Raw genomic sequence first — 72089 nt, 5'->3', positions numbered from 1 at the left:
GAATTACAAAATACGTATCCAAATTTTCACAGTCCACTTAGAATTAGTTATTTTACCCCTTAAGGTAAGGTATAGAAATACTGTAACCAAATTGCCTCTTTCTTTTACTTTCACTGAAGTTCTGTGAGTTTCTATATAAGTAATGTTTATATATGTTGAAAACAGCAGATAATGTTAAACGTTTAACTTTAGTCATATATGTTTTAAATTACTTAAGAGAAGAAAAATGTGTAGAATTCATTAAGTTATTTACCATGCCCACCATTTATGTTGTTGTTCTTTCATTTTTAAAGATCCACGTTTCCCTTTTTACCAGTCGTTATTAAAGTATAATTTAAAAATTTAAAATGTATGTATTTCAGATATACAGTGTGCTATTTTGATATATGTATTCATTGTGAAATAATTACCATAATTAATTAGTTAACGTACTCATCACCTCACATAGCTATCTTTTGTCTGTGCAGTGAGACTGTTTAAGATCAACTCTCCGAACAATTTTTAAGTGTACAATATATTATTAACTCTATTCACCACGCTGTAGATCTCCAGAACTTATTAATACTGCTTAACTGAAACTTTGTACCTCTTGGCCAACATCTTCCCATTTCTCATTCTCGCCTCTGGCAATCAACATTTACTCTCTCCTTCTATGAATTTGATTCTTTTAGGTTCATATTACGATATCTGAACCAGAATGACGTTGTTCTTTGCCTATGAATGTGTTATTCATTGAAGTATCACTTTTTGATTATTTGTTTTTTGTTAACAAAATGTACCTGGGGGAGTATCGGGGGTGACTTTTAGGATCATTCTTTCTGCTTTCTCCTCAAAGTCTTCTCCCTCCTGAAAGCTTTTTATTTCTTTTTGTTAGTGGTGCAATATTAACATGTTGAGGAGAGGAGAATGAAAGGAGCTTTCACAAATCTGTCAATCTGCCTTTCCTTGTGATTATTGTCTTCATGTCTCAGTCACCATTTTGGGTCACTCAGATGTAATCTGTACTGTGGCTGTGGTAGCATTATTTTTTTCTGTCCTGAAGGGGCTAATGGGAAACAGTTAGATTAGCAAATATGTTTCTCACTAAGATTTTTAAAAAGTTAAAAATGTCCAGCTTTATTTATTCCTCAGATATGGGGACTAACCCTTCTTATCTCTGGATGTCATTTTCTTTCCTACTGGAGTCAAAATATCTTCTCCTTTCTCAGGTGTTTCTCCATGTTTTGTTTTGTTTTTGTTTTTGTTTTTTCTTACTATAAATCTTCATAGTCGTACATTTTCTTTCGACCTCTAGAGTACCTCCCATAATTGGATTAGGACCTGTGCTGGGTTTTCAACTTGTCAGTAATAAGCATCTGAAAGCTTACTTTCCTTTATGTAACAAAAATATTGAATAAATTTGTCAAAGTTATAGCTGTAAATTAAAATTAGTCTGTTGGAAAAATATTCAGGTGATCATTATATTTTAGCTTTAATGAGGTACTTGTACTTTTTTTAAAGGCTTCATTGTTTCTGCAGTTAGGAAACACCACAGCACATTACTTTCAGTTAATTACAAAGAATTTAATTTTAGAGATGAATATACAAAAGACACAGTTCATGACTATCATAATAAAATCTCCAGAGAATTTAAATGGAATGTATTTTCTAGACAAACTATTTCTCTTTAAATTAAAGTTTAAAACCCAACCTTTAATTCTGAGAGAAATGTCTGACTAGACTTTTATATAAATACTTTAAACATGTTCTTGATAGAACAAAGATAACTATGGGCTGTTAGATCTCTATGCCATTAGCAACAGAATGGAGAGTTAAATTTTGGCAACTCCTGAAATAACTAACCATAATTATAAAGGCTAAGAAAAAAAGAAAAAGAAAAAAGTATAAAAGAGACTGGGTGCAGTGACTCATGCCTGTAATGCCAGCACCTTAGGAGGCTGAGGCGAGTGGATCACTTGAGGTCAGGAGTTAGATACCAGCCTGGCCAACATGATGAAACCTCGTTTCTACTAAAAATACAAAAATTAGCTGGGCGTGGTGGCATACACCTGTAATCCCAGCTACTTTGGTGGCTAAGGCAGAAGAATCCCTTGAACCTGGGTGGGGTGGAGGTTGCAGCAAGCTGAGATCATGCCACGGCACTCCAGCCTGGGTGATAGAGCGAGACTCTGCCTCAAAAGAAAAAAAGCAACAAAAGAAATAATAATAATATATTTATTTTATCATACAACACATTTTGAGGTAAACATTGATAACTATAATTATATAAAGAGAAGAAATCTAATTGAAACTATGTCTTGTGAAAAAACCTAAATCTTCAAAATCTTTATCAAAGTTCATATTTTCCATTTTTATTCAAAGAACAATGACATTTATTAAAATTCTATAAAATATGGTTATCTGAGAATCCATCAGAGTAAAACTTTACAGCACACACATGTATATATTATCCCATGTGATTAGATCACATTCACTGTAGGAAATAACTGAATTGTTGAAGAATACTTTTCATCAATATTATACATAAGTCAACTTTAAATCTTTAAAAACAGAATATTTCAAAAGGATATCTTACATTTACAACATCATTTTCTTAATAATCTAATTATTTTCTTGCTTTTTAAATATATACATTTGACATTTTATTAAGCTATATACAAATGCAAAACTCCCATATATATGTATGGTGTGTAGGTATGTCATATGCAAGTAAACTATAAAAAACTTTTCTTAACTCTTAAGTTTCCCCAATATTCCTCTTTTTTTCCATTTATCTTCAGCTGTATAGTGGACTTCCAGAATGCCTAACTTGCTTACTGGATTATTTTCAATGCCTAAAAAATTATTAACATAGCATAGGCATTTAAGCACATTCAGTATATCCCAGGAGGACTTGATTCAGAGCTTTTTATTCAGCACTGTCTAAGCAAGCTCTCTGGACAGTTCACCCACAATAAATATGCTTGCACTAAAACATATTTAACTGCAAATGGAATGTGTTATTTATTTATCTCAACTCCATCACAAATATATACATTTTTATCTAGTAGAGTTGCAAAGAATTTCTCTCCCGTTAAAAAAAAACAAAAACAAAAACAAAAACAAAAAAAAACTACTACAACAACCTAAAAGCAACTATCAAAGGATATAAATATTCTTGGTTTTGTTATTTTTTGTTTTTCTTTAACTGCCCTATATAACTTCAAGTATTACAAAGATTTGGATAATTGCAAGGGCTCTCAAGATGCTACAGAACATATTCAGGAAAGGCTTTTAATAGAGGCAAAAAATGACAACAAAAGAAAGAGAGTTTAGATAATTTTTGAAGCTCCAAGAGACATCCAGGTTTATGCTCCACAGGGTCATTCTTACTTGCACAAAGATGTGAATCATCTCTGATTAAAATTTTAAGATTTGTGTAACGAATCTTGGCTTCAGGGAGCTCCTGACAGACATTCCTGGCAATGTATTTTATGCCTCTCTGGTTACTTAGCCAAGCCAGGATAGCTAACTTGTTACACCAGGTGAAAGGCATCCATAAACAAACCCTGGGTGCTGCCAATGGAGCTTCAGACTTTAAATAGTGTGTCACAAATCATTTGTTAGTTAAGTTAGGCTTTATTTTGGCCAAAAATGAAGCCAACATCCCAATACCCCAGAGACAAGCGTAGAGCTGTAAAATAATTTTTTCCTGAATAACAACGGTATTATATCCACCCTAGCAATCTTATTTCAATATTATTTATTAATATGTCTATGAATACCGAGAAACTCAAGACATTCTGTGGAACAGCTTTTAAAAAATATTATAGGTTCCTCATTAATATGTTGATGAGCATAGACATGCATTTATTTAAATATTTGTATAAGTCACATATTTAAATTTTCAAAAATTATAATTTGCTTTATTCCTGATCCTTCTTTTTCCTTTGACTGTCATTTCTTTTCCTTCTGTGACTCTTTAATGTTTTTTTTTCCTTCATTGCTGCTTTGTGTCCTTTGGTTAAGAGAATAAAGTTCCCAGATGTCATGAACTGATCCAGGTTTTCAGATTCTCTATGAGTAGATTTCCTAATAATTTTTTTTTTACATAATGTAATTGCAAAAGACAATTATGGTTATTGTAGATATTTGCTGCCTTGTGCAGTTGTGTTTCCAAGATATTGAGAATGTTTTTCTCCATATTCTAGAAGCATAATTTCACAGGAATTAAATAAAACAGTAACAGTCTCTCTTCGTATTTCTAATTACAGACTTTGCATTTATTTTATCTCATCTGCTGTGTTAATCCATATGCTATTTCAAATGAACAACTTAAGAACCGAGGTAACCAGTACCCTTTCTTTCTACTTTAGTTAACTGGCAAGCATTGAGATGCATGCAGGACCTCTTATTTATTTATTTTATTTTTTCCTAATCAAATTCTCTGAATGAAGCAGGAATATTTATTTATTGTCATTTTCCAATTATTAAGTAGATAGAATACCAAATTTAGACTAAATGCTTTAAAATGGTGTCAAATGTAATACTTACTTGTCACAACAGATGAATTTGATTAGAAAATTACACATATAATCTAATTTTTATTCTGTCCGTTAAAATATACTGAAAAATAAAAAGTACATAAACAGACCATGACCTAAAGATAACATATTTTTAATTAAATGTTTTAAGTGGTTCCCTTAAAAAATATTCCCATTTTGAAGGCTCAGGATGTAATATTAATCAAAACACATAAAGACTCTGACCTCAAAGAGCTTAATGTCACATATACTAAACAGAAAATAAGTAGAGAAGTAAATATTTATTATTTGAAATGCTGATAAGGAAAAGTATTGCAGAGTGAGAAGGATAGAATGTGCAAGTTAGAAGGGAAAGTGCTACTCTGTATAAGCTAATTAATGAAGATCTGTTAATTAATGAAGATCTGTCTCAGTAATAAGACATTTGGGCAGAGACATGAAGGGATGGATGGAAGTAGCCTTGGAGTAATCGCAGAGAAGAGCATTTCAAGCTGAGGGAATTACATACACCCTGAATGCCAGAGCATGCTAGGCATAAGCAAAGAACAGCATGGTGTCAGGAATGGCTGAGATAGATTAAGCAAGCAAAAGACTTGGAGGGGATCAGATCAGAGAGGCAACAAGAAAACAAAACATGTAGCATCTCAAAGGCCACTTTGAAAGATGGAAAGCCATTGAGGGCTTTGGAACAGGTGTAGCCTGATCTTCCTCTAATTTTAAAGTGATTACTTGGGCGAATATGAAGAATGAGAACAACAACCACAAAAAAAAATAGTTTGCATGTTATTGAAATCAACCAGGGGAGTAGTACCTGGAAAAAGAACAGTGTTGGTGTACTTGGTTGGAAGTGGTTGGAAGAAGAATAAATATTTTTACAATAAAGCTAAGAAGATGTGCTGATAATTTAGGTATAGAATATGAGACAGATGATCAGACTAGCAAGGTTATTTCAGAATTTTGGTTTTGACTAATCTAAAGAATTAATCTGCCATTTACTGAGATTGATGGGGAAAATTTGGAGTGTGGCGGAATCAAAAGTATGGTTTTGGATAAGTATGACTCAGATAATCCTCTCATTTGTATATATTGTAATTTTTAATTTTAATTATTTTTTCTTTCAGGGACAGTGAAAGAAAAAGGAAAAAGAGAAGGAGGGACAGAAAGTGAAACAGAGTGAAGAGGTAAGAGAGCCTGATAATGTAAGAGAAAGCCATTGCTTAAAAGAAAACCAGGAATCTCACAATTAAAAATTAAAATTACAAAAGAACACAGGAGATACATAATTACTGTCAGAAGGATGCTGATTCAGGCCAATGTTGTTTTTTGAAGTCGATATTTTGACTTGAATTCTATATTCATGGAAAATCACTTGATTTATTTTATTGATGTATTTTATTTATAGGTTTTTTTTGTAGAACTGAATATATTTTGACAATCTTTGGAGAGTGATTTAGTCAACTTGGGCTGCAATAACAAATTTCCATAGACTCTGTGGTTTATACAACACTTATTTCTCAGTTATAGTTCTGGAGACTGGAAGTCTAGGATTAGGGTACCAGCATTATATGGTTTTTGGTGAAAGTTCTTCTTTGCAAATGGATGCCTTCTTGCTGTGTTCTCACGTAGCAGAGGGAAAGCTCTGTTGTCTCTTCCTCTTCTTATAAGGGCACTAATCCCATTATGGGTCTCGCCCGTCCTTCATGACCTCATGTAAACCTAATCATCCCCAAAGCCTCCACCTCCTAAGACCATCACATTGGGAATTAGGGCTTTAACATATGAATTTTGAAAGATATGAACATTCAGGTCTTAGCCAGGTAACAACTCTAGGATCCTTTCTACTGCTCTAATTTACTAAAACATCACATGGATTAAGAACACTGAAAAAAATCCATTTGATATTCATAATGGTAACCTGGTTTAATATCATTTTATTTTGTTAGCTCACCTTTGTGTTGAGTATAACTTATTTTCAGGAAAGAAGTGGTGAGTGAGCAAAAATAATACATGAACACTTTCCATTCTTCAAATGTCTTCAGTGCTATTGATGAAAACTGAGCCTGGATATTTTAGGTTGAGTTTTCTGAATTTATTCACCAGGAAACCAATTTTCAATAAATTACATTTTTACTCACATCTCTGAAAAATCACATACAAGCGCGCATGCACACACACACACACACACTCACATAAAAGATTCCAGCTGCTTTGCTAAAATTTCACACATCAGCTAAGTCAAGCACCCCACTAGTCACAGGTGACAAATAATGCCTGAACATCTGCTTGCTAACAATATAATCTGGCTCATTTACTATCACCAGTTTCCTGGTATTGTGCTCACAGGAGATGTTCAATAAATACTGAATGAAATTCTTCTACCTGTTGAGAAGACTAAATAAACCTCTGGGGCGGGGGAGTGCAGATATCACAGCAGCCCTTCTTTCTCTTTTTGAATAAACAGTTGTAGGGCATGTGAAGCTTGTGAAATACACTGGACATGATTGCATTTTGATAGCAGGGTCTGCGTTTTTGATGAAGTCTAGTGTACTTTACCCAGGAAATCTAAAATAGGTTAATTCCCCCTGGGAATATTTCTTGGGTTTAGGAGAATGATAATTTCAATTTCTGCTCAGTTTGCTTTCAGAGCAAGCAGTGATCCAAATGATTGAACTTCTACCACTGGGGATAGTTAGAATTCAATGTTTCAGCTAGCCATGAATGAGTCAACAAATTGCAAGCCGTTTGGCATTTTGCCTATAAGAACAGTTACTTTTAAATGTTCTTATCTAAGGCACAGAAATTCAATAAATTTTTTTTCGAAGATATAGCAAAATAAAGTTTACATTAAAATATGTGATCTTAAAATGTTATCAGCTTATATTTCAAAGCCTTATTTTATATTATCTAATATAAATGTCTATTTTAAATCCACCAAGATAAAATATTTTAATTACCCTTTACTGTTAAACTATAGATATTTATGATGGCAACATACAATGCACTTTCTTTTCCAAATGTTTTTTTAGTATGTACCTTGTATATATTAAATTCTCCTAGGTAGTTACTAAATAACTTTTCTTTCTCCAACATGCCACATACAAACATTCTTTCTCTAACATGATTATCTTCTTTCTTATATCACTGAAATTATAGAAGTGAATAGAAGAGTACTTTCATATTACTTCCAAGGGGTTATGTAGCAACCTACCTACATATGGACCTATAAATCTTTGCCTTCCTCATGTCAAATTCTTATTGCTCCTTAGTGCAATAGCTAACACCTGTCTTTGCCTAATCATTGACTTTGGTTTAGCAATGATCCACTCACTTCCATGCATTATCAAGTGATCTCAGTAAGAGTAAAGGAAGGTTATTAATACCTTCTGTTTTTAAACAGTCCTTCCTAGGTCCCTCCCACTACATACTCTGACTATGACCTCTTTGTCTGTTTTTCTTTGGAGAAAAACTCCACTAAAGATCTGTCTATATGGGCTCCTCCATGAAGTTTTTGCTGTGATATTTTGCTCTCACAATTATTTTGAAATTTGTCTTATCAGGATTACTAATGACCTACATTAGAACACCCAGTTGTCAGTTTTGGGGCCCTTGTTTTATGCAGCTTCTCAACAGAATTTGATATACACTTTTCTTTCCATTTTTAAATATATTACATACTTTGGTTTTGAAAAACAGAAATATCTTAGTTTTCTTCTTCTTAATTTTTGTTTTGATCTTCATATAGATATCAGAATAGAATTTGAAGAAATCCCCATATAGAGGAAATCTTAAGCTTTAGAGAAGATGGGATTGTTAGGGATTCTGTGTGCATTAAAAAAGGACTCAGGAAATAAATTTGGCAACAAAATATAATTTACACAATGTAAGCTATGGACTGCAAACTTGCGTTGTATTTTAAATTAGAAACTCAATTGAGAACTTGGAAAACCCTGATAAAGAATATTGGTAGTTATTGAATTTAGGTACTGACCAAGAAGTTTCAGTCACTAGTCTGATTGGTACTTACAAACTTTAATGAGCTTATGAATTACCACAGGGTGTTGTTAAATATTTTGTCAAAAATTTATCGAAATAAATATTTTTGATTCTGTAGGTCTGGGTGGAACTTAATAATGCACATTTCTAAAATGTTCCCAGTTGGGATAATAATATTGGGTCTATGGATCACACTACATACAGCAAGAATCCATATTTGTTTTAAGAAGATTTACCATTAAAACCAGAGTGGAAACCAGGAGATTCTTAGAGTCATGAAGTCACATAAAATTATATTTAGAGAGACATGGGTGGCACAAATATAACAGGCAACTTAAGATGACTTTTATGAAAATAGTGGAGGTAAATATGCAGGACAGAAGAAGGGTGAGTGTATTAATCAGGTCACCACCAGAGAACCAGAAGGAAAACATATATACATATTTTATTAAAAATATTTATACATACACACACGCAGAGGTAGAGATGACATAGATATATAGATATACACACAAGTATAATTATAACAAAATAAAAAATTATTATAACTATCACAGTCCGTACAGCTGATATTTAAAACTATTTTGTTCTACTCCCTATTCCAGATTCGCTTTGCCTTCAGCAAGCATTTCAGCCATTCATGGTCCTTTGCTTGCAGGAGTGACCCAAACTTTTATTTTTGAAATGTCTGGACCGTTAGTAATTCTGCCTATATTGAGTTGCTGTAGTTTTCCTTCAACTTCAATCATAAGATGTGATATTACTAAGAGACTCTTAAAGATATTTCCTATATTACAGACATGCTCTTCCTTACCTCCATTGTGCAGTGGTAGTGGAAATTCTTCTTTGTAGTCAGGATTAGTCACCCCGGCCAGTACAACTCCCTTCTTTTTTCATTTATTCAGAGGCACAAGTATCCCAAAGTAGATGTGTGGTCGTCTTAATTTCCAGTGCAATGGAGTGATTGTTGTATGTACTAATGTTCCTTGGGAATAACACCTATTGACAAGCAGAGCATCCAGTCACAGCAACAGGAAGTAAAATATTTGCTAATGGGTCATTATGAGTAATAGAATATGGTGTTACTCCTATTTCCACCCTTGGATTTCTGGACCTGTGGATTATGACGATGCTAATTTAAAGCATATACAACCTGCAGGAGGGCATTGCTTCAGACCTGCAAGGCATTGCTACCTAGGTGTTCCTGTAACTGAGTCTTCAAAAGGCCACTCTATCATTCTCTCAAGCCAACTGTTTCAGGATAGAGTAAAATTGAAAAGATCAGCAAATTACATGAGCATGGCCATTGTGACATTTTATTTACTCTGAAGTAAGTTTCTTCCTCAAAGCAGTGCTGTGTTGAATACTGTGATGTGGAAAAGGCAGACGGTAGGTGATGCCATATATGGGAATAAATCAATGTGGGTGTCTGCTGCTGGCATATTGGGTCCTTAGCAGTGACTACAGCCAGGTTGCTTTTGGTGAGTAGAAGTTCATGTTGTTGACTCATATGTAATCCTCATCCCTGAGGGATGCATGCTTTACCAGGAGCCCACTGGGCAAAGAAGTTTACTGGTATCCACGGAATGAGATTTTCATATGATTATTAAAATCTTCCTCTAATGAAGTCATTCTTTGGTGAGCATTTTCATGGCACCCAAATATCTTCACATTTTTTATACATGAATAGATGTCTACACACACATCTTTTCCATAGACCTCCTTGTCACCAAATTTTTAACCATATTCCTCAAAGTTCCTTCATATCCAGCCACACCATTGGCCAGAGCTTTCAACTCAATGTACACTCATAACTCTGGTCATTTCTCAAATTCATGGCTATTGATTTCTGTGTTCCTTGTGACATAAATGAAGGTTATCTGGGGAGCATAAACTAAGTGAAAATGAAGAAGGAACTTAAAGAGAGTGATGGCATGCTTTACGATTACGGGATCTGGCTAGCAGCCTGCAATGCAATGGGGCTCTCTCTTTGATCCCAGGCAGATTGGCAGGTCGAGAAATGATAGACACACAGAAGATAGTGAAAGCTGTGTCCAGGGGGGTCACTGCCTTCTGGTCCCGTGATGCCGCTAATGCACTGCATATAACAGCGTTTATTATTAAGTTTAGTGAGGGCAGGGGTAGGTTAGTGAGGGATTTAGGGCCATTTGATTATGAGGTGAGATGGTCATATGGGGATGAAGTAATTATTTAACATAACATCTGTAGGCGGAAGTACAGTATACAGAGATAAGAATTTACAATATAGTGCGTGCATCAGTAATTTCTAACAGAGCCTTAAAACAGAAACACAGTCTTTCCATAACCTATGATTAGCAAGATATTAATCATCAGTAACAGTTGCAGCAAAAGCTGGTTACAAACAATCCATAGAAACAGGACATGAAGCTAGACAACCACTAGACCAGAAATTCTCAGAAGGGAGTATGCCTTTACCCTAAAGAGGCCTAGAAGAGCCGTGGTAAGATGGGGCATTTGTAGCCCTATCTTATCCATGTGAATAGGTGCCCCTCATGCATCCGTTTCTAGGCTCTCCACAAGGGTCACATTCCATTCCCAGAGCTACGAACATCTGCTTTTCTGGGATAGGAATCTTGATGATATGAAACCTCCCTGACTGCACATCCGTTCATAGGCTCTCTGCAGGGGGAAGCACATCATGCGCTTGGCTCATTCTGGCAGTCCAACCTGACATTGTCTTTACACAATCCTGCATGCAATTTTGTGTTTACAATTATCAGGAGCATTTCATCTTTTCTTACATAGCAATAGTTTCAGGGGGTCTCCCTACATTTTACATGTAAAATGTACATTTTAAAATTAGAATATTTAGCTGGTAAATTCTTCCACAAAGCAATAGAAGCACAGCATGCACTGACTGGAATGTTGCTGGCAGAATACTCTCCTCTTTTTAAATTTCCAAATCTTTCCTTTGTCACACTTTAAGAAAAGTACTTGGGGAATGGTATCTACATTTTACTCAATATCCTGCAATGATAATTTAATTGTTATAACAGTTTTATCAAAATAAAATTTGGATATTTGGAAGACATAGTTGAATATTACACATTTTTCGAGACCCTTTATTATTGTTTTACCTTTCAGAGATGCTCAGAAAAATAGTAGTCTATAATGTCTCACTTAGAATGCTATTACTACCCTAAAGGAACTATTTCTATTCTGAGCTAAAATTTTTCAAATATTTAAAGATTGACTTATATTTTCTGTATATAACAATATTTGTAATTTATTTTATTATATTTCTGATATGTCATAACCTGCAAAACAAAACATTTTCACTGGAAAAATATTCAACATGTATTTAAAATTCTTAGATCAATTAGTTGAGCTAGAATTTAGATCGATTTATTGCTTGGCTTGCTAACTAGAATAACAATTAAAGTATTTTCTTAGTATTTTCTACATGTGAAATTGTTGCTTGATTACTCTAGTTTGAGAATCTTTAAATAATATGTCATTTTCATAGTCAACACCAAATTATTAAAGAATGCACTGAAAAATATTGTATCAACGTATATAAAATATAATTAAATGTATTTTTAAGGAATTGATCATATTACAGACTCTAAAATTATTTTTATTACATTATATAAGAGAAAAACTAAATGTTATGATCTGAATGTATGTGTCTCCCTAAAACTCATAGGCTGAATCTTAACCTCCAATATGATAGTATTCAGAGGTGTGGCCTTTAGGAAGTGATTGGGTTATGAAGGCTTTGTACTCCTGAATAGGATTAATGCCCTTAAAAAAGAGGTCTGAGGGAGCTTGCTAGTCTCTTGCCCCTTCTGCCAGGTAAGGACACATAGAGGATACCATGTATAAAGCAGAGAGCCCTCAGGAGACCAAATTGACTGGTACCTTGATCTTGGACTTCCCAGCCTCCAGAATTTAAGCAATAAATTTCTATTCTTTTAAAATTACCCAGTCTAAGTTATTTATTATAGCAGATTGAATGAACAAAGACATCAAGTATGAAGTATATTTTCTCATATATTCTTTAATATATATATATATATGCGCACATATACAATGACTATGATTCCTTTATTTTTTAAATGTATTTATCTATTTTACATTTGTTTTTATATATTCATGGAGTACACGTGTAGGTTTATAACAAGGTTATATGATGCCTTTGAAGTCTTAATCATAAATTCTTTACCTAGGTCAATGTCCAAAACACTTTTACTAGGTTTTCTTCTGTAGATTCATTTCTTATCTTTAAGACTTTAGTCAATCTTGATTTATTTTTTGTGTACGGTGAGAGATGGAGGGTCAGTTTTAATTCTTCTACTTAAAGCTATCCAGTTTATCCAGCACCATTTTTGAATAAGATGTCCTTTCCCTATTGTATATTTTTGTCTACTGTGTTAAAAACCAGTTGGCTTTAGGTAAGTGGCTTAATTTCTGGTCTTTCTATTCTGTTCCACCAATCTATGTGACTATTGTACCAGTACCACAGTGCTTTGAATACTATAGCCTTGATGTATAATTTGAAGTCAGTTAATGTGATACCCCTAGCTCTTTTCTTTTTGCTTAAAATTGCTTTGGCTATTTGGGATATTTTTGTTTTACATAAACTTTAGAAGTGTGTGCGTGTGTGTGTGTGTTTGTGTGTGCGGCTATTTGGGCTCTTTTGGTTTACAGAAATTTTAGAATTTTTTTGTAACTATATGAAACTTTTTTTGTAACTATATTTCTAAATATATGAAAATTTAGAATTTTTTTGTAACTATAAAAAAAAATTTTTGTAACTATATGACATTGACAATTTAATGAAAATTGCACTGAATCTGTATATTGCTTTGTATATTAGGGTCATTTTAACAATAATCATTCTTCCAGTCAATGAGTGTGGAATGTTCTTCCCTTTTTTTGTGTGTCACTTATGATTTTTTTCATTAAGGTTTATGATTCTCCTTGTGGAGATATTTCACCGCCTTGGTTAAGTGTATTTCAAGGTATTTTTCTTGGTGGATATTATGAGACAAATCGAGTTCTCAGTTTTATTCTCAGCTTGAATGTTATTAGTGTATAGAAATGCTACTGATTTTTGTATGTTGATTTTCTATTCTAAAACCTTATGGCAGGAATTTGTCAAATCTAGGAGTCTTGTGGAAGAGTTAGGGTTTTCTAGGTATAAGATCATGTCATCAGTGAATAAAGATATTTTGATATCCTTTTTTGCATTTTGGATGCCTTTCATTTCTTTTTCTTGCCTGATTGTTTTGGCTAGGACTCCCAATACGATATTGGTTAGGAGTGGTAAAAGTGAGCATCCTTGTCTTGTTCCAGTTCTTAGGGGGAATGTTTTCAACTTTTCCCCATTTGGTATTATGTTGGCTGCTTCATAGTCTCAGTTGTGTAATTACTTTATAGGATCTGTGAATTTTGTACATTCATGTGCTTTTATAATGGCAAGTATGCCAAATATTGTCCTTTCATTTACATGTCTAGAACTCCTTGGAGCATTTCTTATGGGGCTTTTCTAGTGGTGATCAATTTTGTTAGTTTACTTCTCTGGGAAGGACTTTATTTGTCCTTTATTCATGAAGCTAACTTTGGCAGGATATAAAATTCTTAGTAGACTTTTTCTAAGAAGACTATAAATAGGCCCCCAGACTCTTCTGTTAGTAAGGTTGTTGCTGAGACTTCTGCTATTAGTCTGATGGGATTTCTTCTATAAGTGATTAGAGGCTTCCTTCGTTCTGTTTTTGGATTTTTTTCCCTTTACATTGAGGTTGGATAGTCTGCTGATTACATGCCTTTGGTAATTTAATCTTGCAGTGTATCTTCTAGGAGTTCTCTGAGCTTCTTGTATCTGGATATCTAAATCTCTAGCAGGAACAGAGTTTTTCTAAATTATTCCCTTAAATAACTTTTTTATACTTTTTAATTTTTTCTTTTTCTCTCTGTGTAATACCTATAACTTATATGTTTGCACATTTACATAATCCCATCATTCATGATAGCTTTGTTCATTTTTTTAAATTTGTTTTCTCTCTATATTTCTGTGACTGGCTGATATGGTTTGGCTGTGCCCCAAACCAAATTTCAACTTCAATTGTATCTCCCAAAATTCCTACATGTGGGAGGGACCCAGGAGGAGGTAATTGAATCATGGGGACTGGTTTTTCCCATGCTATCCTCATGATAGTGAATAAGTCTCATGAGACCTGATGGGTTTATTAGGGGTTTCCACTTTTGCTTCTTCCTCATTTTTGTCTTGCTGTTGCCATGTAAGTAGCGCCTTTCACCTCCTGCCATATTCTGAGGGTTTCCCAGCAATGTGGAACTGTAAGTCCAATTAAAACTCTTTTTCTTCCAAGTCTTGGGTATGTCTTTATCAGCAGTGTGGAAACAAAATAACACAGTAAATTGGTACCAGTAGAGTGGGGTATTGCTGAAAAGATACCCAAAAATGTGGAAGCGACTTTGGAACTGGGTAACAGGCAGATGTTGGAACAGTTTGAAGGGCTGAGAAGAAGAAAGGAAAATGTGGGAAAGTTTGGACCTTCCTAGAGACTCGTTTAACAGCTTTGATGAAAATGCTGATAGTGGTATGAACAATAAGGCTCAGGCTGAGGTGGTCTCACAAGGAGATGAGACTGCTAGCATTTTTGCCCCTGTCCTAGGGATTTGTGGAATTTTGAACTTGAGAGAGACGATTTAGGGTATCTGGCAGAAAAAAATTTCTAAGCAGCAAAGCATTCAAGATGTGACTTGGGTGCTGTTAAAAGTATTCAGTTTTAAAACGGAAACATAGCATAACAGTTTGGAAAATGTGCAGCCTGACAATGTGATAGAAAAGAAAAAAACATTTTCTGGGGAGAAATTCAAGCCGGTTGCAGAAATTTGCATAAGTAGTAAAGAGCCTAATGTTAATCTCCAAGACCATGGGAAAATGTCTCCAGGCCATGTAAGAGACCTTCACCGTAGCCCCTCATATCACAGGCTTGGAGACCCAGGAGGAAAAAGTGGTTTCATAGGCCAGTCTCAGTGTCCCCATGCTGTGTGCAGCCTAGGGACTTGTTGTCCTGAGTACCAGCTGCTCCAGCCATGGCTGAAAAGGATCAACATACAAATCAGGATGTGGCTTTCAGAGGGTGGCAGTCCCAAGCCTTGGCAGCTTTCATGTGGTGTTGAGTTTGCAGATGCATGGAAGTCAATAATTGAGGTTTGAGAACCTCCACCTACATTTGAGAAGATGCATGGAAATGCCTGGATGCCCGGGCAAAAGTTTACCGCAGGGGTGGGACCAGCATTGAGAACCTCTCCCAGGGCAGTGCAGAAGGCAAATGTGGGGTTGCAACCCTCACACAGAGTCCCTACTGGGATACTGCCTGCCTAGTGGAGCAGTGAAAAGAGGGACAGTGTCCTCCAGACCCCAGAATGGTAGATCCACCTACAGCTTGCATCATGTGCCTGGAAATACCCGAGACACTCAATGCCAACCCGTGAAAGCAGCTGAGAGGAAGACCGTACCCTGCAAAGCCACAGGAGCGGAGCTGCCCAAGACCTCTTGCATGACCTGAATGTGAAACAAAGAGTTAAAGGAATCATTTTGGAGCTTTAAAATTTGACTGCCCCACTAGATTTCAGACTTGCATGGGCCCTGTAACCCCTTTGTTTCGTCCAATTTCTCCCATTTTGAACAGCTGTATTTACCCAATACCTGTACTCCCATAATAGCTAGGAAGTAACTAGCTTGCTTTTCATTTTACAGGCTTATAAGTAGAAGGGACGTGTCTTGTCTCACTTGAGACTTTGGGCCATGGATTTTTTAATTAAAGCTAAAATGAGTTAAGACTTTGGGGGACTGTTGGGAAGGCATGATTGGTTTGGAAATGTGAGGGCATGAGATTTAGAGGGGCCAGGGGCAGAATGATATGGTTTGGCTGTTCCCCAAACCAAATCTTAACTTGAATTGTATCTCCTAGAATTCCCACATGCTGCGGTGGGACCCAGCGGGTGGTACACGAATCATGGGGGTAGGTCTTTCTCGTGCTATTCTCACAATAGTGAATAAGTCTCACAAGATCTGATGGATTTTTGAGGGGTTTCTGCTTTTGTTTCTTTCTTATTTTTCTCTTGCTGCCACCATATAAGAAGTGCCTTTAGCCTCCCGCCATGATTCTGAGGCCTCCCCAGCCATGTGGAACTGTAAGTCCAATTAAACCTCTTTTACTTCCCAGTCTCATGGGGGTGTATCTTTATCAACAGCATGAAAACAGACTAATACACTGGATTAATTTAAAAAACCTGTCTTCCAGCACTGAAATTCTTTCTTCTGCTCGCTTTATCCTACTGTTTAAAACTTTCAGTTGAATTTTGTAATTCCTTCCATATATATACACATATATATATTTATTATATATTACTTATATAATAGAATATATAATATATAATATATATTATTTTCCTGATATGTTAGAATTTTCATTTTTATAATAACCCATTGCATTCGAGCTGATGTAATCCCTTGGTGGATCTCATAATAACCATTTGTTACTACTTTCAGAAATTTTATGCTGTTTTTCTCTCATCTGGAGAAACTTTCACTTCTTATTTTTGAATTTACTTTTACTTGGACAGAACATTTTGCCCTCCCTTGGGGATATTACTGAAATGTATATTCTGTATGGTTGTTTAGCTTCAGTTCTAGGTACTTTTGGGGGGCCAGTTCTTTGGTTATAGATAGCCTTTGTTTGGTGGCTTTCTAAAATGCTGAATACAGTAGCAATGTACTGAGCAGATGAGCAAGCTTACATCCTTCTGTGGGACTGGGATTGTGGAGGTCTCAAGAAGCTTATACTTTTCCCCAACATTGTGCACTTCTGTTAGCAGCTTTGTATTGGGTTGTGCAGTTCAAACTCCAGGCCACCAAGTTGTACTTTGGGTAAGAACTGGCTGCAGCAGAAGCAGTTGGAAATGTACTTGACCTCTGTATACTGGGAAGTGCTGTATATTGTTTCAGATGATGGGCTGATCTGTGGCATACTTGGTGCCCTGAGTCCCTGGTTCAGCCCAAATGCTGGAGGGAACAAAGCTGAGCAGAATACACCCTTGAATATTTCAATGATGAGTGTCTTCATGGAGGTCATGGAAAGAGCTCCTCATTAATTGTGCTGAGGTGTTCTAAGTGGGGGAGGGAGCTGCACCAGCTTGACATCCTAGGCTGTCAGGAATACCATTCATTTCCTTATCACACCGCTGTCTTGGGGCTCATGACTCCCAATTCATTTTATCTGCAGGCCACAATGTGACTGACAGCATAGATAACACTTGTCCCCCGGTTCTTTGTGGAAATGGTTTTGGCAAAGAACCTCTTAGTTCAGTTTAAAACAGGCAGGTTTATGACTTGCCTATTCTCTGATGCAGGAATGCTGCTGCTTCGCTTAGAGAGTTGTGGAGCTCTGTCTTTCAGTGAGTGTGGGTGAGTGCCGTCTCTGGTGGTGTTGGTCGGCTGGGTCAACCTGACCTTAGACTCTTGGAGGAGTGATCAGGTTCCAGTTGTGGTGGACAGGGCTTGTCAATTCCATGTTCCCCATCTAGGGCCTCGATGACCACTTGGTTGGCATGCAGTAGTCCTGGAGGGACTAGACTGGGACCAGAACCAAAGACTTGTCATCAGTACCTCAGGGTTGAGGTGCTGGCTATGACAGGGAGGAGCAGGTTGGTCCCCAGGCCACCAATGGAATGCTCAGTTGGGCGCAGAACAACTGAACTGTGGGACTGCAATGAGGGAGTGTGGGTAATTCTCAGCAGGAGCAAAACAGACAGGCAGCTGAGTGGTTCATGGCCTTCTTGTGCCTGCATCCCACAGCAGCAGCAGCTTGGCATGAAAAGGTGCCTGGTCTCTCTCCCTGTCTCTCCCTGGCCCAGTGGTGGCAGTGGCAGTGGCAGCATCCACAGCTCCAGGGCAGAAAGCAGGCCTCCAGGAACTGAGCTTTTAGAATAATGCCAGGCTGCAGCTGAAATGCTGAGGTTGTGGCAGAACAGTTGTACTGTGACCCTAACAGTGGGGATGGTGTGGCCCCTCAGCAGGAGCAGTGCAGGCAAGCAATCATGGAGCCATGGGGCATTTTACCTATTTTTAATAAAACCATATTAAAAAAAAAAAAAGAATTGCCCATAGTACAAAACTAATTTCAACAAAAAGTTAAAGCTAGATTTTCTGAACTTTTGTTCATAAAAATGTAGGGGTTCAATAAAAGTAAGATAATAATACAGATAAAATATATGAATGATTTTAATGTTTGTATAGAAAGGTCATAATCAAATTTTGATGTAATTACCTTCCAAACTGTATTTCTAACTTCAAATTCCATTGTATCTTTTGGTCAAGTTTCACTTCACCCTTAGACTGAATTATGTTTTCCTTCCTCCTTTCTTATATCTATGTCTTTGTGCCGTCCCCTTCCCATCAGTTCCCCCATTACAGTATATCTTAGCTATAAACAGTCAGTAACAGTATCTGAAGAAAATAGTTTAATCATCAGGGTCAAGAACAAATAGCAAAATATTAAGTATAAAACATTTAGTAAAGCTACAAAATCATTTTAGGTTTATTTATTAATCACTGTATAAAACACGAAACTATAACCCTACTTTTATTTTAAGGGAGAATTAAAGTCACATAGACAATTGGTATAACCAATACAACTGAAAATAATGATTGCAATTTATGCTTAATGCTCATGACGTTCTAGAATAATTTCAGGTTTTTAAAAATATATTAACTCATATCATCTCTGCAATAACTAATTTAGTAAGCAGTAGGTCTATCCAAGTATATGGATGAGAACACAGAGACACAACAGGTTAAAAAAAATAACTAAATTTCATCCAAATGTATGTGGTCCCTGCAGTTTGGCTGTAGAGTCCTCTTCTGTTGGAATACTAACAAGTACATTAGTTAAATAAAGCCATTATATTTTATTGCTATTGCTAAGATAAATTAGCAGTATTAACCATGTTGAAGTTTCAGTCATGAGACAGAAAATAAAGACAACATATATGCAGTGAAATTGTGGAAAACAATGTAAATTACAAAATAAAATGAAAAAAGCTGAACACAAAATGGTGCTTTTAGAAGCCCATATTATGATGAATTGAAAAAGAAAAATATGAGAAAAGTAAAAGGTCAAAATTACAGAGCTCACTGTCTTAAGGGAATTCAATGCTACTGTATTTGGTTAGAATTATATGTAGGGATAAATTATAATTAGATATATTGGTAGAATGATTAAAGCAGCTTGCATCCTTTTCCAAATCTATATGGCATATGAAAAAAGTGAAGCAGTATTTGTTGAGCGACTGTAATCTGTCAGAACTATGAAATTTGCTAAGGTAGCAATTCAAATAAGAGAAAGAGAATATGTGTGAATACCCATATGCAAGTATATGACTGTCTATAAAGAAATAAAATATTAAGGGTGAAATCTTTCTTTTCCTGTCCTGATCATTTATTAACCAATCTTATACTTTACAGATGTCCCCATTTTTAGTCAAAAAATAATTTCCAAATACATTATTATAACTCTAGTAGTAATTTTAATTAGTATCTTCAAATAAATGCAGATTTTACTTTAATGTATATTGACATCTCACAATTATTAAATTTATTAATAATTTCTATGAATCCAACAGCATTTCAAAGAATAATGAGCAATAAATGGGTACATTTTAGATATTTTCTAAGAGATCTTAAAGAATTTCCATAACTCTCTGGGGTAAAAGAGTAAGTAGTAGAGGATTAAAATGTAGAACTGTTCAATGAATTACATTTTGGGTATTCTTATCTCCCGAAAACAATGTATAAAATGGCTTTGGAATTTGAACCAAAATGAACCTCCATACCTCTCCTTTCATCTCATCCTTATTCCTGCTGCCCATATATTATATCTGTTGATGCATAACAAATTATCCCAAATTTATCAGTTTGAAGAAAATGCCTTTAATCTCATGGTTTCTGTAGGTCAGAAGTCCCAGTCACACTGAAATAAGTTCTTTACATTAGAGTTTTACTTTGAAATTCTGAATCAGGTTTTTAAATCCTGAAATCAAAGTGTCATTGGGCCTACCTTTCTTTCTGGAGCTAAGAGCCTATCTTCCAGTGTATGTGGCTGGAGGTAGAATTCAGCTTTTTGCTGCTGCAGAACTGAGGCCCTGTTCTCTGGTTGGTTGTCATACAGGGGCTACTCCAGCCCTTGTGGCTTCACCACATACAACTCCTTCTCACGACACCCCTTCCACAGTCCCTTTCACACTACTAAAGTCTGACTTCTTTTACAAACTTTCCTTTAAAAAGGCATATCTGACTAGGTCAGATCTGCTAAAACCATCTTCCTTTTGTTAATTCAAATTGGGCTGATGTGCAATCCAATCAAATAAATGATAGTCTATCATGTCCACTACACCAGGAGGTGGAAACCTTGGGAGCAACTTTAGATTTTTGCCTAATACACAGTTCAAGCATCTTTGCTATTTTTTTTATATATTTTAGAAATTAAATTAATATTTATTTATCTCTTTGAAAGAGTGGATTCTTATGGAATAATTTTTTTTAATTTATTTTTTATTATTATTATACTTTAAGTTCTAGGGTACATGTGCATAACGTGCAGGTTTGTTACATATGTATACTTGTGCCATGTTGCTGTGCTGCACCCATCAACTCGTCAGCACCCATCAACTCGTCATTTACATCAGGTATAACTCCCAATGCAATGCCTCCCCCCTCCCCCCTCCCCATGATAGGCCCCGTGTGTGATGTTCCCCTTCATGAGTCCAAGTGATCTCATTGTTCAGTTCCCACCTATGAGTGAGAACATGCGGTGTTTGGTTTTCTGTTCTTGTGATAGTTTGCTAAGAATGATGGTTTCCAGCTGCATCCATGTCCCTACAAAGGACACAAACTCATCCTTTTATATAGCTGCATAGTATTCCATGGTGTATATGTGCCACATTTTCTTAATCCAGTCTGTCACTGATGGACATTTGGGTTGATTCCAAGTCTTTGCTATTGTGAATAGTGCCGCAATAAACATACGTGTGCATGTGTCTTTGCTTAAAGCGCAGTATTGGGGTGGGAGTTACCCGATTTTCCAGGTGTTGTGTCTCAGTTCCCCTGGCTAGGAAAAGGGATTCCCTTTCCCCTTGCGCTTCCCAGGTGAGGCGATGCCTCGCCCTGCTTCAGCTCTCGCTGGTCGGGCTGCAGCAGCTGACCAGCACCGATTGTCCGGCACTCCCTAGTGAGATGAACCCAGTACCTCAGTTGAAAATGCAGAAATCACCGGTCTTCTGTGTCGCTCCGCTCGCGCTGGGAGTTGGAGACTGGAGCTGTTCCTATTCGGCCATCTTGCTCCGCCCCCCTCGCATCTTTGCTATTTTTTGTTTTGACCTTCATGTCTTACCCATTTGTGCCATTATATCCTATAGATTTTAGGTAATGTTAACTTTGGCAAGAATTACAGATGATAAAAAGAATGAAATAATAGTATCTTTAATATCATATGCTTTACCAGCAAATAAATTGAACACATTAAAACATAGTTTTATATGTTTTACATATAAACATAACAATGTTTATAAATTTTAGTTTATTTCTTTCTTAAACGGATATTAAAATCTTAAATTAAGCTGAATAAAATTCTTTTGTAAGTCCATAAATAGTAAAAAACAATCGTTCTCTTTTTATGGATCTTCATTTTTCTTATAAAGCCAGATGAACAAAATGTTTTAAAAGGTTATGACAGAAATGAGGTTGGATTTCCTAATTAAATGCTGCTCCATGTTCCTAGAGTTTTATACGTCAGAGCAGATGGCATTTGGCATGCAATTGCCTGAAACTTACATGTGTTCACCAGAGGTTCTACTAGAAATATTTCTGTGAGTGCAGAGGGAGAGTCACTTGTTCACGACAGCTATTCCACCATAAGATCATATTAGTCAGCAAATCGTACATGAAAGGGTACTAATGAGGTTAATAAGCAGAATGTCTGTGAGATCCCCCTGAGGAATATATCTATAAGAATATGAATAAGAATAAGAAAGGCACAGTGTACCTAGACTTTCAAAAGACTGCCAAAGGAGAGTTAGTTACTATATCCTGAATTATACACAATTACTTTAACACATTTCTACTTTTACTTTTTTTCCTCTGAAACCATATGCCTTTTGCTTGTACTCTCTAGAATTGTCATTTACCTTCTAGCATTTTGCAAAATCTGTGTTGATATTTTATAAAAATGTTCATACCTTTTTCTTTTTGCTTATGTGTAGGTCAGTCAATACATTTCTGTTCTTAAAATACAAAATATGCTTATGAGATAAACAGTTCCAACTGCCATCTTCTTTGGAGATTATTTTGATTCTAATTTTTGGTACTAGCACAAAAATGTTATAACACAAACTGGAGAGCAATAATAATTGTATTATGTTTACAATGCTTAATCTATGTAGAATACCCCGAAGTATCATTAAAATAATCTCATACAATCCTCTAGGTCTCCTTCAAATACAGAGGTTCAAACAATCGAAATTATAACACAAGTCATAATTTAAATGATTCATGATATTTAGACACATTTTTTTTATCTCCAAAACAAACTGCACCTGTATTACAAAACACATTCATCAGACCAAATGAATACTACCAGTGATGTTGAAAATATAAGTGAAATTTAAAAAAAAAATCTTAATACTTGAATTTTAATCAATTAAAATTTAATCTTCACAATGTTTAGTCATAAGTGTATATTTTTCATTTATTTAAGAGAGATTCCAAAAGTACATTAAATAAAAGGCTTATGTTCCAAGAATATCAACATATTATCTCTATTTATATCTTTGCTTATGCCTATTTATATATAATCACTATGTATATTTAATTATATGTCAACTATTTCTATATAAAATAGTTTTATACTTAGATGGTAATTCAAAGAAAAAAAATTTAAGGATCATACCACTCTTTGTTTGTTTGTTTGTTTGAGACAGAGTCTCGCTCTGTCCCCCGGGCTGGAGTGCAGTGGCGCGATCTTGGCTCACTGCAAGCTCGGCCCCCCAGGTTCACGCCATTCTCCTGCCTCAGCCTCCCCTGTGGCTGGGACTACAGGTGCCCACTACCACGCCCGGCTTTTTTTTTTTTTTTTTTTTTTTTTTTTTTTATGTATTTTTAGTAGAGACGGGGTTTCACCACATTAGCCAGGATGGTCTCGATCTCCTGACCTCGTGATCCGCCCGTCTTGGCCTCCCAAAGTGCTGGGATTACAGGCATGAGCCATCGCGCCTGGCCCATACCACACTTTTACAAAGTTGTCTATAATGTCATATGACATAAATACATACTTTGCAAAATTTTTAGCAGCAGAGACCAGATATCTGTTAGTTAAGTTCATATAATTTACTGTTATTTTCTGAAAGGATGTTTTTCTCCTCTTCTTAACACATAATATCTATTTGATTTTATGAGGTTTCTACATGGCAGGCCAAAAGAGATTGTTAAACAAGCACTTTATCATGCTCTGAACACACAGCATCTGACTTAGACTTCTATTGATTGAATATATCTTGAATGTAAATTCCTTCGAAATGTAGAAAAGTTCTATTTTTTTCCTGAAAGAACAACTTTCCCTTTGCTGCTTTGAGCTAACTAGGATTCTGTTATCACATACTTTTGCAGATGGATTATAAAATCACAATTTAAATTCCTTAACAAAACCCTGGAGATTGGACAATCTAAAGTTAAAGACATAATTATTGATTCATTCAAAGTCCATTTTATTGGAAATATAAGTAAATATTAGAAAAATAAGTTTATTGTAAATAGAAATACTTTGAAAATGTTCCTGTCATTAATAGCAGGTACCATTTATCTAGTGTTTTATCTACTCTGCCAGTCTCCAGTCCAAGTAACCCATGCTCATATATTCTTCACAGCAAGTCTACCAAATAAATACTATGATAAGCTCATTTTACAGCTGGGGGCATTGAAACACAGAGATGAAGTAATTCAGATAGTTAATAGCTTTGCTGGGTTTTCACTGACATTGGCTCCACAGGCCCCCTGTTGAGTTTGTCTAACTAACTCTTAGATTATATCATAAGAATCATCATCATCATTGTTATTATTTTGCCCTAAGATAGCCAAAGAAAAAGACCTAAACTTTGCAAGAGGGGTACATGTTGATTCCAGGCAAACAGATTGAAGGTCAAGGGAAGGTTTGTAGATCCTTGGCTTTGCCTGTAGCTATAAGCCAGAGCAGAATCCAGTTTCAGCAATGTTATATATATGGAGTTACATATTTTAAAAGTCCGGCAGTGAAATTCCTTTTGGGAACTGTATAGCTGATTGCATTAGCAGTTTCTTGAGGAACACATAGGCATTTAAACTTATTAGAATGGTTACCAGACACTTTATAAATTTGCTCCAGCTGTATCTCATAGCGTTCCTCATGAACTGATCTTCAAGCCCACTAACTACTCGATAACTTTCTAATGTGGAAACATACTCTTTTTCTCCTTCTTACACTTACATGAGACAGTGACTATAGTTGGAAAGGCTCTTCCACCATTTCTATCTTGGAAAACTCTTCTATGACCTTATAAGGTCATAGAGGTGTCCTATCTCTAACTTCGTGGTGGTATTTATCTTATTGTATTATGATTAACTTAACTGATATCCAATGTGTCATTTCTCTAGTCTGGATGCCGGAGGTAAAGACGAAAAGAAGTAGCTCCTTTTTCTTAAAGAAGCTTAAAATCTCATAGGGTGAATGGGGAAGTAAGTAGAGCATTGCAGGTTAAACAAGTTCTCCAGTTAACTTGATATTTATACGATGCATGTGAAAATTGATCCATTAAGCTTTCAAAGATTGATTAGTAATGCAGTGACATCATCCAACTACTTTTACTCTGCTATTTGATTGTTCTAATTTGATTTTTTTTTTCTGATACACATCAATCAATTTCCTAATTAAAACTGGCTGTTTATTTAGTCTTTACTATAGGAATCAAATGTACTGACTTAGTAACTACAATTAGGCTAACTTACCCAGCAGGCATGGTCAAGTACAGAGGTAAAATCAAGTCCTTTAAGTTGGGTATTTTCAAAAATAATATTTGCTCCTCAGATGCCATTTCTTTGTGCTACTCCTCAATTTGTTTATAACCTGGATATGGAAGAAAATTAATATTTATTGGAGCTTCTCAAAGACCTCAATACTTAAATAAGAGAGATAAAAATGAAGTGATTGAAGTGATTGTATTTGTTGGTGTTCATGAAAATAAATTTGTAGAAGAAAAAAATTGCGAGTTGATAGTATTTTGGTGAGGTTGAGTATATGACCCCAAAACTCTAATTTCTGTGAGTAAGTGGGGCATTTTCACCTTGGTACAATGTAGACACCAGGTTATTTGGATTTTGAGGCCTAGGAAATGGGACTTTAAATCCCAGGACACCTAGTATTTTGACCTTGGCTTTTTCCACAGTTGAGTGGCTACAGAGTAGAGTTTTGTTTTGTTTTGTTTTGTTTTGTTTTGTTTTGTTTGAGACGGAGTCTGACTCTGTGGCCCAGGCTGGAGTGCCGTGGAGCGATCTCCACTCATTGCAAGCTCCGCCTCCCGGGTTCATGCCATCTCCTGCCTCAGCCTCCGGAGTAGCTGGGACTACAGGTGCCCGCCACCAGGCCCGGCTAATTTTTTGTATTTTTTGGTAGAGACAGGGTTTCACCGTGTTAGCCAGGATGGTCTCCATCTCCTGACCTCGTGATCTGCCCGCCTTGGCCTCCCAAAGTGCTGGGATTACAGGCATGAGCCACCGCGCCCGGCCCAGAGTAGAGATTGTTCAGACAAGCGACATCAGTATCACCTGGAAATTCTCAATTTTAGCTGTGCATTAGGGTTATCTGAAGGTATATCAGACTGTCCACATAAGAACTTTTGAGGGTAGGGAAAAGGCATCAGAAAGTTTCTAAAATTTGTCAGGTCATTCCAATGTGCAGACAAGGTTTCCAGCCAATGCTGTAGAGGAGTAGATTGGGCTTCAAGCAAAGATGAAGACCTTAGGCAACTTACAGGTGTTGCCAGGCTTAGAAAAGGTAAAGATGCTTCTTATTGTGGAGATCAGAAGCAAGAAGCAAAAATGAAGGCCAAAAGAATGTCTCAGTTACGGGTTGTAGAGTCTTTAGTAATCAGGGACTACTGGGGCATATATTTAATACAGAGGGCATGGCGGGAAGCACTTCAGCTATCTCAGCCTTCACAGTGCAGGGTACTGTAGTTCAATATACAAGAACAGTGTTTCTTTTTCCTTTCTTTCTTTTTTTTTTTTTTTTTTTTTTTTTTTGATAGTCTCGCTCCATCACCCAGGCTGGAGTGCAGTGGCGCAATCTTGGCTCACTGCAACCTCTGCCTGCCGAGTTCAAGCAATTCTCCTGCCTCAGCCTCCCAAGTAGCTGGGACGACAGGTGCACGCTACCATGCCTGGTTAATTTTTGTATTTTTGGTAGAGACAAGGTTTCACCATGTTGGCCAAGCTGGTCTTAAACTCCTGACCTAGTGATCCACCCGCCTCAGCGTCCCAAAGTGCTGGAGTTACAGGTGTGAGCCACCGCGCCTGGCCAGTGTTTCTTAAATAATAGATGAGCTTAGGCAATAATTCAATTATAAATTAAAGAGGTCTTCTATCTCTGGACTTTTAACTGCTCAATTTTGAACTGCAAGGCAGCTTAATTCAGCATTTATTACTCTCTATCTATGTAGCATTGCCAGATTTAGCAAACAAGAATAGAATATGTCATTTACATTAAAATTTTAGGTAAAATTAAATATTATTTTAGTATAAGGATATTCCAAATATTACATGGGACATTCTTATACTAAAACAAGTGATCAGTATTTATCTGATTTCAAATTTTATTGGGCCTCCTATATTTTGTCTAGCAACCTTATATTAGTGTGATTCAAGCCTTAAATTTTTAGGCCTGTGTTGGCAGAATTAGATCAGCTGTTCTGAACTCTCTTCTGCTTTAAGAACCAAGTGATAAATTAAAGGACATTTTTGAGTATCTATAGTTTCAAAAATCTGGAGTTGAAAATACAGAATTGCTGAGTAAATTCAAGGCAGGTAGGTTTGTAGATGCTGCTTGTTCCCTAAGTAAATATATCTAAGAATTTTGCAAATTCAAAAACAGAAAAGAAAGGTATTTTGCCTAGCACATGACTTAAGTATAATTCCTCACTGCTGAGGCATCATCAGAGATTTTAAATCAGTAAACTACTTAGAGAGATTTTCCAGCTGATGTTTACATGGGATGGATAAATTATGTTTTTTTTTTTTTTTTTTAATAATAACACTCATACAAGTATAACGTAAATAAACATCAAGGATTTAAGTTAACTCAATGAGGGAACAAGTAAGATACTAAAACTGATTCAAAGGGGTTGCAAAGAACACACTTTTATATATATAAGGAGGATGAGATGAATTTGGTAATAGATGCAAAACCAGTTAATAACAAATGGGCATTTAAATGTAATATTTAGATTCATATTTTCTAAAGAGCATAATTCAGTTTTATTTCCTTCAATAAGATTTATTTGCATTTGTATTTGTATGACTATACATTTCCCACAACTTCTATACCTAAAGGTTATAAATAATCAGTAGACAATCATAAGTATGCCAACCTGTAAAATGGTATAATCCTCAGAGTGTGCACTTCAGAGGGTATCACTGAAAAGACATCCAGTAATATCTTTAGTCAAGTTTTAAGTCTTTGAAATTTTTTTCCTAACAATGAAATAATAAAGCAAAAATATTCCTCAGGCCAGGACTTTCTATAGAAGGAATGAAGGGAAAGGGCCCTGGAACTTTGCAAATACCTTCTCATACAGGTGAGGATGTTTGGTTACTAGGTAGAGTCCATAGTCAATCCACATTTCTCTAATTTTGTGTTGAAATGATTGAACCTCTTAGTGTTACCATAATTGTTGCTAATTTTTCTGTGCTTCTGGCTTCTCTGCTTTCTTCTTGCACTAAGGATTTTTGCTTTTATTTATTTTATTTACTTTTATATACATGAGTTATAATATTTTCAAGCTACTTTCTGAAGTTTACAATAGATGTAGGTGCCTTTATTTTTTAGACCAGATATCAACCTCACCCCATCTTGATCTATCATGTTGTAGGATAGTGGAAATGATCTAGAAGATATTAGGAAATTATAGCCAGTTCAGAGATTTTAAGTCACATCTATACTCTATTTTTTTCATCACTTACTACTTCATTTGTCCACTTTCCAGCTCCTGCATCTAAATTCTATTTAAGTGCAGGAAAATGTATGTGTTAGTATGGCTTTGTGGAAAGATATTTGAGCTTGATCAGTATCTCCATGGAGATGTACTTTATTTTCCCATTGGACATAGTCATACACTCACATTGGCATTTATGAGGCCTCTATTTTTCCCAAATGGTTCCCAACCCAACGATCCATGCCTTATTTATTAATAATATCACTTTGCCAATGCTTCAAGCCCTCTCTTTGTTATCCTGGTTTTAGTGTCATATTCATGTCAGACTTAGCCATATAAGTTAATTTCAGTGTCTCCATTACCCTTTTGGGAATGCTAAGTACAAAACAGTTTTCTGGGTGGCTTTGGACTGACTCAGTTCTTTTCCCTTTTTATATTCGCAGTTCTCAGAAACAGTTATAGAATGTGCTGAGAATGCAACATCTTGAGATAATAAAGAAACTGACCTGAACAACCCAGGCTCTGTTTCTGTCCCTCTTAGAAAAGGATGCTCTAAAATGCTTTATTGTAGTTATTAATGTATCCCTCACAGCTGTAGTGCAAGTGGGGCATGCACCGATGAGATTCCATCTGCCCCAAGCAGCTTTCTTGAGTCTTGGGGAAATGTTGCCGAATTTTTTAGGAGGAGTTTGATTAATATAATAAAGAAAAATGTGAAGAAACTGAGAGAATATTCAAAGTCACATTATCATGACACTCATATCTCACCACAATCTTTCTGGCTTCCATAGTTAAACTCTGTGCTAGACAGTCACCGTTGTTTGCTCTTTGTGTTCATTTTCTGTTGTGATGAGAGATTACCACAGAAAGGGTAATTTATAAAGAATACATGTTTATTTGTTTTATGGTTCTGGAGACTCCAAGAGCATGGCGCTGCATCTGCTGAAGGTCATGCCATGGCAAAAGACATCACATGGTGAAAGTGCACGTGAAATAGAGAGTAAAATGGGGTCAAAGGTATCCTTTTATCAGGAGCCGACTAGAGAACTAATCCATGTCTAGGATAACAGCATTAATCATAACAACATTAGCCACCTGTTAATGGTTCCACTTCTTAGTACACTGTTAAAATGGCAATTAAATTTCTAACACATGAGCTTTTGGAGGAACACATTTAAACCATAGCACTACTTAGTAGTCCTACTCAAAGTCTTTCTTGCTAACAAAAATCCAGTTTATTTCCCACCATATAGGTGAAATTGTCCTTCAGGAAAGGTTGAACTCCTACCTGGTCCCAGGGAGTGAATTTTGACACCGCACCTGGTAATCTCATTTTGAACCGCACCTGGTAATCTCATTCTCACTGTTGGTAACTGATTTAGGCACAGCCATGTGATAAAATGCTGGCCAAATAAAAGTGATAAATTATGCAAGTGGATTATGAACTGTTTATCCTCAAATTAAAAAACACACATGTACACAGAAGCTTAGAAATACACACGCCTGGAATCCACCCTCTAGACTTGTTGGAGGAGGACAAGATTCTTGGAACTACCATGTCAATTTTGCAACCATCATGGTAAAAGCCAATGCAATTTCACATAAGCTGAGTAGGTCTCTGATATCAATGAGCCACTAAAACCACCAACACTGGAAATACTATACCCTGGAAAATGTTTAGAAATAAACATGGTTTTCATTATTTAAGCCCACCTTAGTTTGTTATTCTGTAACTACAATCAAGAGCATCCTGATATACCATAAAAACGTTAATGGCAATTTGAATCTCTTCTTTCTAAGACTCCTGATTCTCTCCTATAATCTGAAACACATCTTAATATATCCAGTAAACTTATTTACTTCTGTGACATTATTATTACTGTTCAATATTTAACAACATTTATTGAACACATATTAAATGCATGTTACACTGTTCAATACTGTGGCAAATATAATTGCAAGGTTCTGAAGCATTCCAAAAAAGGAGGTATATTCGTTGTCTAGGGCTGCTGTAACATATTTCTACAAACTGGCTGGCTTACAATAACATACATTTGTTTCTTACAGTTCTGGAGGCTAGATATCTGCAGTTAAGGTATTGACAGAGCTGTATACCTATAAATCCTCTGAAGACTCTAGGAAAGGACACTTTAGTTTCCTTCCTTCCTTCCTTCCTTCCTTCCTTCCTTCCTTCCTTCCTTCCTTCCTTCCTTCCTTCCTTCTTTCCTTTCCTTTCCTTTCCTTTCCTCCCTTTCTCTCTGAGACAAGGTCTCACTCTATTGCCTAGACTGGAGTGTACTGATGCAATCATGGCAAACTACAACCTTGAATTACTGGGATCAAACCATCCTCCTGCCTCAGCCTCCTAAGTAGCTAGGACTACAGGTGCATGCTACCAAATTTGCCTTTTTTTTTTTTCTGTAGAGACAAAGTTGGCTTTGTTGCACAGGCTACTGTCAAACTCCTGGCCTCAAATGATCCTCCCACCTAGGTCTCCCAAAATGTTGGGATTACAGGCATAAGCCACTATGCTCAGTCCTTTTTTGCATCTTCCTAGCTTGCAATCCTTGTTCTTTGTTGGCTTATAGCTGTACCACTCCAGTTTCTGCTTCTGTATTCACTTGGCCCTCTTCTCTCTGTGTATGTTCATGTCTCTAAATTTTCCTCTCCTTGTAACAATACCAGTGATTGAATTTGTCTACACCCTAATCCAGCTTGCCCTTATGTTAACTTGATTATATCTGCAAGTGCTTTATTTCCAAATAAAGTTACATTCGCAGGTCTAGGAAAGCACAAAGTTTCTGGAGACCCTATTCAACACAGTATAAGGAGTAATGTAATTTAATAATATTTGAATCTTAAAATGATTGCTCTGGCTGCAAAGGGTAACTAACACCTGTCTGGTTCTCTAATATTCTGCTTTTCTAATTTGATATAGGTCTGTGAGATTGACATGTAACAAATAGTAAATTAATTTTATGAGAAATGAAGAGATCCATTCCAATACTCCTGAAGCATTTACACTAGTGAACAAATCTGCCTTTTCTATTTTAGGCTGCTTTGTGACTATTGCATCCTTACTTTTAGTTTTTGCCTACTTTCTGGTTAGGTAAAGTTGTTCATGTATTTTATAGATGAACTGTTACTTATTATATGCAATTCACACATTAAGTATACTAGCTTTCATTCATTATATCAAAAGTTACTTATTTTCCAAGTACAATTGTAGGTTCTGGGTATACACAAGTGAATGACAATAACAACAAAAATAAGAAAATAAAGTTTTCGGCCGGACACGGTGGCTCACGCCTGTAATCCCAGCACTTTGGGAGGCTGAAGCGGTGGATCACCTGAGGTCAGGAGTTCAAGACCAGTCTGGTCAACATGGTGAAACCCTGTCTCTACAAAAAGTACGAAGATCAGCTGGGTGTGGTGGTGGGTACCTGTAATCGCAGCTACTAGGAGGCTGAGGCAAGAGACTCCCTTGAGGCGGAGGTTGCAGTGAGCAGAGCAGAGATCGGGTCACTGCACTCCAGCCTGGAAGACAGAGCGAGACTCTGTCTCCACAAAAAAAAAAAAAAAAAAAAAAAAAAAGAAAGAAAATAAAGTGTTTGCCCATGTGTAGCTCCTATTTTAATTAAAATTGGAAAATTTAGACATTAAGAGAATATATAAAAATAAAGATAAATAAAACAATAGTAGGTAATACCAGTGTTGATAAAAAAAAAAATACAGACCAAATGACACAGAATCGTAGGGTGTTTCATTTTAAATCAGGTGATCAGGGAAGGCCTCTCTGAGAAAGTAAAATGTGGCAGACATGAATAAAGTGAGAGTTAAAAGTCATTAATGACTCCACATTTCCTGCAGGATAAAATCAAAATTTATATAATGGGAAAGACCTTTTAAGGTCTGTTGATAGATTAATTCCCATCTTCATCTCTTCCACTGGTTAACATAGTTAAGGGAAACATAAAAAGCATTTTTACAGGATGAATATGTTTTCTACTTGCAGTCCCAGAAATGGCTTATGTTTACAGAGTTAAAGCATTCTAAAACATACACATGCACACATGATATTGTTTGTTCAATTTTGTTTTTACGTTTTCCTATGGTCACAACTGCTCAAATATTTCAAATAGTCTATCCAGAAGCAACTTCTAAGCCTTATATTTAAAACCTATCTGTCTATTATCCAAATTTATAATCCTATTTGGTCCTTTTACATATATAATTCATAAATACATGTGCTTAATTATCCCCAGTAATCAAATTCATGTCAACTATTAAATTAGAATTAAATTTTAAAATTCAATGCCTTTTAATTTCTTTTTCATGTCTCATGACACAATTATAAACCATAGTTAGTATTTTAACTTTTACCAATTTCGGAACCGAGTTCTAATCCTTTATCCTTCGATAATAAATAATGATGTAGATTACAATTATCCAAAAAAACTCTCATATAGAGGAGCTATGAAAAACCTTTCAGTATATTCCAAAAAGAAACTAAATCTCTGTAATAGCAATTAGGTGAAATAATTTAATGTTCCCTCCTAGACAAGGGTCTTCAAAATCAATTACACTAAAAAAAAAAATGATTCTGGATAATGAAGTTAACTCTCTTCACCTCTTAAACACACATGTTCTTAATTATTTGGGATTTAGCAAGGATACAATTATTGTACTTAGGTCAAACGTGTACTCTACTAACAAAGCAAGTATAAGGCAGGAAATACCAAACATCTTCAATAGCAACATTTTAAATTATACAGTGTATGACAGTAATGGAGCAAATAAGGAGGATAACTTTTAACTACCAGGTGAGTATTCATCCAAGATGGAAAAAAAAAAAATAAGGAACCCCAAACAGAGGCCAAAGAGAATGTAGTTAATATGAGTCCTACATGATACTTACAGTCACAGGTACAAGTGTGTATTAAAAGACTGAATGATAGTACTTGCATAATAATCGATAAATAGTATAATAGTAATGAAGTAAATGGTAAAATTATTTAATAACATGGGTTCTAACAAAAGTGATTTATCCACAGATTTTAAAGTGTATGTGTGTTGGGGATGGGGAGTTATGACTGTAGATATTTCAATTGTTTCTGATGTGAAGAATTACCTCTAGGATTAAAAATTATTGGATGGGAGAGGAAGGCTGCCTCTGGAAACCGAGAAAGACTTATTGCATATCCTAGTCTCCCCTCCACTCACACATACACACACAAATGCACACACAAAGAAATGCCTAGCCTTGTATGGATTCAGCCCTCCCTAGGAGGTTAGTGGAAGCCCAGGACATCAGAAAGTAGTGTGGAGTGTGTACCTATTCAGTCTTCAGATAAGTCCAGAATTTTTGTTTATTTGAAAATTATTCCCACATAGTAGTTGCCATGGGCAAGCAGGGTGATGGAGAGGGCTGTCCAATTTGGCTCCTTGTGATAAGGTTGGAGAGGAGAAAGACTGCCCATTTAATCCCAGTTATCAGGACCACACCTCACCATGTCTTGATGGTGTGACACTGTGACATCCCCTTTCACTGACTCTGTGCGAGGGCAACAAGTCTTTCCTTCTGCTCACCCCCTCGTGTGCCCTGTAACAATTAATTTCAGTAGGATCCCTGTTCCGTGGCTTTTACTACGTTGGTTTCTTACTTGCATTTATCGATCTTTTCATTTCTGTCCTGTCCTCAAAGTTTCATCCTGGTGTAAGCTCAAGGAAGAGGTCAAGTCTTAATTGAATACCTTTCTGAAATGGGTTGGTTTAGGGTCATCCACTGTTCAAGGACTCCTAGATAATTTATTTTTGTCTGATATAAAGTCTTGTCCTATTTTTTAAAATCATAGTAATCACCATTTAAACTTTCCTTGGTATCGACCTCTTCTTCTTTTCTCCCTTTGTTTTACTCCTAATTGTTAAGTAAACCTCCATCCGTAACAACCTTCCTGTGTGTAGCCTCTTATTTACACATCAGTGTGTACAAGGTGTTGCCGCCATATCACACTCTCTTGATGGAGTGAGACTGTAAAGAGAGTCAAGCTCCTGGGTCAGGCAACTAGCCCCATATATCCCCACACACCTCACTCCAGTTCTCCTTTCTGATTTCCTCCCTGTTTGGTCTCAGTACGCTTCACCCTCAATTCAGGCATGTGACACAGGTTCAGATTATAAAATGCCGACTGACAGTGAAGGAAAAATGGTGGTGAGAGAGGAGGGTAAACCTGGAAAGGCTATGATGAGAAGCAATGAAGTCCATGCCCTGAGGCATCGGCCAAATACGATGGCACTAATGATTGTCATTTCTAGAGGCAGTCATTGAAAGGTTTAATATGGATTCTTATCATATGAAGGTTCCATATCATACCATGGGCATAAGGATAGCTGAGTCACACCAGGAGTTCACATCAACAACTTCTATAAATCCATAGAATATTGGAAATATTAGAATAAATCAATGATTAATTTGCTATAACTTGTCACTTCTTAAGCATGTTTTAAAAATAAATATATATAGTGTTTCAGTAAAAAGAGGAGCTATATTGTTATTTTATTTATATGTTGGTTTGTTTATATTAAAATACTGACTGAATTATTTTTATTTTAAAATGTACAATGTAGTATTGTAGACTATAGTCACCCTGTTGTACTGTCAAATACTGGGTCTTATTCATACTATCTAGCTATATTTTTGTAAATATTTTGAATATTTTGTAAATATTTAAACATTTTTATAAATATTTTGAATATTTGTGAGTTTGAAAATTGAGTTTGTGACTTGACCCTATGTCTGTTAACAATTTATAAAGTCATGGAGAAAAATGAAATCTTGGAAATATATTGCAACTCCTGTGTGTAAACTTGACAATTCTTCCAACAATCTTGAAATAACTAGGTTATGAGTGAATTGTTTTCTATACAATTTTACCATACATTGTGTTTTTATATAACTAGTTTCTAATTATCTTCTTAATATAATCATGAAATTAATATCTTTGTGAAGTCATAAGTATAAACATTGATGTATTTACTAATATCAACAGACCTCAAAAAATATTTTTCTCAGGATAGATCACAAATTAACAAATCTTAATTTCTTTGAATGATGAGAAAGACATACAAATATAAAAAATGAAAACGATTTGTCCTTACTGTAGCTTTGTTTACTCATTTTGCTTTTATATTATGTCTTTTGCTCTCTCTTATTTTTGGTTTCAAAACTAATGAAAATCCATTACATAAACCAAAAATAAGAGACAACAAAAAGACACAACATAAAAGCAAAGAAGACAGGAAAATAAATTGATATAACTGTAACCAGGTCTATTATCTAGAGAGTTTCAGAATGGTTTGTTACTTGCATTTATCTATCTTTTCATTTTGGTCTTAACCTCAAAGTTTCATCCTCATGTAGGCTCAAGGAAGAGGTCAAGTCTTGATTGAATACCTTTCTGAAATGGGTTGGTCTAGGGTCATCCATTTTTCAAGGATTCCCAGAGAATTTATTCTTGTCTGATATAAAGTCTTGCTCTATTTTTTACGGTCATAGTCAAGCTATCACATTTTGTCCCACAGCAGGTATAAGTTGGCATTCCTGGACTAATTTCTTACCTACCGGAGGTTGTTTCCTTCCACCCTTATTCTAAGACTAGAATAGGTTATTTGATCAATGCGTATGTAAGAATACTTTGATCCTTTTTTTTTTTTTTCTAGAGCACTTAAATTGTTTAACATGATTAGTTTTTTAGTATTTGACCCTGACACCAAGGCCGAGTCAGGTTTTACTATATAAAATTCTCTGTACTAAGGATTTTTAACTCATATAATACCATTGTATTAGTCTGTTCTCACACTGCTATGAAGAAATATCCAAAACTGGGTAATTTATAAAGGAAATAGGTTTAATTGACTCACAGTCTGCAGGGCTGGAGAGGCCTCAGGAAACCTACAGTTATGGCAGAAGGTGAAGCAAACATGTCCTTCTTCACATGGTGGCAGCAAGGAGAAGTGCTGAGCAAAAGGGGGAAAAGCCCCTTATAAAACCGTCAGATCTTGTGAGAAGTCACTCACTATCACGTAAACAGCATGGGGGTAACCACCCCCATGATTAAATTACCTCTCACCAGGTCCCTCTTATTTCACCTGGAGATTATGGGAACTACAATTCTGGATGAGATTTGGGTGAGGACACAGGCAAACCGTATCACCCAACAAGTGGTAATTTTAACAGATGAGAAAACTGAGGAAATAAAAAGTTAAGTTACCAGCCCAACATTGTGGAACTAAATGATGGACTTGGCTGACTGAGACAACAACGTTAATCTTCATCCTACACTGGCTTGATCCTGAGCACTCGGTTTCAATGGGCAGGATTCTTTTTTTTTTTTTTTTTTTTTTTTTGAGACGGAGTCTCGCTCTGTAGCCCAGGCTGGAGTGCAGTGGCCGGATCTCAGCTCACTGCAAGCTCCGCCTCCCGGGTTCATGCCATTCTCCGGCCTCAGCCTCCCGAGTAGCTGGGACTACAGGCGCCCGCCATCTCGCCCGGCTATTTTTTGTATGTCTTAGTAGAGACGGGGTTTCACTGTGTTCGCCAGGATGGTCTCGATCTCCTGACCTCGTGATCCGCCCATCTCGGCCTCCCAAAGTGCTGGGATTACAGGCTTGAGCCACCGCGCCCGGCCGGGCAGGATTCTTGTATTTTTGTTTGCATCATATCCCAGTATATATCATGGTGTGTACATTTAACAAGCAGTAAATAAACGTTTTTGCTGAATAAACTAATGAATGATATTGTCACAATTTTGTACATTAAAAACAAATATCATTACTTACTATACATTTTGAGTTCCTAAGAAAAACCATGAGGGACAGCCTAGAAAAGCAGTTAAGAATGAAAGATTCAGAGATAGACTGCCAGGGAATGTATGTCTCCTCTACCAATTGCTACTCATGTGATCTTATGCAGTTTGCCTATCTTATGTCTGTCTAAATGTCTCATATGTAACTTGGATATGAGGACATAAATATAATTTACTTTATAGCATTGTAGAGGAAATAAATATTCACAGTGTCTGACATAGATTTTGTTCTCAATTGATGTTGAATACTATTTTTGTTGTTAATGACAAACTTGTTTACTTTAAGACCCCCAGAGGATGCCTAAAACCATGGATACCACCAAAACCTGTATGTGCCCTGTTTTTTCCTATATATATATACCTATGATAAAGTTTAATTAATTAATCAGGCATGGTAAGAGATGAACAACAATTAATAATAAATGCAATAATTATAACAAGTTACTTTAATACAAGTTATGTGAATGTTCTCTCTCTCTCAAAATATCTTGTTGTACCATTTTCAACTATTTTCAGGTAACTAATTCTGGAGAAAGCAAAACCACATGTAAAGGGGTATGACTGTATTTAGACTGTCTTTTGGTACCATAGCAAAGTTGAATTCTCTATGAAATAATTTATTTGTATATATTTAATGTCATCCTTTATTCATTTAATCTACAAATATTTATCAATCACTAATCATATTTATAGGCATTTTGTTTGTTACTGAGATATCAAAGTGAGAAAAATATCCATTCTGGACCATAGAGTCTAGTGGAATAGCAATGTGAATATGTGTTACAAAATCAATGAGACATAGGACAGCAATTATGGGGACAGGTACATTATTTATATCGTTAAAATATATTAAAAATTACAATTACTATAATATATTAAAATTTACAGGAATAATAGACTACCTGTATTTGTTTCCAGAATACCATATAAGAAAAGCAGTAATATCAATTTAAAATAAAACTCTATAAGAAGACAGGGCCAGATCACTAGGGTCTTACAATTTATGTAAGCATTCTTGACATTTATTTCAAATGCTCTGAGACATTACCAAAGTCAAGGAGGAAACTGAGACCTTAACAACTTTAAGTTTGCCCTAGCTCTTGTGTTAATCTTAGATTATTCTGATTAACAGAGCCAGAAACAAGCCCTTTTAAAAAATTAAAAATGAAATATATCTATATTCTCTGACTTATACATTTTATTTTCTTGAAAAGTATAATTTGAATAAAACTGTATGAAAATTATTGGTATGCCTGATGTTCTCTTTTCTTTACATTCTAAATCTACTATCATATCATCAATAAATGGACCTCAGCCACTTCACATTTTCAACTGCTCAGCATTTCAATACCCACTTTCCCAGGCAACATTGCTGACACAAATTTTCCTGACTATACTGCAGATTCAGTTTTCCTCTGTTTTCTGATCTCTCCTCAATTAAGTGTCCAGTGTTTCATTAACTATATTCCTTCTCTTAGATTCTCCCACTGTAAATTCAGTTGTTGACAGAACTAATCATACAGAGCAATTCTACCCTGCTCCCAAACCTCCTTAAAGATGTGTATATTCATAGCTATCACTGCATGTAGCAAAAAGTCCTCTAGTGCCCCCTAATAATCTCTTAGAAACTAGTGAAAATTATAGATCACAATTTATTATTACACACATAGAGACATACACACAGACACACACAATGCAGATTTGATTCTATCATTCAGACAAAATAGTTGTATTGTATGAAGTATTAAATAAAAGATTGTCAATTTCCTTGTTATTAGAATGGCCTCTATTTTTTCATAGTAATTATTTGGGATATTACATTAATATTTGCTTTGCATTTTAACTAGAGAATAGTCAAAGGATATTAATATTTTAAACTCTCAGACCACCTTAATGTTTATAAATATTTGTAAAAAAAGGATTGTTTAAGCTACTATATCAGAAGTGCTAAAAAGTAGCTGCAGGCATTGAACATTGATAACTAGACAGATATTGCTCTGAAATAGCCCTTGGTTACAATTGACTAATTAGTCTGTGACTGATTACACTCCTCTGAATAGTTTATTTAGACATATCTTACAGATTAGATTCTGTTAAAACATTTCAAATAAAACTTGTTTTCCCTAAGTTTCAATAAGTTTTTTTTTTTTTTCCATTAATAACAACCTTAGAGTAAAAAAATGTGCAGGTTTTATCTAAGGAGTAATGAAGGGAATACATAGAATTAACTATAAAGCTGATGCCCCATTAATCCAAACAACTATCATTCTAGATACCCAGAGACACAAAGACAATTATTTTAGGAACATCAAATTTTAATATTTCCTCAATCTACAGTAATGGTAGAAATGAGATAGCAATTTCCCAGAAGAAACCTGAAGTGCAGGTAGGGTGTAATCATGAACTTTTTTATGCTTATCATTAACTGTAATATACAGAACATCTAAAACATACTAAAAGATTCTGAAAGATCTTTCCCTTTGGAAAGTAACCACGATCATATTTCACCAATCATTGAACAAGCAAACAAAAACAAATCTTTATTAAGCCCTTTGACCTTACCTAAAGTTACATCTCTTTCATTTCTTTGACCTTTAAGCTTTGTGCTAGTGTTCCACATTAAAATTCTGTTTTGTTTCTCTTTTCTTTCTCTATCTTCCCATTCACCTCTCAACTCATCACTACTGAAATCTTCTTTCAAAGAATTTCAAGGATGAACATATTACCAAATTCATTAGATAATTTGGGGTTTTTATCGCTTTGAGCTTTCTGACAATTTTGGTAATAATTCGAACCATCCCCCTTGAAACTTTATTTTCCCTTACAGCACCACTTTCTTCTGTACTTCTGATTGTCTTCTATCTCTATATTCTCTTTTTCCTTACAGTATTTTGACTTGTTTTTCTTTTTTTTTTCTTTTGCATAATGTTTAAATGATTTTATAAAAACTATTTAATAGTCCTTGGCAAATTGCTGTTGTTTTTACACTCTCTTAAATTAAATGCCTTTACTACTTCTCATTATTTCCCCAGATCCACTTTGGATGCTGAGATGTAGGACTTTATTCTCAGTGCAACAACATCCATATTCTTTAGAGAACCTCAGCCATTTCACATAGTTAATTACCACTATTGTACTCACTCCAATCCACCTTCCATCAAGCTGTAAAAGTAAAAGAATTATTTCGTAATGTGAAAATCACCTAGTCAAAATTCAAGAGTTTCACATTTTTCAGGAAAGATTTCAAACTCCTTACCTTTGTATGTACGAAATCCAGCCCCCTTCCACCAGTTCTACATATTTTTTCTATCCATAAAAAGCTCTTTAATAAAATCACATGATTTTTCTTCTTTGTATAACATTATTATATTCAGTCTTAAATTGAGTACCACACGTTTGTCAAGCACCTTTTTCAAGCTCTGGGTCAACAAAGAGGAATACAACATAAATTCTTTTTTATTTTATTATTATTATTTTTTTTACAAGAGAGCTCTTCATCTTCTAGAGTGAAGATGCCAAGTAAAAAGATAATAGCAATACTGAGTGTTAAGCGTTATAATGATAGAGAGAGGTGCATACGGTACATAGAAGAGGATAGCTTAATTACACTGGCTTGGGCCATGGAAAACTTCTAAGAGAAGAGAAGAATGCCTTAAGTCTTAAAAAATTCAAAACTTTAGGTGAAAAGCAAGGTGAAAAATGAAGTATTGAACCATTTTAAAGAACCATTTTAAAACATGTTTTCCAACTATCTAGCAATGTATGTTGCTAAATGTTATCTCCAGCCTTAGACTTTCCCTGATCTATGATTTTCATTTTTAACAGCTTTCTCAGTATCTACACTTGACTGTCTAATATTCATCTAATTGTTTACTATACATCTTCGCCCACTAAAATGTGCTTAGGAAGTGACACATATTAGTTACTTAATAAATATTTGGTAATCAGCATCGTAAATATAGGATTTCATTTTCAAACCATATAAATCTTTTGTAAATGCCAGTACTATTGAGAATTTGAAAAGTCAAATGTGGTATAAAAGAAGCAAAAAATGCACTGTAATTTTTTTTCTACTATTCTAAAATAACTAAATAGGTGCTAATACAGTTCTCCCGTTAATAGGAGACTTTTTGGATCTTGCGCTATTTTTTCATCGGAATAAATATTAAATACTCTTTATCTTCATATATTTGTTTTCTTCAAAAACTTTTAACCCGGGACTATGTTAAAATGTTGACGTATCATTACATGCAATGTTTGCAACTAACATCTAAGATAAGTTCAGTCATTTGACTCAAGATTTAGTGAGATTAAAAAGCATGGCTAAATTGGAAGACAGAGTGAAGATCTGACTCTGAGAAGCCTAACCCCACATCATACGTTTTAAGCTACTCTCCTCTCCATAGTTTGATGGATGTAAAAGAATGTAATAAAGAGATCTTTATTCTTTCTTCTAAAATTAAACTAATTTGGATTCTTTCAAAACCTCAATTCTGTGAAAGATAACCAAATAGCCAGACTTGTTTTTTAACATAAGTAGATTTGATCTGGTATCAGAGAAAATGCAGGCTAGTTTTATATAACAAAATTACATATATGAGTGTATGTGTTATACATATATATCCACACAAACACATACAAGCATTATATCTATAAATATTTGTAAGTATTTGATGAAAAATATTTATCTACAAAGTCACAGTTATTCCTTTTGCTCTCTTTGATGATGTTGTGCAAGTATTTGTTGTTTAATTTTTAAAAGACACAGAATGTATATTTCAGTGCAGATAGACTAGCTTCCTTCATTTAGTTTTCCTCAGTAATTTATACCAGCTCTTTGCTACCACACTTGTTATTAATTAACAATGTCCCTAGTCATGTTCGACCTCTAGTTTTAAATAAAGACATTTTAATGGAATGAACTTAAAATTTACTCTATAAAAATATTCAACCTCTCTTTTCTCCTTTGTCTTTGTAATTCGTCTTCTAAAACCCCTTTGATAATCTCTGATGCTAGAGCGCTATGTAGGTTTATTATTTCTAACTTTGTTTCAAAGAACTGAACTCGTCTCCTCTGGCCCGGATTTAATTAAATACAGGTATAATTTCTAATTTCCCATTACACTTGTTTAGCAATGTTATATTCCTCAGGGGTAGTTTGATTTCTCCCCCGCCCCTCGCTGCTTTTTTTGGACAGTTTGTGTCAAAAATTAATTCTGATTTCAAGCAGATGAAAGTTTCTCTTATCCAGTGTCCTGAACTATCCCAAGACCTGCAGTGGGCAGGATGCAGTTAACTCTTCCTTCTGATGATTCTTGTCTTAAACATTTCAAACAACAAAGTTCCCTCCTGAGAAAATTATGTTCAGTCACTATAACCTTTAAGAGAAACGATTTGACTTCAAATGTTCTGGGATTTTTTTTTCTTCTTTGTGAACAGTAGATTATTATTCTTTGTACTAAATTAATGTCTGAGCAAAGTGAATGTCAGAAATTTGGCCCATACAATATTCCATTTTCTTGTCAGTATATACCAGGTCTTTTGGCAGAAGCAGAAAGGAATAGCAAGCCACTTTGAATAAAATGTGCTGAAATAATCAAAGGGAAACACCAACACATTAATTTTGCTGCTAAATTGTTAAGTTATAGCCATAGCAAAATATGGACTTAAAACTCTGCTTTATAACAATGTCTTAATAGAACCAGTGCTTTACCGAAATGTTAAACCTCTCATGTTTGTAATTAAGCAACATACTTATATTGAGTTACTCTAAATTATTTTTCATTTATAAGCAATGAAGACTTTTAAGTACTTCTATTGAGTTTCCCCATAGAAAATAACTAAAACATGTACAGGCAGATGGTAAAGCATATTTTGAAGCCAGAATGAGAGAGTATTGAATCTCCCACATTTTCTGATAATTTCAGCATTGCACATGTGTATACAATACATACTAGGGTGCACTGACTTATTGTTGCACTGCAGGCTAGCTCCATTTTTCCCACCTACAGATAAGTGTTAGGAGTTTATTTGTTAGGTTAATTTTGTATCTTGGCTATTTTGAATAGTGCTGCAACAAACATTTCTTTTCACTTCATTTTATCTCATGGTTAGTTCAGTTTACATAATCTTTTGAGAGTTATAATGCATTGAAAACAGGTTGTCTCTTTAAAGTAGTTCAGATGAATTGAGCAAACCTTGAGGCAACCAGTGTTGAGGTAGCAATCAACGAAAGGCCCTCAACTCATGGATTTACTATAAACCCCAAACATAAGTAATGAGTGATTGCTCACCTGCATGGAGATGAACACACTGCCTTACTTGATCTGTCTTCTATTAAGTCTTTATTGGTTAGCTTTGGACACACACACACACACACACACACTTTCTCTCTCTCTCTCTCTCTCTCTCTCTCTCTCTCTCTCTCTCTCTCTTCTCTCTCTCTCTCTGTCTCCAAAATTTAGTAGCTTGAAATACAAACCTTTTATTTGTTTTTTTGTTTTAGTAATACATAATAATTGTACCTATGGATGGGGTAAACTTTGATATTTCAGAACATGTAGACAATGTGTAATGATCAAATCAGGACAACTAACTTACACATTACCTCATTTATTACTGATTTGTGTTGGGAGCATTCATAATCCTCTCTTTCAGCAATTAAAAAATATACGATGAATTATTGTTAACTATAGTCTCCCTACAATCCTATAGAAAACCAGGAGTGGATGCTCCTGTCTAGACGTAATCTTGTATCTATTCGTTAACCGCTCCATATCATCCTCTCCCTCCTACCATTTCCATCATCTAATAACCACAATTCTACTCTCTTATTCCATAGCTCAACATTCTCAATTCCCACTTTGATACGGTTTGGCTCTGTGTCTCCACCCAAATCTCATGTTGAATTGTAATCCCCAGTGTTGTAGGTGGGGCCTGATGGAAGGGGATGGGATTGTGGGGGTGGTTTCTAAGGATTGATCACCATCCCCCTAGTGTTATTTCATGACAGAGTTCTCACAAGACCCGGTTGTTTAAAACTATGTGGCACTGTCCTCTTTGCTCTCTCTCTCTCTCATGCTCTGCCATGTGAAGATGTCCCTGCTTCTCCTACACCTTCTGCCATGATTGTAAGTTTTCTGGGGCCTCCAAAGCCATACTTTCTGTACAGCCTGTGGAACTATGAATCAATCAAACCTCTTTTCTTCATAAATTACCCAGTTTCAAGTAATTCTTCATAGCAATGTGAGAACAGACTAATACACACAATATGTTTTTTTTGTAACTGGCTTATTTCACTTAAGAAAATGAGCTCCAGTTTCATTCATGTTTTCACAAATAAAAGGATTTTATTCTGTTTTATGGCTGAATAATATTGCATTGTGTATATACTATATTTTCTTTACCTATTGATCTGTTGATGAACACTTAGGTTAAATTCATATCTTGGCTATTGTGAATAGTCTGCAGTAAACATGGAAATGCATAAATCTCTTCAGTATACTGATATTTTCTGTGGTAAAAAAAATCAGTAGTGGATTGTTGGATAATATGGTATTTTTATTTTTAGTTTTTTGAGGAACCTGCATACTGTTGTCCATAATGTGTATACTACTTTACATTCCCAACAACATTATATTATAATTCCCTTTATCTTTTTATCCTCGCCAGCATCTGTTACTTTTGTCCGTTTGATAATAGCCAGGTAAGTGGTTGAGATGATACCTCATTGTGGTTTGGAGTTGTATTTCCGTGGTTAGTGATGTCGAACATTTTTCATACGTTTTTTGGCCAATTATATGTCTTCTATGGAGAAATGTCTATTCATGTCTTTTGCCCATTTTTTTTCAATGTGATTACTTGAGCGGGGGGGGTTGGTGTTTAACTGTTTGATATATTTTTATATTCTGGATATTAATCCCTTCTCAGATGGATAGTTTGCAAATATTTTCTCCCATTCTACAGTTGTCTCTTCACTTGGTTGATTGCTTTCTTTTCCGTGCAGAAGCGTTTATGTTTGAGGTAATACCATTTGTCTATTTTTCCATTAGTTGCCTGTGCTTTTGAGGTTTCATCAATAGAATCTTCGGCCAGACCAATGTCCTGAAGCACTTACTCTATGTTTCCTCCTAGTAGTTTTATAGTTTCAGGGCTTACATGTAAGTCCTTAATCTATTTTGTTTAATTTTATAAATGGTGAGAAATAGGGGTATAGTTTCATTCTTCAGCCTATGGTTATTCAGTTTTCCCAGCACCATTTAGTGAAGTGGTTGTTCTTTCCCCAATGCATATTCTTTACACCTTTGTCAAAAATAAGTTGACTTTAAGTGCACGGATTTATTTTTGGATTTTCCATTGTGTTCTATTGGTCTGTATATTGCTCTGTGTGTCTATTTTTACGCCAGTATCAAACCGTTTTGGTTAATGTATCTTTCTATACAATTTGAAATCAGGTAGCATGATGCTTCCATCTTTATTCATTTTGTGTAGCATTGCCTTAGCTATTTGGAATTTTTATTGTTGTTGTTGTTCCATAAGAATTTTAAGGTTTTTTCTATTTCTGTGAAAAATATCATTGGTATTTTGATAGGGATTACACTTAATCTATAGATTGCTTTAAGTAATATAGATATTTAAACAATATTATTTTTTCTAATTCATGAGCTTGGGATAATTTTTAATTTTTTGTGTCTTCAATTTTTTTTATTGGTGTTTTATAGTTTTCTTTGCAAAGGTCTGTCACTTCTTTGGTTAAATTTATTTCTAAGTATTGCATTTCTTTTACATAACTATGGTAAATGGGATTGATTTCTTGATTTCTTTTTCAGCTATTTTGTTGTTGGTGTGTGGAAACACTAACATTTTTTGCATGTTGATTTTGTATCCTGAGAAATATCCTGAATGTGTTTGTAATTTCCAAGAGGTAGTTTGGGGAAACTTAAGGTTTTATAAAATATGAGATTGTGTACTTTGCAAACAAAAATAGCTTGACTTCAAGGTGCATATTACCCATTTGATTCTTATCCTATGATACTTTGAATAGTTTTAGGTGTGTTTCTCCTGAAACACTATCTTTTATTGAGAAAGGGTTCATACTTCAGAGCACTTTGTTTACCCAGAGTCGGCCGCAAGGCCCTAAACCTGCAGATAGTCAACATGTTTGATGACTATTTATGATTATAATAGTCCATAATCTCAATATTATAGCATGTAGAAAGTTGTTTACAGTACAGTGTAAGTGAGGAAACAGTGATGAAAGGTAGGAAGATAAAGCTGGTAATTTTAATACTTGTTTCAGTATTAGCATCTTCTGATTTTTTTCATTTTTTTCTAGAGGAAGGCAAATAGGCAAATGTTATATTATAGTTTATTCCTTCCATTCCTCCATCTTCCCCTAAATAACTGAGCTATTTGTGGACTAGCAATGTAACATCCCATCTTACCCCGTCTTACAGGAGAAAAATCAAAGGCATAAAGAAGGAAAGAATACACAATTTGCAAAAGCACTCATTTTTCTTGAGCTTCCCAATTATTCCCAAGCAGCCAAGGATTGCTTACTCTTCCTAATAATTGTTTTGAGCACTATTTTGTATTAATAGTCAAAACTCATATGGTTTGAATAGAAATAGTACTCTTCAATGGAAGAATCAAGTTATGGCAGAAAATTAATCAAGTCATGTTCTAAATTAAAGATTTTGGTGCCCTTGATTCTGTCCTCCTTAAGACCTTGGGAAGGTTCAGCTGACAATCTGGTTTCTATTCCAAAGCATTAAAAATGAAATCCTAGGGGAGAAATTCTGTGACTTGATTTGCTCTTGAGATTAAAATAAGCATGAAAGGAAACAGAGCAGTATATGCAAAGAAGAGTTTAAATTAACAAATAATTGCAATAATAATAACACAGTGTAAAATAAACACAAAAGTATTACCTGATAATTGTTCTTGATGAAAAGTACAGGTTTCATATCATCAAAACACTTTACATTTCGATGCTGTTTGGAATTAATTGTATATCCTAATCAGAAAAGAATTGCAAAGTAAATACATATTAATTTAATTTGTTAAATGCTAAAAATATATGTTTTAATAAGTACTAAAGTTATGGGTGCATTAAAAAAATGCAGCTCATTCAGCACGAAGTGTGATTCTATGCATAAATGCCAGAATAGCTAGTGGGTAAATCTGACCTGTTACTAGAAATAGCTGGTTTGAAAGCTAATACTAGGGCTTGGTAATGCGCCTTCCTCAAAGCACAATGCAGATTTATCATGCTTTTCCTTTGGGGTAGATGAAGTGCTGACATAACTGTTCATTGCAGAAATCAGCCTGTTCAAATCCAAAAGGACAAACTACTTCAGAAACATGTTGCCTCTTTAAAGGCAGTTTTTAGAGCTGTTGTACTCTGGAACTTTGTCCGAAGTATTTCCTCGTTTAAGAAATCACCTTAAATAAATATGTCTTGTGACCTTCACTTCTCATCCCCTCTAGTATATATAACATATTATTGAGAGAGAAAAAAGTCTCCTCTTTTATTTAAAATTGCATGTATATATACTTATATCTACCTTATTATAATTTCTAACTATCTAAATGTGCTTTACATATTACCTCTTTCGGGAAAACAAAAAAAAAAAAACCCAGAAAACTGAATAACACCAGATTTATCTCTGTATCTTTTGGAGAAAATATTGTTTCAAAAGCGTACACCCATGTGCCCGCGCATACACGGGGACACACGGTCACACACACACACACACACACACACACACACTACTTTAAAGTTATTCTCTTTGATATCCTTCCAGGCTACGCCAGCATTCTATTTTCTTAGACTAAAGCAATTGACTTATGCTGATCCTTCTGTCTTCAGCAGTTTAAGTACTATTTTGAATTCTCTAAACCCACTGTTAAATATTTTCACCAAAATCTTGGTGAAAGCACAAAAGTGTTATTTTTGCACAAATATATACTGAAGTGATATTTCTGTTTAGAAATGTTTACTCACGTTGTTACAGTTTCTTACCGTTTAACATAGAATTCAAAAGCCTCTAGTTTTCCTGCATGCATCTTCTGAAAGGCAGTGTAACTTCGTTTTGGAGAGCTCAGGATCTGTAGCCTCACTGTCTGGAACCAAGGCACAACACTGATGCTTACTTATGAAAAGGTAGACAAATAATTGTATAGTGCTGGGCCTCATTTTCCTTATCTCTAAGATAGGGATAATAATCACATTTTCCCTGTATACTTGTTTTAAGAATTAAATGTGTTAATATAGGTAAAACACTTAAATGGTACCTGGAATATAGACAATGCTATTTATTATTTGCTATAATTAAACACTATATAAATTCAGATAACACTGGTTTATTTGCTCTAATTTTATTATACTCCGGTTTCTCCAAAATTTGAAATTTTTGTAAACCCGCATTGCAACCTCCCACACTTTCTTTTGACATCTATAAAATGTTTTGCATGTTTCTAAGTATGTTCTGTACCACAAACAGTTGTAAGTGCTTCAACTAACAAAACCAGACAGGTGTGCAGGAAATATTGTGAAAACCAACCTATCAATTTTTCAGTGGTGACAATGAGAGTTGACAAGAGGAGAGTGATTATTTTTAATGATGCATCCGGAGCTTCTTTGAAAATTCTAAATGTTAATGAAAATAACATGTTAAAAGTTATGGAAAATGTATAAATGCTTAACATTCATAAAACAACAATAATTTAGAAAGCAACAAAACCCTTGAGAAACTGTAGAAGAGATATCAAGGAAGAAAGACCAAATCAAAGAATAAAACTCTAAAAGCCAAATCTATTAAAATGTTAAAACATGACAAAGGGCCAGGTGCGGTGGCTCACTCCTCTAATTCCAGCACTTTGGGAGGCTGAGGCAGGCAGATCACCTGAGGTGAGGAGTTTGACACTAGCTTGGCCAATGTGGTGAAACCTCGTCTCTACTAAAAATGCAAAAATCAGCTGGGCATGGTGGCGGGCACCTGTAATCCCAGGTACTCGGGAGACTGAGGTAGAAGAATTGCTTGAACCCTGGAGATGGAGGTTGCAGTGAGCCAAGATCATATCACTGCATTCCAGCCTGGGCAACAGAGTGAGACTTCATCTCAAAAAAAAAAAAAAAAAAAAAAAAAATGACAAAGAACAAAAAGAGAATATACAGCAAGTGGGAAGGGAGCCATGCATAGTCATGTAAAATGTACATATGCATAGTCATGTAAAATGTACATAATTAGCAAGATGTAATCAACTTGGAAAACCACAACTTCAGAAATAGTTATTACACTTATGACTATTGTAAACCTGTATATTGTCAGTAAGAGTAAAAAGATAGAGGTAAGTTCTATTGTACCTCATTGATAAATATTAGTATTTACTAGAATAGTGTATATATCTAGGAGTTTATCATTATTGCTTATAGATTTTTATAGAATGCTTTGTAAATATATAGTAAACAAAAATATATTTTTCCACTCTCATTATGCTGTGAATTGTTAAATATTTGCCTTAGCAATTGTTCCTGATAAGAGGCACTTAAAGATTCGTTGAATTGAACTGAATTTTAGCCTTTTAGTTACAATGTACAAATTACTACTAAAAGAAGTTGGTAGCACAATCTTCAAGGAGATTTCTGCTCATGAAAATACCTCTGATTAACTGATATACCTTGATACTCTGATAACTCATATACCCTTGACGACAAAATGGTGGGACAAAATCTGGAGGGGCGTAAAGGAGAGATGAGTGAAACTGCCCTTTACTAATGATATTACATATTTTCTAATACCATAATTTAAAGAGGGAGTCAATTATTTTTAAGATTTCTATGAATTTTAATTACTTTTGGATGTCCTATGAGGAATTTTCTGGTTCTTGAATTGTTATGCTGAGTTTTTCATTCATCTCTTTAATTTAGAGCTAGAACATTAAAAAAATAAATATTTGAAAAAAATGCAAATCTCTTTCAACAGGAGAAATCTTTGTACTCAAAACAAGCACTGGTTTAGGAATTTGAGAGTCTCCAATATTTTATTGCTTAAAGGAATTTTATATATTAAAATATCTGAGCACTTCAGATCCTTGGTATTAATGTAAATCTGAATAGACAAATTATTTTTGAAAATAGACTAAATTTTCCCAGCAATGAGACAAAGTTCACTTTTCTTAAAACTTTTCAAGATGGCATGCATATTAACAAACTTAATAGAACTTAATTGTAGTAGGACAATCCTTTTAATCTTCTTTGAAGCCACAAAAGAATCAAATCTCCCCGGATTAAGATGGTATCGTTTCATGTGTTGGAGAAAAATACACTTTTTAATGAAATGTTTGACTAGACAATTTTCATTCCTCTTTGAAAGTAATTTTTGAACAGAAACTCAAATTCTTGTTCTATGCCCACAGTACTACACATTTTTTAATTATTACATCAAACTCTCTTTTGTAATTTCTACCTTGATGAACGCGGCCTTCCTTTTATCCGAATGGAATGTTTTGAAGCCTGAGGAATGTTACATTAACTTACAGATATTGTTATATATCATATCATATTATATTATATCCTATAATAATATAATATTTATATCATATGATATATTATTTTAATACCTTTATATATTATATTATATTAATATTATGTTTATATATTATTACATAATATATGTTACATAACCTTAAAACCTAGATGTAATCGTATATATATAAATTTAGGATTCTGACCATTATACATTTGGAAGCAAAATTTCACATGCATGATACGTGTCATTTGCAGTTATCCAGGCTCTTTTTAATTGTGTTTAAATAAAATCTTCTATGCATAAACATTATATAAAATTAATTTCTTGAGATTATTAGTAAAAATATTTCTGACATTACTTCTTTGAGTCACAATTTTGTTGTCTTATTTCCAGAGTTCATAGAAGCCAAATTCTCCTAGGAAATGCATCTTTTTTTCACCTTGTCTACTTTTCCCTTTTTTGAAAGACAGTACTCCACGGTCAAACCCCAATGGATGTATTATGAAACTGTAATTTTTGATGGATGTTCCAGTGTGGGAGCAAAACTTATCATTGTATTATATAATCTATGCACATTTTCTTTTCCATCATTTCTTCTTTGAGATTCAAAATGTACTTCAGATATTATGATGTTTCCAAACTGTCCTCAGGGATCGCCATGCTGATTGTCAATTGTTTCTGAAAAGGGAAAAGGAAATTCAAAGTGGAAAAGCTTTGCCAGTTTGTGCTTTTATATTGTCTTCTATGTAGCAGAACATTAAATCTATCATTTCTAAGACTGTTCTGAGAATCTCATAATTGCAGCACTTAGATTTAAGAGACATAATTTATCATCATTCTGTTTGCAATTGCTGTAGTATTTCAGTCAAATTCAAAAGTACTTTTCTAATTTTGTTTCTGAAGGTTATATTGACCTTTCCTTTTATGTTACATAAATAACCTAAGCCTGCCTTTCATTAGTAAAACTAATTTGTGTTGCAAAGTTAAGTGTTAGCATTTTTTGCATTTCTATATGCTAGTATATTTACATATTTTTGTTGTTGATAAAATATTTTCTATTTATTACTTCTTCCAGCATAAATTACAATTCTTCTGGCCTTTTATTTCAATTTATATCATGATAAATATTCTCTTAAAATATTTTCGGGTATAATCAACCTACATTTTTATAAAACTTGTGTTAGTTATACCTATCTAGGTAGCTATTTAGTTACATGTGTGGAATCGGCCTCATATGGCTTTGCACAAACTGACTTATAATGCACAGGTTGACAAAAATATTTACGTTTTCACATGTAGTAAACATTGTATTTTCATTGTTGTATTTCTTATAAACTCAGATGTCCTTGAGATTGTTAATGGATTAGTTCCCTTTCAAGCAAAAAAAAAGTAAATTGTGTAACAACTATTGTATATTGTTTGTGTGTGTGTGTATATATATACACGTGTGTGTATGTTATAGCTGTTTTAGATAACAACATGCTTATTAGCACATTTGAATAAAATTTACCCCACTGGATAAAATAAAATAGCATCAGTGTCAATTAATTTATTCAAACACTTGATTATCTACTTGTATTGTTTATCAAATCCCTTCTTTCATTTTCACTCCAACTTTCATCATCCTTTCTTTCCCACCTACCTTTCTTTCTATTTTTTTTTTTTTTTCTTTTTGAGACGGAGTCTCGCTCTGTCACTAGGCTGGAATGCAGTGGTGCGATCTCGGCTCACTGCAACCTCTGTCTCCCAGGTTCAAGCGATTCTCCAGCCTCAGCCTCCTGAGTAGTTGGGACTACAGGTGTGCACCACCACGCCCAGCTAATTTTTTGTATTTTAAGTAGAGACGGAGTTTCACCATGTTGGCCAGGATGGTCTTGATGTCTTGACCTCGTGATCTGTCCACCTCAGCCTCCCAAAGTGTTGGGATTACAGGTGTGAGCCACTGCACATGGCCAGAAGAAACTTTTATCTCTTCATAACATTAAAAAAATTATTGGATCTATATTACTCTATGGATGACACTTTTTGTTGCTCTTCTGGTACCCTAGCTTCATATGTGGATACTTGTAGCTTTTCTAATCTTCCTGGAAAACTCTACCTATGTAATTTAGCTTATGCTACTTTCTTGCATAATAAGGGCCAACATTTTTGGTCAAATTTTATGGCTGATCTAAAATTTTATTAAGAATTATCTCATCATTTCATTGAATAGTTTATTCTATGATTTTATGTTCTTACTAATGCTCTACGAAGCCAGCTGAAATCAGGTGATATAGAAATAATTACTACATTTATCTAAATAAAAATGTCATTTGTTTATAACTCTTGAATGAAATGAATCTTAAGTTGATGGAAACTTAAAATTACTATTAGCGAAGAGAGAAATGGTTTTCATTACCTGGGTGTGTGAAATATGTAATTGTTTTTCTTGAGAGAATGGTTGGACAATTACAATATTTTAACAAAATTAATGTTCAACATAAGGATCACTTGAGGAAGAAATATGAATCTTTATTTCCTTAAAAATCTTATCTTGACAATTTATGATAATATCAAGAAGTGCCAGAATGAATGTCCAAGAGCTGGAGAAAATCCTAGGACAGGAGAAAACCACTGCATTCAGAAATATAGCATGAACCACAGTCTTCATTTCACAGAGGATGAATATTCGTGGTAGAACATGGGTATAACTGATGTTGATTTTAAAAATTTTAAGAGTAGACTTCTGATTGTATATAAATTTTAGGAAATCCACAACAATTTATTTTATGTGCACTTTTCTATTAGGTTGGTGCCAAAGTAATGGCAGTTTTTGCCATTGAATGTAATGGCAAAAAGCACCATTACTTTGACACCAACCTAATGTAAATGCATATGTAAGTAGATAAACACTATGCCAGAAACTGTTTTAAACCATTTTATATACTTTAACTAACTTAATCGGTACCATACCTTAACTATAACTTCAAAAGTTTTTACAAATATAAATGATGTGAAAAATGCATGGATTAATAAATATGAGGTGCCTAAAACAATGCCTGGCCCATATTAAGTATAAGATTCTATTACTGAATTATTTTAAATTTAGAGATGAGGAATCTGAAACAATGAGGTACTTAAGTAACTCCTTAAACTACAGCTAGCACATAGAAAACCTATAATGAGAGACCAAGAATTGTAGCTCAAGGTCTTGTGTTATTAAAGACTACCCTTTACTGCCTTTAAAACTAGTGATTCACATAAATAGTCAATGTTTCCTGTGTAAAGGATGGATAAGTCAACAAACATGTAAAATGAAATATGTAAACTACAGTGTGCTTTAAGTGTTCTGGTATAGAATCTACTGTTACAATGCCAAGAAATATCACCTGTACCAAACTTTAGTAAATAGTCAGTAAGTCTTCCAGTTGGAAGAATTACCTAAGGTGAATTTTAAAACAGAAATAAAGATTAGATAATGTCTTGGTCATGACAATATTGGAAGAGGTTTCCCAGCACAGTCATCTTAATCATTCTCCTTCACACTTGATGTTCTCTCTGCCTAGAAGATTCTTCCTCGAGTTATAAAAATTAAGGCCTGACCTCCTTCATATTTTTATTTAAATTGTTCATCTGTGAGGTCTTCTCTGGCTAATGTATAAAATATTACAACCCACAACAATACGTTTTATCTTGTCCCTCTTTATTTTTCTCTTTTTTATATAATATCATATGACATAGTTTGGGTATTTGTCCCCATACAAAGCTCCTACTTTTTCCACGTGATGGGCTTCCCCCTCTTCACTTTCTGCCATGGTTGTAAGCTTCCTGAGGCCTCCCTAGAAGCCGAGCAAATGTCAGCACCATGCTTCCTGTAAAGCCTGCAGAACTGTCAGCCAAGTAAACCTCTTTTCTTTGTAAATTACCCAGTTCCAGGTATTTCTTTATCACAATGCAAGTATGGCCTAACATTATACCATATACCTTATACATATTATACAATATATTTTACTTACTCCTCTTGATTTTTGTTATCCTCCTCCACTAAAGTTAAAAGAGTAAGCACAGAAATTTTTGTCTGTTTTGCTACAGTATTCCCAGTGCAGGATGGAACTCACATGGTTCCATATTGTTTGATAATACAATGCTTATTGAGGACTGACTGTGAGAGAGAGAGAGAGAGAGAGTGTGTGTGTGTGTGTATGTGTGTCTGTTGGGGGTGAGTGGGGATTATTTTAGGCAGATAAGTAGAGGCTGTGGTATGGTAAGTTGTATCAAAGGGTGTATTAACATTTTGGCAATGAGAAAAAAAATAAAGGATTTTAATTATGGAAGTGGCATAGTCCATCTTTAGGTTAGAAATATATCTATTGAAACCATTTAGAAATAAATCAGAGGTGTTTTAAGAGAAGGCTTAGACACCAGTTGTTGCTGTTATTTAGGTTATTAAGATAAAAAGTTAATGAGAACTATTGAATTGAGTGTTCATTAAACACTCTTTACCATACCAGTTAAAGCTGACTTCTGATGCTGCCCAAGAAAGGGCTACATTAAAGGAGAAGATATAAACCTATACATTTTTACCTAATATCCTACTATGCCCAAATTACCCATCTTATGTTTAAATGACTTGGTTTAAGAATTCTGAGTAACTAAATCATGAATAATAATTTCAAAATTGTATAATATGTACCATAATATTCAACCTTTGACTATTAAGAATATAGTTAAAATATTTATCTATATGGTAGTCACATGCTTAATTTTCCATCAATCTCTCTCACTCAAGCGTTTCCTCACATTGTACATTCTTTTACTAAGTTTTCACCATTTCTAGAACCACGAGGTTTACAGTGGCTTTTTCCTAAAAATTAAATATTTCCTGTTTTAGCCTCTTTGTAGCTCTGAACTTTCCAATTTGTTTTGCTTAATGTAATTCACATATAAATGCATTTTCCCCAAAGCGTCTTTTGATGCAGTCTTAACACAGAACATTAATGACTCATGAGATTATTGTGGGCAATAAATTACAAACTAAAATGTAGTTGGGGAAAGAAAATACACTATTTTATAGAAAATAGTGTATAATATATTTGAGATCAAATATTAATGCTCTGTATTGTTTGCTATTGTCATCATGTTTTCCTTAGTAAATTTGAATTTTTATCATAATGTTTTGCTATTGTAGTGCATGTATGCATAATTCAAATCATTTTAAAAGCTTTTGAAGAATATATTGTTTAATTTTGTCCATGTAATAGGAGTAATTAAATGATCTACAATGATGGCTTATGGCATTGACACAGGATTAGGCAAATGGATCAATGGAAGAAGATACACGCCTTTACATATACCTGGAAACTTGGTATTTGACAGAAAATATATTGTAAAATAAATAGATTATTTTTATGAATAGACTATCTGACAAGTGGCTATAGGAGGATTGCCAATTGAGATAAAATAATTTTACTCCATACATACTACATATATCATATGTGATATTTTAGAATTTACAAATGTGACATCTTACTGTATAGTAAGAAAATATTTCTTCAAGACAAAACTGTTGCTAATTGGGCTCCCAGGAATGAAATTGGCCTCCTGCATAGGTGCATGGAAACAAGCTTTTAGCACAGCATTGGACATTGATCCCTGTTTTACTACAAGGTTTGGACTACGCCCTTCCCTAGCCCAGTCTCCATTACAAGAAAAAGGGTAAGGGACAGAACTTTTCCCAACCACAAGCAGAGATGTGGCAAATAATGTCATACCATTCAACTGCAAACACAAACCTTAGACCGCAGCTCCTGGATTATGCCACTGAAATGATTGATGATGGTCTGGCAGAATAAGGCTAGAGCTGAAGTTCTTTATGTTATGTTATCATACATGCACTGTCCTCTGATGACATGAGGTAAGGCTGGTTCATCCTTTCATCCTGCTTATACAGTTTCAAAGCTCCACAGCCAGAAGTTGGGGTTTCTTTAAAAACTCCCCAAGTGTCATGTCTGGTCCTGCTAATAGCTGCGTACTGTCTCAGAGGATGATGAGCACTAGGGGACCTGTCCACCTGCTGCTGATACAGACTCTGAGATTTCCAAAGTCCATGCTACTCCAGGCCTCGGACCAGCACTGCTTCACCACTTGCCCTTGCCAGATGATATATACTATACCTAGGTAATTAAAGGATTCATCATTTATCTTTTAGACATCACATTGAAAAAATAGTTGCAAGGATATTTTTTGAAAAGTCACAGTATAGAAGAATATGTGGTTATATGCAAGGAGATGTTGGCAAATAGAGTTTAATAAAATGGGGAGTTAAGCATCTACCCTTTTCTAAGTAAAAATAAATGTTCAGGTAATAATTCCTCAGCTATTGTAGAAATATATCTTAATATGACAAGATGTAAGTAAAATTATACATATAATTGAATTGTTAAAAGAGAAAGCATAAATTTTGGGAAACAGATTTAGCCTTGTATTCATGCTACTAAACATTAATCAGGAATCCTGATGTTTAACTTCCAAAAAATATAAGGAAAAATAGATGAGTGAAAATAAGAATGGTGGAATCACACAGATGAATCCACCAGGTTTTCCTTATGCTAGTATACAATAGCAAGCTGGGAAAGACACCATTTTGAACCTATAAATTTAGCTTTGCACTGGAACCTATTACTTGGGGAATTTCACAAGTTTTCATATATTTATTTAGAATGGCAACTATTTGGAAATAGAATGCAATTTACAAATATGTTCCTCTCCAATCCCACCATATCTGTTATTTTCTACCCCAAACTCACCACATCTGTTTGCCAGGCAAATACTTTCAAGGCCCAGTTGTGCACCTGCAGTCATTAGCATTTGGCAAATGGTACAAAGCTAGTGTGAAATGGAAAATGTCACCTTTATAAATTTATTCTCACTTGGGATTCTTTCTTTATTTATTTATTTTTTTGAGATGGAGTCTCGTTCTGTTGTCCAGGCTGGAGTTCAGTGGCATGGTCTCAGCTCTTTGTAACTTCTGCATTCCAAGTTCAAGCAATTCACCTGCCTCAGCCTCCTGAGTAGCGGGGATTACTGGCATGTGCCACCACACCTGGATAATTTTTGTATTTTTGGTAGAGACAGGGTTTCACCATGTTGGTCAGGCTGGTATTGAAATTCTGACCTCATGATCCGCCCGCCGGCGGCTTCCTAAAGTGCTGGGATTACAGGCGTGAGCCACCGGGCCCGGCCTGCACTTGAAAAATGTATGCAGTTTTATGTCCTATCCCAACAGTGCTCATATTAATCCTATAATGCAAAATGTCTAATTAGAACCAATTTGATAAGCCGTCAGTTATCTGCATTAAACATGTGTGTTACTATTCATTGTACAAGTTAACCTATTATTTCCAAGAAAAATCAGAGTCATTAGATCAGAAAGGCTTACTGAAATAGAACTCTGCAAAGCAAAACTAAGGATTTCTATTTTAGAAGAAAACATACATATTATTTCAAAGTAAATGACACATTAATAGACATAATTAGCACTATAAACTCTTCAAGAGTCTTGAGAAAATTAATATAAGCATTGAGTTTGAATGTGGTAGATTGCTTCAGAGGCCATCTACATATTCTATTATGAACAGGTTTTAAGCATATTAATGCTTTAAACAGGCTTACGAGGAAATAGATATTCTTTGAAGCAAGAAACTGGAAAATGAATATAAAGTGAGAATCGAACTCCTCAAATTAACAGAGATTTTTTACTAAATAAGCTTCCTCCTTTTTGATCCTTGTGACAAATTAGTGACTTACATTAAGAAAAAAATTTTCATCCAAATTTGAGTTCTATAGTAATACCTGGATGCTTCTCAATTTCCTATGTGCTCTCTGCTTTTAGTATTGTACAGGAATTCACAGATCTGATTAATAAGATTTCAACAGAATGGTAAGGTTACAAAAGTGACCAGAATTCTTGTGAGATTATTCATAATTCTATTGATAGTTAATGAATACTATTTTAGCATCTGCGCTGCTTTATGACATAATTACTTCAAATATATAGCTATTTATCATTCTCATCAGTCATATAATAACATTCCATTTTGAAACAATGCAATTGCTGTCCATAGGATGTTCAGAATAACGTTCAAATTCATTAGATAAGCTAGCACTTAAGATATTCTACCATCTGTCTTCACTTCCTTTCCTATCTTTTGTTGTAACTTACTCTATTTCTCAAGCATTCAAGCCCCACTCAATTAAATTTTCCTGAAATGTTTGTAGAACAAGTCATAGGGTTTGCTATCTGTCTTGTCCCTTCATCTTCACTTACTTCCTCTCACTAATCCTAAATGATTCAACTCAGCCATATTTCGCGGTATGTTTCATCAGAATCCTCTGATGTTCATTAAATACTTTTCTTGTTCCCATTTTACTCTCTGCTTGCTATGTTATGACACTAATCACACCATTGTTAATTTTTTATTTACACATTTCTCTCCACCTGTAGATTTGAAAATATTCAAAGACCAAATCAGAGTTTATTTAACTTTTCACTCCCAATATGTAACACTGTTTTTGGTTTGATGTGTGAATGCTGAATTGTTTTTGAAAAAATGACTCGGTATTATTAAATCAGTTATACAAAAATGCAAATCATGTCAGCAAAAAAGATCAAGCCAATAGAATACTCATTTTAATTGTTTTCTTCCAATTTAAAGTAACAAAGTAGTCCAGTTTATACCAATGCCAGGCTTATTGATTTCTTTGTTATTCATTCATTCATTCAATAAATGCTTATTGATCTCCAGTATACCAATAGTATATTAGTAGTGTAAGAGTCCCCAGGGAAGAGTGATGGGACTGGTCTCACATTTCTCTACCAGAAGTTCCGATTGAATCAGTTACACTGTGTATTATTTTACCATTTTCCTGTAAGCCTCACTTTCCTCTGTTAGAGAGTTGACCTTTCTGAAAATTGGACCATTCTTATTAACAAAGTATCTCTGGACTTCGAATCAAATAGTTTTGTTAATTTATTTTATTCTTTCTCAAGACCCAATTTCTGATCCAGTGAGGCAGCAAGTCTATCTATTTTTCTTAAATAATCTGATACACCCCCATAAGCACTCAGATAAATGCTTTCAATTATGACTGCTAAAAAAATAGTAGCTGACTAAAATGGAGTAAACACTTGTAGGTGATGGTAAATGGACAGGTAATATTATGTAATATTGGGCAAGTCAATTAATGTTTCCAAGCCTGAATTCATTCTTCTGTAAAATAGAGGGAAATACTTCCTAGAATGTTGATAGAATTAAATAAGTTGATACATATGAAGAGCTTACAATCATTCCTGGCACATAGAAAATGTTTCATAAAGAGTAACTAGCCTGGCGCGGTGGCTCAAGCCTGTAATCCCAGCACTTTGGGAGGCCGAGACGGGCGGATCACGAGGTCAGGAAATCGAGAAGCACAAACTTGGTGAAACCACGTCTCTACTAAAAATAAAAAACTAGCTGGAAGGTGGTGAGCACAGATCCCAACTGGGGCTGAGGGCGAGGAAAGTGATGAGGGCCAGACTTACAGTGAGCTGAGATCATGCCAGCCTAAAGGCAGGCAGAATGAGATGCCGTCTCAAAAAAAAAAAAGAGTAACTAATATCACACACACATATTTATATATAAGAATGGGTAAAGAACAAAGGAAATAAATGGAAAAGCCAAGCCTGGAACCATATCTATTTTTTTTAGTATTCACCGGTAAAAATATGGGCTCATTATATATTGACTCTTGATCGCTTCAAAATTATCACGATACAAAGGTAGAGTCTTTAATAAACAATCCTTCAAATGTGGTATAATTTTGCTGGTATTCGGTTTTTGAGCAACAGAGGGTGAGCCAGTTACTAAAATTTCAAATAAAATTTTCAACAAGGGTACTTATACTGATAAAAATAAGAAAATTATTATTGTTTTCAATAAGAAATTTGTCTAAATTAAATTTTGGCTTTAAATCTTCATTTAAAATTTGCTGAGATCAATGCATGTTTGGGGAAGGGTGATGTGATAATTTGGCGTTGATAGGTAGGTGCGGCAACGATATTAGAAAAGTTTTCACATGTGCACAGAATAGTATATAGGACATGTTTTCAGTTAATTTCTGAAGAGGTTTCCTTAAAACAAATAAGAAATACATATTTTAGTAAATGCTTGTAGTTTTATCTTGCCTTAGCATCTTTTTTGAAAAATAATTTCCACTTTTAGATTCTAGGGGTACACATGCAGGTTTGCTACTGGTTATAGTATGTGATGCTGAGCTTTGGGGTAGGGCTGCTTCTCTTACCCAGGTGGTGAGCATGGCACCCAACACTTCGTTTTTCAATCCTTGCCCCCTCTCTACTTCTCCTGTCTAGCAGTCCTCAGTGTCTATTGTTGCCATCTTCGTGTCCATGAGTACCCAATGTTTAGCTTCCAGTTATAAGTGAGAACATCCACATTATTTTTGAATGGAAGTTTGCTTTCTTGTGCCAGAGTCAGGGATCAGTCACCTTTGAGGCAGTTTCCAGTTCCGCACCACCCCACATGGCTCAAGTTGGTGGCCAGAGATAAGAACTTAGAGACATCTCTCCCACTCAGCACACCGGGCTCCCAGCTTTTCTGCTGCTTCCTTTAGTAGGACCATTCAGGCATTTGGTTCCTTCAGAGGGACCATTCGGACATGTTGACTCTCCTACTCACTTCAAAATTATCGTAATACAGGGCAGAGTTTTTAATAAACAGTCTTCTAAATTTAGTGCTAATTGTGCTTCTCTTAGGGATTCACTTAAAGTGACCCAAGCCCTACTCCCTTATCTATACCGCTAGTTGCCGCGCTCTCTTCTCTCTCCATCAGCACTCTCTGACCTCTGTGTGTAGCATGCTGTGTACCCCCCAGGGTCGGGAAGTACTAACAACTCTTCAACTTTCACACTGTGGTGTGTCATTGAAGCTGTGCCCGCAATCTGACCCCTGACAGCAGGCCCCTGAAGGGACCCACCATGTGGATCCCCTGCTAGTGCTCTTTTGTCTGGCCCTCTGTCAGCAGGGGGATAGTAGCTACCAGCCAGTAGATAGAAAAACTCAAAGAGCTCCATTCAAAACACATATATAGAGCTCATATACAAAAAACTTGCACCATTTTCGTCCTGTTTTATTTTCTAGAGTGTCTGGCTATTACATTATCAAAACCTAGAAAGGAATATTCCTATTAAAAAAGTCAAAATTCTCCACCCATTTGGTGAAAAAGGGATGAAACGATTTTTATCAGGGTGGTTAATAAATTCAAATTCTTAACATGTTATTATTAATCGTTCCCTGCTCACTTCCTAGGCTTGCTAAAATTATTTAGTTTGTTTAAATATGCTACTAAATTGTGTGCTTAGTTGGCCCTTATGTGCCTTCAAAGTCTACTAGAACTCATTTATGTACCTGCTACATGTCACAAATTAACAGTAAGACTAGTGATCCACATTTTCAGTGTGAAATATGCCACTCCAAAAATCAGTTATAACAGCCAATAATTGGAATTTTTATTGTCATTTTAGATTTATTACAATGCCTAAATATCAGTAAACATTTTAACCATCAAAGTTTAATTTTGTAAAAAAAGAAACAAATTGCACATTTCTTAGATTGGTAAAACAAATAATTTCTGTGTTGGGGCATGCAAAGTTATGTCCTTCAATAAAATGGACTCTTATTTTCTATTATTTGGATAATCTATCATTTTGTAATTTATCTCTAAAAAACATTCTCGGCCGGGCGCAGTGACTCACGCCTGTAATCCCAGCACTTTGGGAGGCCGAGGCGGGCAGATCACGAGGTCAGGAGATCGAGACTATCTTGGCTAACACGGTGAAACTCCGTCTCTACTTAAAATACAAAAAAAGTAGCCGGGAGTGGTGGCAGACGCCTGTAGTCCCCGCTACTCGGGAGCTTGAGGCAGGAGAATGGCGTGAACCCGGGAGGTGGACCTTGCAGTGAGCTTAGATGGTACCCCTGCATGCCAGTTTGGGCAACAGAGGAAGACTCCGCTAGAAAAAAAGAAAGGGGAGAGAGAGAGAAGAGAGAGAGAGAGAGAGAGAGAGAGAGAGAGAGAGAGAGAGATTCCCCAGGATAGAGGAAATAATATTATTATGAAGGAGTTATTCTTAATGTGGTTGAGGATGGAATTGCTATTTAAAAATAAGAAACATCAGTCTGTTGAGGTTTTTATTTACATATTCTCACTTCATTCTAAATTTTTTTTTAAATAATAGACTTTGTTTTTTAGAGCAGTTTCAGGTTCAAAGAAAATTGAGATCTACTCCTTTTTAAATTGTAGATATACATAAAATTATAATTTTATCCTTGTAAAAAAACTGCCAGAATTATGAAACTCAAGTTAAGGATGAGTGTCTAAAAACATCATATAAATTTACAGGTAACAAATGATTATATTTCTAAGTTTCAACTTAGATTGCATATAAACCGACTTATGAAAACACTTCTAAGTCAACCCTATATATTTTGCATATATGGGCCATCTTAAAAGCAGCTACTTTTTTCCAGTTGAATATTAAGAAAAAGAGGTATCAGCTTTTTTGGCCTCTAATGCACAGGAGAAATATCAAATGACAGTTAAAATTTGTAAATTATTCATCAATATTTAACAATTTAATATAGGGCATGAAATCCAAGGAACTTTTTTATTATTATTAAAATGCTTCTGTGGGTATCAGGAAAATCTTTTAGCAAATGCCACTATCTACTTCAAGTGACATTTACAATCAAAATTACCTAATATTTTTCTACCTACACTATTTATTTAAAATGTTGGAAATTATAACCTTGCTATTCAGTCCCCATCTTTCTGTTTCATAAGCTTAGTAATTTCTCACACTTTAGAAAATTGGAATTTTACTTATGACATATGAAGATTGATTTCTGAAGAGCAATTATTAAAATATTTTCCAAAGACATCTTATACATAATCATTAGAATTGCTGAACTTATTTTGTAGTAACAAAGATATCATATCTATTAAAAGGAGTGAAATAATGTCATATTTATTCTGCAAAAACATTTTCTTTAATAATACGACATGGTAATGCTTATCCAAGACATTGATGGGATTTCTAGTATGGACAAGTTAGCTTTTATGATAGTTGCTGCTTCGTGAAAATACATAGTGTATTTGAATATGCAACTGTATTATATATTGTAAAAGGAAAAATATATATGAGAATGTAGCAGCATTACATTATAAACATCAGGAAATATTTTTGGAAGAAGTAGATTTAAAAATAAATAGTATTCTCACAATCTGAATTAGTAGAAAGGCCTTGTAAGACAGGACAAAATGCAACAACATGCATGTAAATGTAGAATTGTGAAAATATTTAAGAAACAAAAATATCTTACTGGCTGAAACAGTGTTAATTATTTACATTTGTTTTTCTCTGTTCTATCTGTTCTATCTTTCCCAGAGCAACTAATGTAAACACCCTGTTGTATCAATATTATTACCTGTTTTTTAATCAATTTACCCCAATTTTGGGAAAGGAGTGCTGAGAAATGAGAGTCTGGGGCGGTAAGTATGTTTATTTTTGCTGATGGGCAATACCTAATGAAATAATTCCTCAAATTGACAGGAAATTCAGAACTGATAGTTCTCAGGACCTAGTCAGCCGCCTTGTGATGTCTCCTTTGTTGCATTGATAAGGGAAATAAATGGTAAACAAGACTTACAAACTTCATGGCTTGGGGATTTTGAAGAATGACATATGAGCTGAGTCACATTATTGTATCAGCATTTGTTACCTTTCAAGGTCCAAATACTGACCAATGGCAATGATAGCTCGAGATTGCTGAAGTCTCTGAGGAAACCCAGCAAATAGAAAACTTCTTTTCCACCTGGGTTCTATACAAAGTAAGAAACAAGGGCCGGGTGTGGTGGCTCACGCCTGTAATCCCAGCAATTTGGGAGGCCGAGGCAGGTGAATCACCTGAGGTCAGGAGTTTGAGACCAGCCTGACCAAAACGGAGAAACCTTATCTCTACTAAAAATACAAAATTAGCTGGATGTGGTGGTGCATTCCTGTAATCACAGCTACTCAGGAGGCTGAGGCAGGAGACTTGTTTGAACCTGGGAGGCGGAGGTTGTGGTGAGCTGAGATTGCGCCATTGCGCTCCAGCCTGGACAACAAGAGCGAAACTTTGTCTAAAAGTAAATAAATAAATAAATAAAATAAATAAGGAAAAGTAATAAAGTAAATACAGAATAAAATACATGTATAGTTTTATTGTGGAAAAGTCTAGGTTAGAGGAGATGGAGTTTATGTTCATGTAGCAGGTTTCCTAATACTGAATCCCAGACTTATACAGAAGGGCACACATCAAGTCATGCTGGCCTGGGATAACCCTTTCTACCTGGAAGGGCTACAGCAGAGGGACAGAGGAAATCTCAACCTGCCTTTAGGTAAATGATTCCAGACAGAGAGGAGGAGGTGGACAGAGCATGCTCTATCTTTTCTTCTCAAATGTACCAGTGACTTAAGGAATGCCAAGTCCTCTGGGCAGAAAGGCCAAGAGAGTTATACAAATGGAACTCTCTTCATAGGAAATAAAATGCAAATGGGGAAAACACATTCCATCCCACAGAGGCATTAAATATTTAAGCACAATTAGTGGAGAAGGAGATTAGAGAACTTACTGATCATCTCATTTCCCAGGCTCTGTAGTGAGTGTGTTAAGTATAATTATTTAATTCCATTAAAACATACAGGGTAATTAAAAAAATGTTGTCTAATTATAGATGAAGAAGCTGAGAATAAATGAAACTAAATGAATCCTCCAAAATCACAGTGAATAAATTACCCTCCAGGTAGGATGGACAAGTTTTATATAGCATGATTCCACCAAATGAATTCATATTTTAGCCTTTCTTAAACAAATTCAAAATCTAGAAGAGGAGATCACTCTTATTGTAGGCTTTATTAGTGACATCATTTTAATATTCAGTGATAATCTATCAGTTTTAAAGCAAATTTGAACATTCAGTAATCAACATGGACAAATTCAATAAATAAGAGATAACTTTTCACATTTTCTTGAGAAATATGTGCTTGACCATTAAACAAAAGGATGATTAATGAGCAGAGTCATGTTCTAGAAAAATCTTGGTGATTTTTCATCAGAAATCAAGAAGCTATAGAGAAATTAAGGACAAAGCATATTTTATGCTAGCAATAATTGTCAAAGATAGTGATATGGCCTTCTTTTTAATGCCAAGTTTTAAGTACATGCTTTTATAAAGTCTAAAATTGCCTTATTCTAGTATTGATACAGTTCAGGGACTTATTAGCAGAATTTCAAATTTGTGGTTGTATCAGCGCCTTATTTGAAAGTTTTTTTCATCTACTCACATTCTGCTACTCTAATTACAGCTTCTATGCAGAGTATTATGCTTTCTGCCATTGTCACTTGCATTTGCCTCTAATTGTAAGTATACATTTTGAAACATATTTATATTTCTTAAAATTAGATAGTAATTATCAAATAAGGGTTCTCACTAGAGTTATTTTATAAACAATGTCTGACTTGCTATCTATGCAGTAAAATTAATATAAAAGATTTTCTTAAATTTTATTTAAATTTAACTAAATAATGGTGTTAACTGAAGTAATCATCAAATAAAAACAGATGACATATTCACTTTTATGATAAATGCATTTTGAAAATATACATTTGAGGAAGGTTGGTAAGGTGGGATGTGTGAAATGTGATTGAAAATATGCTTGTTACTAGATTATAGTATATAAAACATATGCTTCTGAAAATTTGGGCTTAATCTAACTTCAGCATAATATACAAACACATCAGTAATATTTAATAAAGAAAGTTTATTTCTAATCAATATATTTCTATAATATAATTTAAAAGGTAAAATGGAGAAGACTTCCACTTCATCAAATTGAACTGAATTCTCAGTTTTAATTTTACTGGACGTTTGAAGGTTGGATGTGGCTGATCATTTTAAAAATTATCTGGGAATGGTGGTGTACTCCTGTAGTCCCAGCCATTTGCGAGGCTGAAGCAAGGGGATCACTTGAGTCCAGGAGTTCAAGGCTGGAGTGAGCTGTGATTGTGCCACTGCACTCCAGCCTGTGTGACAGAGCCAGACCCCATCTCTAAAAAATAAAAATAAATAGTAAAATTAAATTAAAATAGTTCTGCTTTTAGCATTGTATTTGTTTGGGGGATTTTTTTGTTTTGTTTATTCACTCCTGTGTTTATTCTACATAAGACTTTATTTATAAAATTAGGTTTTCTTAATTTTAATTTTTTTCTGATTTTTGTGACTTCACTTTTTATTTTTTGTCCAATTCAGATTTATCGGTGTTATAGACTGAATGTTGTTGGCCCTTCCAAATACATAGGCTGAAGCCCTATTTCCCAATGTGATGGAATTCAGAGGTGCACTCTTGGGTTTTAGTTAGGTTTAGATGAGATCATGATGCTGGGGGCCACATGGTGGGATTAATTTTTCTGTAAGAGGATGGAAAGAGACTAGAGCGCTCGCTCTCTCTCTCTCTCTCTCTCTCTCTCTCTCCCCCCCCCCCCCCCCCCTCTCTCTCTCTCTCTTTCTGTTATGTGAGGACACAGTGAGAAGGCAGACATCAACAACCTGGGAAATGGGACCTTACCAAAGTCTGACTATACCGGCACCGTGTTTTCAGACATCCGATTTCCAACCTGTTTAAAAAAAAAAAAAAAAAAATTGTCCAGCACTTTGGGAGGCTGATGCGGGCGGATTCCCTGAACTCAGGAGTTCGCGACCAACCTGGGCAACACGGTGAAACGCCGTCTCTACTAAAACACACACAAAAAAATGTAGCCAGGCCTGGTGGCGGGCGTCTGTAGTCCCAGCTACTTGGGAGTCTGTGGCAGGAGAATCGCTTGAACCCGGGAGGTGGAGGTTGCAGCGAGCCTAGATCGCACCACTGCATTCCAGCCTGGGCGACAAAGTGAGACTACTTCTCAAAAAAAAAAAAAAAGAAATTCTATTGTTTAAGCTACCCAGTCTATGATATTTTGTTATGGCAACCCATGCTAATACAATAATGTTACTTTGTATCCTTCATTATATTTTCAATGTCTTTCAACTTACTTGAATTAGTACATTACAGTTGTAACCTGAATAATGGGAATGTCTTTCTTATATTCTTTCACCTGTGGTAAGAATATTATTATGATTCTTAAGACTGAATCTTAATACTTTTATATTGCTTTTTTATGAGATTAATCCAAAAGTCCTTAAAAGGTTTGGTTTAGATGGCTTTTCTAGCTTCACAAATATCCTCTTCTGTTGTTTTCATGTGACATCCATGGTGCTTTGTTTTCTGAGATTTTCATACCTTATTCTCCCCCCATTTTCATTTAGACCCTCTCTTTCCTTTACCTCTACTGTAACTATCTTACTTTACTGTGATTACTCCTGCAGAAGTCTCTCCTCGGTGTGAAAAACTGTCTGGAAAGATATATCTAGAAACTAAGTTTATAGGCACTTCCTTAATGCTCAGGAATTTACTGCAATAATAAGAATAATAATGATAATAAAAATAATAACTTGTACTTACCCACTAATGCAGTCTACAGAATTCCTGCCAATTTCACTCATTGCTCTTGAATTTGCTTGCCATGTTTACTAGTGCCGCTTACTTGGCTATTTTGAGATTTTCTCTCTCTCTCTCTCTCTTTTTTAATCTTAGAGTTAGATTTTATTTTGTAGATCTGGTTTCAATTTGCTTTCTTTTTATTTTTTCTCTTGACTTTTATTTTAGGTTCAGGCAGGGGGTATATTTTCAGGTTTCTTACATGGGTAAGTTGCATGTCACTGAGGATTGATGTACGAATGATCACATCACCCAGGTAGTAAGTATAGTACCCACAGCATATGTAATGTAATGATACATATATTCATGCATACATATATAAGTATATGTTACATATAATATACACTTCATTTTTACATGTAATTGTGATAGAAACCGTATACATTTGTGGAATTGAATCATTGTAACATCTAATTTTGTGAATTTGCTTTGTTTAGAAAATATCATAGAACTTAATAATAATACAAAAAAAGAAAAATCTTGTCTTCTATTGGTACAGATACCAAAATGCAGTATATATTCCTCTACAGGTTATCACAATGTCAGAGAATTAGAGATCAACAAATAATCCTCTCTATAATATTATATTTTTTGAATCCTAAAAGTGTTTAATCTTAATAAAACAGGCAGATCGAAGTGAAGGAAGAATTCAAAAACATCATATTTATCATGTTTAAAAATCATTTATATGTAACAAATTAAATATTGATGGCTAAGTCCATCTCAAAAATTGTGCTACCTACTTATATAACCTGCCTCTCTAAACTATTTTTTTAAGTAGACAAACATCAGTATTAATAAAAATAAGGATATTCCTATATTTGTAGCTTCAATATGATGAGACATCAAGTTCATTCAGAAGTAGATTAATTCATCCAAAGAGAATTAGTCATTTCCATGAATAATTTACTCAGGCTGCTTTTAAAACCATTCAGGACATAAGTTTGCCTCTCTTGTAATCTACCAAAATGAATATGTCTTAGGATTTAAAGCAAATATATCTTACTTTTATTAGTCAGAGAAGACACAAAGATATGCCATCTACTTACTTCTGTGTAGACTAATGAGTTTTATTTCTTAAATAAGTAATCAATACCACATATTAAATTCTGTTCAGCCTTTCTGATGAAAATCAAGTAGTGCTGTTCAAATTATTTGGTCCTCTTTATCTCAAAAAGTCATTTTCTATAATAGAAAAGACTTTCATGAACACATATTTCTAGTGCTGACTATGAGATTATCATCATGAATGATATGGTATAAGATTTAGATAGAGCCATAACTCAGCGATAATGTTTTTCTTCTATTTGGCAATTGATGAATTGTAGCCTGATTTTTTTAGGTTAATGGCCAATGCATTAGTACTGTAAACATTTCAATGCTATCCCCCTTCATATTTTTAATTTATGAAATTGCCTATTAATAATCATTTATATCTTTCAGCAAAGTAATCAATGTTGGTTAATGTAATGTTAAAGTTGACATTAATCACTTTTTTGGAGACAACATCTTTCTATCCCAGCTTAGAATTATAATTGTAATGTAATACTTATTTAGTCAGCATATTAATATCAGCTTCTCTATCCATGCCATATCTAATTTTACTTTTCTTCCAAATAAGCTGAGAAGGCAATGTCTATAAATCCAATGTCTAAAAGCCACATCTGTTGAAATTACAAGTTGTTAAAGAAAAGCTTGGCTGATCATGCAGATTAATCATGTATAGAGAAGGTAAAGCACACTGCATATGCACCTGCCAATAATTGCATAGCACTTGCTCATGGTCCACTTGTTATTTATGGACGTTTTCCTGTGCAATTTCAAATAACTTTCAAGCTCACACTACCTGTGTACATCAAAATTTATTGTAGGTGCAACCTTGTAGCCCATTGCAAAAGTTAGAAATAGAGAAAAAAAGAAACACTTAGAATGCCGAAGACAGGTTCTCTTTTCCTGACACTGTCAGAATAGCCTATTTTGTGATTTTCATTAACTTCCAAGAGACATTTTTCTCATGAAGTATAGAACTAATGATGCAGAGAAGCTTAAGTCTTCATTTAAAGGCCAATAGATGCAATGAATCAAGATCATTAAAATGACTGGCCTGATTTGTATAATAGAAAGTAGTACATATTCCTGACATTCAGCAGAATCATCTCAGAAAAAATCACTGAAAAATACTTGTTAAATGTAATTTAGTTAAAAAATACCCAACACATAAGAGAAAGTCAATATACATATTTTCATAAAATTATTTGATTTTAGGAAGAAAAGTTTTCAAATGTTTAAAATTGATAGAATCAAAGTTAGAATATACATTTATAGATATAGAAGGCCTAATAGGGATTAATAAAAGAACGCTGCAGACAGATAGATTTTAGCCCAGTGTGAACAAGAATTCTTTACTTCTATTGCCGTAAAACAGATTAGCTGCTGTCTTCCTTCATAAAAACAAGTTGAGAGTGGTGGCTCATGCTTGTAATCCCAGCACTTTGGGAGGCCGAGGCGAGTGGATCACAAGGTCAGGAGATCGAGACCATCCTGGCTAACACAGTGAAACCCTGTCTCTACTATAAAATAGAAAAAATTAGCCGGGCGTGGTGGTGGGAGCCTGTAATCCCAGCTACTCAGGAGGCTGAGGCAGGAGAATGGCGTGAACGCAGGAGGCAGAGCTTGCAGTGAGCCAAGATTGCACCACTGCACTCCAGCCTGGGCGACAGAGCAAGATTCTGTCTCTAAATAAATAAATGAATAAATAAATAAAATAAAGAAATGTAAAAATGTAAGTGGCAAGGTAGCCATCAATTGTAAATTATATGTACATGATTCCTGAGTTGGTGGAGGTAGATGGGATTATTGATTAGATCCAATTTGCTTTCCAGACTCTTTGAGTTTTACATTGTCCATATGGCTGAATCATTATATCCTCATCTCTAAAGTAAGGTGCCATCAAAACATTTACTATAACTAGTGTGAGGCATAGTGATGTGAAAGGTAAGAACTTAACTTCTGGGTCCTCACTCTTTGATGCCAGTGTGAGCTCTACAACTTACTAACTCTGACATTGAACAGATAATTTAATATTTCTAGGTCTCTTAATTTCCCCAATTTCCCCAACAACAAATTGGATAGGATAGGACCTACTCATTAAATTTATGAAAACCAGTGAAGTGTTATATGTAAAATATTTAGCACATTCTAAATA

The 72089-nt window shown here is 34.9% G+C and overlaps 1 long non-coding RNA gene across 1 annotated transcript; it reads right to left on the bottom strand.

Annotated features, from left to right (window-relative positions):
* Window positions 1–37436: 37436 nt before the first annotated feature.
* LOC103884315 lies at window positions 37437–58176 on the bottom strand. The gene is made up of 5 exons (XR_002522001.2): window positions 55212–58176; window positions 51656–51894; window positions 48708–48804; window positions 47614–47699; window positions 37437–41103 (listed from the first exon to the last, which is right to left on the bottom strand). It is a non-coding gene; the product is annotated as an uncharacterized LOC103884315 (long non-coding RNA).
* Between the last annotated feature and the right edge of the window lie 13913 nt (window positions 58177–72089).

Source organism: Papio anubis, chromosome 3 (genome assembly GCF_008728515.1).
Source record: "Papio anubis isolate 15944 chromosome 3, Panubis1.0, whole genome shotgun sequence".
Classification (NCBI taxonomy): domain Eukaryota; kingdom Metazoa; phylum Chordata; class Mammalia; order Primates; family Cercopithecidae; genus Papio; species Papio anubis.
Note: the sequence above shows the minus strand (reverse complement) of the source record. Positions and strands in the feature narration are given on the sequence as shown.